Genomic DNA, 70,334 nt, shown 5'->3' with positions numbered 1-70,334 from the left:
TCTTTTTTGTTGATTTTTTGTGCTTTCCAGCAACCGAAAATGACAAATAAGGATAGTACATTATCCCACTTCTTGTTTGAATTAATTTATTGTTAGAATTATTGAGATTTGAGAGAGATTTTGAGGTTTGAATGTTTAGGTTTCGATTTTGAACAATATATAAAATGTTTTGATTCTTGGTTGTTTTGCTTAAATTTCTTGAGGGGTTTTGTGTTATTGGATGTGTAGATTTGATTTGTGTTGAAACTAGAGACTGAAATGACAATTTTTGACTGAAAATGGGTTAGATTTACGGACGCTACGTAATCTCCCACGGGTGCTAGTGGGATGGGGGGGAAATTTAACGTTCTCAAAATTTTAGGGGGAGGGGGAACAGAGGGAGATCCACGGGGGTCTGTGGGAAATTTTACACTTAACCGTGGGGCAGTCCGTGAAAACCCTGGGTTGGGTGGAAATTAACTTTTTTAAAACTATAGAGTCCATATGAGACAGATTTTGAACGACTATAACTTTTGATCCAAAAGGAGTTACGGAGCCTGTAATATATCAATGCGAAGCTTGTTTAGAGCTCTATAATGACAACTAGCTTTGCTTGTTGTGCCGAATTTGGAGGCCAAAATAAAACTGTTTCAATGTGTATTATACAGTTTTTTTGTTTTATCAAATTTAGGATTTTCGGTTTTTATGATTTTGAGTTTGTTTGTGACCGGGCAAGACTTTTCTAATGTGTAATTTTCAAATTTGATATTTGTAATTATGATGTGCTTTTTTAGACATGTTTTATGATGTAATTACAAAATTTTTAATCGATTTTTTGGTTTTCTCGTTCATAAGCTATTTGAACATGTAGTTTTCGAAATTCATATATGTTTTTTAGATTTTCGAATAATTTTTTTATTATTGACATTCTAAGATATTTCGATATATCTATTTATTCATAATATGTTATTTTCAATATAGTTTTCACGAATTAATTTTTTTTATTCGAATTCAGAAATACGAATTTTTTTTTTTCGAACGAACCCGTAGTAATTGATATTAAGTAAAAATGAGAGTGAAAGTGAGTATTTAAGTGATATAAGAAATGTATGTAATGAGAGTGAGAGTGAGAGAGTTTATAAAAATGTGATGAAAAGTAATTTTGGTATTTTAAAAAAAATTAGGGTGTTTTTGCTTAGGAGCAGGGAATTTGGGCTTTCTTGCTTAGAAATAATGAAATTGGGCATTTTTGCTTAATAGAGGGGTAATTTGGCCATTTATTATCATTTCCCTATAATATATGGATTGTAGGATATATTTTTGAAAAATTAAAATTATAAAATATTAATAAAATAATAAAATTTTAATTATCACATCATTATTTTAAAAAATATCATAAATACTTTTAAAATTTAAAAAAAGTTTTGGTTGCATCATCATTTCTCTAAAACTGTGTATTAATCTATATCAATAATATGTATTCTATCATATGATAAGTCTTCTATTATACGATACATTTACTAAATCATGCTAATTCTATACCCTTTAGGATATGCATAATTTTTTATTTGTATTGTATTGTATTATATTATAAGATATATATTATATATGATAAGATACTAATAATCGTATAGTGTGTACCCATTAGATTGTTAGATCTAGGGGCACTCAATTAATGCTTCGAGTGAAAGAAGAAAAGGCCAAAAGACTTATTCCCACCCAAGGTTTGGTGAGTTCCCAAATTTTTACCCGTAAGATTTAAAAAACTTAAATATTCATCTGTTATCCAATTTCAATTTGAATTTTCTATTAGGATTAAAAATAAAACTATCATTTTTCTAATAATATTAAGAAATATATAATTTTATCTTATTTTTCCCCTCTTCTAGGTTTTGAAAACTAACAATTTTAATTTAGCTTCAACTTTTTTAATTTTGAAAAGTGATTTCCCCTCACCCCCCTAAGGGTTTTTTCTTCTCTCTCCTACCACCATCTTCAACAATGTCAATGGCCACCATCTCTACCTTTTTCTTCCCTTCATCCATCACTGTCTTTGACAGAAGAGAGATGATGACAGTGATGACATCTTCGTCTTCGTTGATGAAGAGCTAAGACAAACGTCAACAGAGAGATCTTTGTTGTCTCTTTCCATGCGTTTCTAGACTAACCATTCAAATGGTTGTCATTGTTAAGAAAGATCTTCGTCCTTTCTAGACTAACGATTCGTCATCCCATCGAATGACATGACACTAGGAGAGATGATCAGGAAGGAGAGATATAGTCAGGAGAGTGCCAAATAAGGTCGTTGTCATTAAAAAATTAAAACCCTAATAGAGAAAATATAACTTTTCAAAACTTAAACTTGCAAAAAATTTGTTAGTTTTTAGAGTTTGGGAGAAAAATGAGATAAAGTTTTATTTTGTTTAATATCACTAGTTAAATAATAATTTATCTTTAAAACTGATAAACTTTGTTAATTTTAATAATTTGTTGGTGAGTGCGTGAGTGTTTGGGAACAAACTAAATCTTGGGTGGGAATAAGTCTTTTGGCCCAAAAAAAAAATTAAAAAAGGCTTTGTCAATTAATCAGCTTGCCCATCTTGATGGAGATGCTTTGCATCCAAAAATCCATCAACCCATGAAAGCCCATGGGTCGCTGACCTACAAAAGAAAAGCCCAGATGAAGTGGATAGACAAGACTGCCAGATCAGCAACTCACATTTTATATCTTTACCAAATTTACAATATAACCGCCATAATTCCCCGAAGCAGACTGTGCAAGTACAACTAGAAACATAACCACCCGAATAAATAACGCGTGGACCCGACGCGACGCGGCTTAGAACAAATCCAGAAACAAATCTTTATTATATTTTCTTTCAAATTTGGCCTCTTCATATTTCCTTACTCCCTAAGCAAATTTCTCAGAATAAATTAAAAACTTTCCATTCGTTTTGAATTTGAATTCAAAACATGGAGGAGCCTCTACTCTCAGGTACACTGTACTTCGATTTCCGTTTTTAATTTTTGTAATCGTATAATTTATTTTTCTTTAATCAATGATTTTTCTGTACTGAAGAAGAAAGGAGTGAATCGGGAGAGAAAGTGAGCAAGAAATGGAGCTCCTATCAGCATGTGGGAAGAACAAATACAGTTATTCCAACTGCTTCGTTGGCGGGAACCGAAGTCAGCGTTGAAGAAATTCGATCAGCTGCCTCTTTTTCCGATCACTATCCGCCGTCAATTCACGCGCCTTTGATCAGTTCACCAGAACCAGATCCTCAACGTAGGATTGATTCCTGTTTTAACATTAGAAATTTAATTTTACTGTTTGGTTTCAGCATTGTATCGTTTAACTGTTTGTTTGTGTATTTTGCAGAGCAAGCTATTGTTTATCAAGGCGGGTACTACGGAGGAGACTATGGTGGAAATGTGAACGAATATCGGCGGTAAGGCTTGATTTTGTGTTTTAAATTATGGAAGCATGAATTTTTTGGGTGTGGTTAGAGTTAAATTGAGCGGTAAACCGAACAACTTTATGAGTTGTGTGGTTGATTGAAGCATTCATTTAGGTCAACTGTCAACTGTCTTCGTTTTTGGAGAATTTTAATGCATTGTGAAGATCTTATAATTCTGTTTATATATCTGCTTGTGATTTGGTGATTTCTTTGATATTCCGGCCTTGGAGTTTAATCTTCATATATAAAAACAGTTAAAATTTTTATTTCATGCACAAACAAGAAAGGCTACTATAATAATTGTATGACATAGTGGGATTTGATTTAAAGGAGGTATTGATCTTCTTATCCTTAAAAGACAGCATTGTTAAGAGTTAATTGATTACCTGGTTATGTTTTATGATGTATTGTCATATAAATAAAATTTTAATATATCCTAAAAAAAATCTGTAAGATATCATTGACAAAGGTAATACATCTTTATTTTAGCTTAGTTGTGTACGAACAAAGTCAATCTCTTCAGATGAAAGGCATACAACTTGCCAAATTTATAATTAATGAGATTAATGAGAGCTAAACTTTTAACCATTATAGTCACAAGAACCGAACATGACTGTAAAAAAAATATGTATTAGCTTGAACACAAACATATTTACCCTTTGATGAATTAGATTTAAAAAACTGTGCATCAAAGAAATGCTGCATACTTGAATTTACAGGCATGATTTATAGTAATGGATTGACAAAGACATTCTATTGAAAGGGTGAAAATATTTGAAAAAAGAAAAAATTATGTTTTAGGGCAAGATAATGGATGCATGAGAAACAAACTTGACCATACCAACATGAGAAACTTAAGCAGTGACAAGAAGAAGAGAAGTGAGAATGAAAAACACGAGGGATATGCAGGACAGATACTGAGAGTTTGGTTTTAGTCATGGGTGAACTTTCACTTCTGTCTGGTGAAAAATGAGTTGGATTACACTTGTAGTAAAAAGTGCATACTTATTCATGATCTCTATATGTACATTAGGTGTCTTGTGCGTCTCTTTGTAATAGATGAATTCATAATATATATTTTATTAGATGGTCATAATTGCAACATTCTTATTAATTGAATGATCTACATTTAGGCAAATATTGGATGAGGTTGAGATAAGGGAATTGCTCATTGATCATGTTGGTCATCGTTGCTGTTGGGGAAGTCGTCCTGCTCGAACATGGAAGATTCATGCAGTAGAAGACTGCAATGTCTATGTGGGAACACTTGATACATTCATAGAGGAGAGGGAAACTATAACAGAAACAGAGCCTTGCCTTGGTGGCAATGTTGATGGGAAAGATAATGAGCCCAAACTAGGCATCTGGGAATTGGATCTAAGGTCACAATTCCCTGTTCTATTTGTACCTTATGAAGAAACACAGATAAAGATTCCTCATTCTGAAACCATCAAAAAATGCCCTGGTAATGATCCTTAAACACCCCATGGTTGATACAATAGAATATTTACGCATGGAAGTTTTTTAATTTATATTTGTTTACTTCTGTTAATTGCAATGCTCCTTTTGCATTAGTTCCTTTCTCCTTCTGTAATTTTTAATTAGATTTTATGACTTTGAAGTTATATTAATGTGCAGGTTGTGGAGGACGTGGGGATATTGTATGTCACAGTTGCAATGTAGATAAAGACCCTGGATTTTATAGGGAAAACCAGATGGCTCAGTGCCCTAACTGTTATGGGAGGGGTTTAATTGCTCATAAAGATGGATCTGACACAATGTGAGCTATAATCTGTTTTTTAATCATAGATTATCTTGTTTACGGAACTGATTCCAAAATCTAATGTTGGATCATACTTATAACCTTTAACCATGGATTATTGACCAGTTAACTATTTTATAGTGCGCATAACTAGTGCCTAAACACAACTTAGATGTAGGTTTTACATTTTCCATCTGACAAGCCCATATGTATTTTCTTACTAATAATCTTGTAGTAGGTACCTCCTAATTCTTCTCTTCTACTTCAATTGTGATTTTGTAATAACTTTTCCTCTGCAGATGTACGAAGTGCAATGGAAATGGAAAACTTCCTTGTGCAACTTGTGGATCTCGAGGGCTTATAAAGTGCGAGACATGTCACGGAAGTGGTTCTCTCTTGACACGCAGTATAGCCATTGTTCGATGGTGAGTATACAGTTGATCATTCTAGTAAATCATATCTGCTACATGGAGCTACTGTGTTTGAATTTCTCCTTTAAGCTCTTTTTATAGATTCAACGTGATATTGCATTTTTCATATATGCTTCATTATGGAATTATGTGTTAGCTTACGTGTCCCCATATGATCCCATTATGCCCTTGCCATAATTTTTAGAAACGTCATTGTGATAGTATTGGACAAGATGGTGAGAATAACATTATGATAACACCATAGTTATAAATTTGCTGCTGTCTGATAAATCTCAACTTCCACATAATGTAAGTTTTTTTTTCCAAAAATACCATAAAAACAAATAAATTTTAAGCTGATACATTCCTTATACTGCAAAAAGGCATATTGAGGGAGAAAAGTTGTATGTTTCTTAACAGGAAGACTATTTCAACTAGAAAAGTAAGTGCAACAAGTGGAGCAGCGTCTGTACCTGATGAGGTTTTCCACAGAGCAAAAGGGGTGCAGTTGTGCAATACTCAGGCATACCAGTGTTCTCCTGCCTTTTTTGCCGACTCTTTCTTTCTGAACAAGTTTTCTTCCGATGTCATTGCCGAAAGGGCTCCAGTGCCTCCTACTGCAAGGGTTATATGTGAAAGGCATGCCATCTCTGTTGTTCCAGTGACACGTGTAACCATGTGTCATCGCAGTCGATCCTTCAGTTTCTACATCATTGGTTATAGCAGGGAGGTGTATTTGAAGGACTACTACCCCTCTAGGTTTTGCTGGGGGCTTTGTCCTTGCTTAGAGTGGCTGAAGCTGTAATAAGGCAGATTCCCAGGTTTGAAATCCATAGTCGTTTATGCCAGTTGATGCTGTGTGAGTTTCTCTTTTTAGCATAAACAGCTTATTTTTCTCCACGGATTGAGGGCTGTATTTTTGGCTTGTAATAATCACATTTTTGTCTCCTTTGATGGCTGTATTTTTTTTGTTACTGTTTTTTTCTTTGGCAGTGGTGAATCAGAATCAGTGATATTGGTTGTGTGCAAGCAGATCCTTCTTCGATATTGGAGAATTAGAGAATTTCATTACCGATTTTCTCTGTGAAAAAATGAAGTGGAATGCTTTGAAATTCAGATAAAACAAGAGAAAATTGATTGAGAAAAAAATTTGTTTTTTTTATAAATGGGGTAAATGCTTTGAGTAATGTTTTATGTACATATTTTTTATATATTATTATTATATGATTAGATGTTATTTTATTTTTAATTCAAAATTATTCAATCACATTATAATACATAATCTATGTACGGAAATTATATACCAAAGATTGTATACATAATAATATGTATAATTTTTGTGTATAATTTTATACATAAAAAATGATATGTTCTTATGTGATTAGATTTTATTTTATTTTTAATTTTAATTATTTAATTACATAATAATATATTATTATTTATGCATAAAAATTATCTACATAACACTATTATATATTGAAATGCTTTTATTCTTTCCCTCCCTAGGCATTTTTACAAGGTTTTGAAGTGGACAAAGGGCTCTCTTCTTTAGATTATATTATATATAAAATGGTTAATTAATAATAATAAAAATATTATAATTCTCTCCTTTTCTTTTTCTTTGATAACTAAACTTATTCTTCTAATGTTACTGTTTATTATTTGATCTAATTCAAGTTCAAAATTGAGATGGCCATTCAAATTTTTTTTTGAAATAATCAAAATTTTATCCGTATTTATTAAATGAATAAATTCGAGTCATTCCAAATTTTAATTTAACCCAAAGGCTGCCTTTGGGCTTGAACTTCAGTTTTCATTTTAAACCCAAAATTTCAAGCACTTAAAAGTAACATATACAAGCACTTAAAAGTAGCAGTGGGTTGGGTAAGGTCGGGCCAAATCTTGCCAAGTATTGGACCGCTCCGACAAAAGCTCGGGGCTCTAGGCATGACCCAAGGTAGCAGGGTGGTGTTCTCTTGGGCTTTTAATGGGTCAACCCGTATATATTTAAAAAGCTGACCCACAAATTATAAATTTCTAATATTTAATTATTTTAATTTTTTTGACAAACGGTATTGAGACAATTTACATATCTTATCTCACGACCCAAGACAAAATCATATAAGGTCACAAATCTAGCTTAACCTGCTTCTTTCTATGACGGAATCGTTAGATCGCTAGGTATTTTGATTATGCCAAACACACAATCACAAGTCATGCCAAATTATATGGGTCTGGCCAAACCGATCCTTTTTAACACCTTTAGCTCTTGGCAGCACTCTCACTTGATGTTTCATACCAACAACAACAATAATGGTAATAATAAAAAACTAAATTAGTACACTCTCCAGCTAATAATCCAACCTTGTATTCCCTCGGGCAATCCTACCTTCTAAACCCTATCAATTATTTACTAATTTATCCAGTTCCCATGTCCCTTTCTCAATCTTCATTCTGCACGGCATAATCCGATCCGCACTATTATTCTATTAACATTAAACTTCTTCAGAATTCATGCTTTCAGATTCTGTACAACTCTTGATGACTCGGACGTGTGTGGAGACCCATCTCTGGTTTTGTCCATTTCAATTCAATTTTATTTTCTACACTCGTGAAATCTTAATCTTAGTATACATCCAAAACGTGTGGACCTGTCTACACGGTTACCTTTGTTTTCGTCCGGGGGTCTATTTTTCCAATCCCGGGTCAAGCATTAATCTATGCAATTTTGACCCAAAGTTTTTCTACAAGGTTTTTGTAAGCTTTCACATATTTCCCTTTAACGTGTTCTAAATGTATTTCTATTGTTTGTCTGATGAATGAGAAATGTAAAAATTTGACTTCAATTATAAGTGACATCAAAAGACCTAATTTTTATTTAAAATAAGCATATTTTTATTATAAAATTATACGTACATATTTTAAGTATTTAAATTAGATATACAGATAATTTATTATTGTGTGAATTAACAATTTTGAATTAAAAATAAAAAAACACTTAATCACATGATAATATATCATCTGTATGTTTATTTTATTTACTCAAAATATGCACATGTAATATTCCTCATTTTATTACGATTTTATGATGATATATGTGATGAGTTTCTATTTTTTATTTTAGGGTTTAACAGTAATTTCCGAGAAGGGATTTGATCTTGTCTATGCGATTTTCATGCATCAACGAGGTTAGCCAAATGCAAGAAAACAATAATACTGATTGTAATTAGTGGGATAATTTTGTGTTCAGTATTTGTGATTAAGTAAGGATAATTATTAATGCACGAGACTATGTGAATGAGAAATAAATATAAGGAAGTTTCAACTGTGGTAATTGAATTGCGTATTATATTGTGTATTGAAAATTTAATTTTTTGTATTATGTATCAGATATTAAATTGTATCATATCGTATAATACAACTTTTAAAAAATAAAATAATAAAAAATCTAATTGACAGGTCATCATTTTAAAAAATATTACAAATACTATTAAAAATTTAAGATTTCTTATATACATATTTATTATATCGTTATTTTTTAAAAAAAGTATATTGATCTATATCAATTTTATATATATATATATATATCGTATTGTATGATATGTTTATTGTATCATATTAATTTGATATACCTCTTAATACATATTATTTACTACTTATATCGTATAATATATATTGTAATAACTATGGTTTTAACACAAATTCTCATGCACCTATGAAAAGTACATAAAGTTAGATCAAATGCACGAAAATAATAATTTTATGTCCGTCATGTGTGATAAATAAGAATAATTATAAATACATAAGATTAAATAAGCGAGATCTCAATACTTAAGAGCTTATGTTTATGATTATATTATTTACGACTTAGGAAACATTCTAGAAAAGTATTAGTTGTGTAATTCAAGAATAATTTTTCTCAATTTCTATTTACATGCAGATATAGGTATCCCAATATAAGATATTTGTTTCCATTTTAATCGTTAATGTTGGATATAATTAAACATGCTAGGATTAAATTTTATGAATTTTGTAAATAAGGATTTACATATCCGGAGTAATTTTTGATGAAGCTTCTTCGAATACGATGCAAAGTATCGACATTAGTCTATTCCCACGATACTATTTGCCTACATACTAATTTTCATTTGAGATACAAGATCTATGCATTGGTTTTGTAGGAGAAGAGAGGAGAGTTATATTTCTCTGAAAAATAACGTTATTGTTTTATAGGGAGAAAGTGTGGATAACTTATATATGTTCAACTATCTTCTAACTACCTCTTATAGCTGCTCTCGGTAGTTATACTAAACTGAGTTGGATCGACCCATTATGATGGACATGGATCCAATAGTTAAAAAAAAAGGATAATTACATGATAGAAATGATGGTTTTTCCATAAATACACTAAATGAAGTCTCTCTTGCCAAGTATAGTTCTTCTCTTGTTAATTGTATTTTGACCCTATCTATGGTTAGGCAGCAGATCTAATACCTTAACAAATAATTTATCATTAGCGTGTTATTTCCTAATTATCGTATTTTCATTTTTTATTAAAGAAGAGTTTTACTTAAGATTAGATTCGAAATAAATTTATTCAGGTTTAATATAAACTTTGTTTAAATGAATCTAAACCCAAACTTGATATATACAAATTTGAGTATAAATCTAAGTTAAAATATATTTGAAAACCAATCACAAACCTAAATCTAAGCCTAATATATACAAATCTAAGTCCGAACCTTGGCTAAAAAATATTTAAAAATCGAGTATAAGTCCAAACCTGAGTTAAAATATATTAAAAAAATTTTGAACGACATTATACAAGCTATACAAGCTATAAGAAAACTAAATTAAAGTAAACGAGTTTGATACTTTTTTATAAACCTGAACTTTTTATGAACCAAACACAAATTTTTAATCTATAAAACAAGTCAAATACGAATAAATTATTCTATAAATTTAATAAGTCTGAACTAAGCTCAAGATGAGTCTCCCTAAAAGCGTGTTTCACTTTGTTATTATATATCAAATGACTTTCTCCAAACTCTGAGAATTCATCTCTAAGGTTTTTTTTTTTTTTAATGTTTTTGGTAGGTTCATCCTTATGTGGAAGAAGAAAGAAAGTGATTTTATCTTCTGGGATTAATCATATTTTTGACCCTACCGATGGTTAGGCAGCATATCTAATAGCTTACCAAATAATTTATCATTAGCGTATTATTTTCTAATTATCGTATTTTCGTTTTTTATTAATAAGGAGTTTTACTTAGAATTAACAAATTTATTCAGGTTTGATATAAATTTTGTTTAAATAAATCTAAACCCAAACTTGATATATATAAATTTGAGTCTAAATCTAAGTTAAAATATATTCGAAAACCAATCACGAACCTAAATATGAGCCTAATTTATACAAATCTAAGTCCGAACCTTAGCTAAAAAATATTTAAAAATAGAGTATGAGTCCAAACCTGGGTTAAAATATATTTAAAAAATTTTTAAACGACATTATACAAGCTATGAGAAAACTAAATTCAAGCAAACGAGTTTAACGCTTTTATATAAACCTGAACTTTATATGAACTAAACACAAATTTTTAATCTATAAAACGAGTCAAATACGAATAAATTATTCTCTAAATTTAATACGTCTAAACTAAGCTCAAAATGAGTCTCCCTAAAAGCGTGTTTCACTTTGTTATTATATATCGATTGACTTTCTCAAAACTCTGAGAATTCATCTCTAAGGGTTTTTTTTTTAATGTTTTTGGTAGGTTCATCCTTATGTGAAAGAAGAAAGAAAGTGATTTTATGTTCTGGGGTTAATCATATTTTTGACCCTACCGATGGTTAGGCAGCATATTTAATAGATTACCAAATAATTTATCATTGGCATGTTATTTTCTAATTATCGTATTTTCATTTTTTTTTTTAAGGAGGAGTTTTATTTAAGATTAGATTCAAAATAAATTTATTCAGATTTGATATAAATTTTGTTCGAATGAATCTAAACACAAACTTGATATATATGAATTTGAGTTTAAATCCAAGTTAAAATATATTTAAAAACCGATCATAAACCTAAATCTGACCTTAATATATACAAATCCGAGTCTAAACCTTACCTAAAAAATATTTAAAAATCGAGCATTAGTCCGAATCTAAGTTAAAATATATTAAAAAAATTTTTAACGACACCATACAAGTCACAAAGAAACTAAATTCAAGTAAACAAGTTTAATTCTTTTATATAAACCTAAGTTTTATGTGAGCCAAACATAAATTTTTAATCTATGAAACGAGTCAAATATGAATGAATTATTCTCTAGATTTAATAAGTCTGAACTAAACTCAAGATTAGTCTCCCTGAAAACGTGTTTCACCTTATTACTATATATCGAATGACTTTCTTCAAATACGGACAATTCATCCCTAAGGGTTTTTTTTTTTTTTTAATGTTTTTGGTAGGTTCATCCTTACGTGGAAGAAGAAAGTAAGTGATTTGATCTTTTGAGGTTAATTATATTTTTGAAAGTGTAAAATAAATGAATGAATTGTTGAAAAAATAAGAAAATTTTTTTTCTTTATAGCCTCTTTTTAAATTGATGAAGTCCTTTCTGTGATTCCTGACGTGACAACAAAACAAAGCTGAAATGTTTATGCGTTCACACAAAGTTTAAGGAGGCATCAGCATTTGCTCACATGACATCTTTTCTTCTGTCAGGGAATAATTACGTATTATTATATAATTAAATATAAAATAATATTTAATTATATAATATTATATTATTATTTATATATAAAATTATACATAAAAATTATATATACAGTTTTATTGAAAAAAAAAAAAACAGTTGCTTACTTTGTAACCAAAACGCAGACGTTACAATTTTCCGGTCGTCTTCTTCTTCCTCCAACCACGGCTGGTCCTCCACTCAGCTATGAGATTTGTGGGCTAAGAGTGTGAGGCTTCAACAACTAATTACGATGCCTTACCTTCTGCCATCTGTATTATCGACTAATTAATTAGTCCCTAATCATGATTATATTTTGTATCATACTTGACATGTTTCAAGATTTAGTAATATTTTTATTTGCTTAAAAAAAATTGTGACATCATTATTACATGTGTATGATCAGATATTTATCAAAATAATATAATTATATATACTCAAATTTACGTATATTATTGACACCCAAATAATATAAACTCGTAAAGTATTAGAACTTTCAGGAAAGAGATCCAGATTTGAAAACCACAAATTTTCAACTTTTGAATGCAAAAATTATAAAATATCATCAAAAAATTAATTCTATTATTATCCAAAAGAGTTTTGACACGAGGTTAAAAAGTATATTACCAACCACCTTAAAGAAATTATTGTATAACTTTTATCAGTGTCATTGATAATAGAACTTATTCTTACAAATCAAGATCATAATTTATATGTGATTTTGTTGAATCGTACCTTATTTGGTATGATTTCAACTAAATTGCATCTTTTAGGGTGCGTTTTGGCTTGATTTGCTTCCAAAAAGGTGAGTTTTCGACTGTCGAAGCCTTCTGAATCACACAAACTTTACATTTCTAGATTTAATTTAGTTAATCTTATTGAGAAATATAATGATTTTGTCTTTTTATGGTTATCCTTAACTTTTGTACTAGTGTTTAGCTTTAAGCAATATTTTTATGTATAAAAAAATATGAGTTTAACTCTTATTTAACAATATATTATATTTAAATTCTTAATTTATCTGATTCAGTAGTTATAAGATTAGTTATTGGACTCAAAATTTATCTTATTTGATATAATTGATTCGATTCGGAAAAACAATTTAACTCTTATAAAATATATTGTTATAAAAAAAAATGGAAAAATTTCAGTTTTTGAATTTAAACGTAACTTCCCGAAACCTTGGTTAGAAAATTATAAATGATATTTTAATTTTTTATTCAAAAAAGAAAATGGAGCAAAATATGTCAAAAATTACCCGCAAAACACGCCATGACAAAAATCAGAAAACGTAATCACTTTACACTCTGCCATTCCAACCCCGAATTATTCTCAATTATTTATGACAATTCAAAAATTTACGACTGGATCAACGATCACAAACGACTAAGCCTCATCAACTTTGCTTTCCGCGACGCGTGTGATCATTACCCTGACAACACACAACACAGCTCATTGGATCTGGATTAAAATAATAGACCGCCGACAGGATGATAATTCTCATGCGGACGCAACACTTTGAGAACTCCCCACGTGTCCTTGGGGAAACGCTGAAAGAAGTGTCGTTTCGTTGGGGTGGTTGGTAAAAAGATACAAACTTCGATTAAGATTTTATAAATTAATTAATTAGTTATAATCAATTGATGTGATTTGGCCTTGTTCATGAGGGCAAAAAATTAGAAATTATATTCACATTAATTTCTAATTGCAATTTGAATAAATTCATATTGAATTGCAATTAGAAATCAACAATAAATGTTGAAGTAGACTAAGGTTGGATCTGAATCTAACTGGTTCAGATTTGAAAATTAGTTTGACTCATTCTGAATTTATTTACTTCAAATATGAATCAAATTTAAATTAATAGATTTGATTTAGTCGAACTATAAGGAAATTAGTTCGGTTTGACTTGTGAATTAGATAGATGATTCTATTCGATTTGAACTTGATTTGTGACTCAATTTAAATTATATTAAATAATTGTTAAACAACGTCATTTTGTTAATGAATCACAAATTTAAACTGTGAATCTGTGCTATATATCTGAATTATGAATTTGAATAATAAATTCAAACCAAACTAGAATTGAACTATTTTTATTTTAACCGAATTCGAATTAAACTATTTTTTATTCTAATTGAACTTGAGTTAGGCATATTCAGATTCAGTTTAGTTTATATCTATCCCCAAAGAAGACGAACATTAATAACATCAAATAGATAAGCTTCAACAATAATGTTTATTTCAAGTATTACAAGTTTAAATTGTTTCAACCTAAATTTAACTTGTTCGAATCAAATACAAATTCGAACATAAGTTAGTTCAGTTTGAATCCATCTTTATTTTCAAGGGTTCTCTTATTATTCAACTTTATGGTTCTTATCCACATTGGTATATTTTATTTTTGAAAATTAAATTTTCAGTTATATGTACAGATATTTATCATTTTTGAAAATTTATTCAAGCATATTAAATAACTTTTATAATTACCATTGACTAGAGCTCAAAATAATATTCTTCTATTTAGCAAAAAACATATTTAAAGGAAATTCAAAGGAAAAAGTCTTAATAATTTAATAAATTGCCAATAAAAAATAAATAATATTATTATAATATTAATTAATAAAGTAACAGTGACTAACCTAGTATCACTCATCTAAATTTTAATTATTTATTTATTTTAAAATTTAATCATTTATCGATTTACTTACTAATTATATATTATCAAAATTAATGCCCCTAATTAGCACAAATTCATATTTATGATAATTATACCGGATAAGTATATCATACGAGAAATTTTATTCGAATCAAATTATTATATTAGATTAAAACTAATCATACTGAATAAGATAAATATAAGGTTTAGTGATTAATCTCAGAATTAATGAACTAAGTAAGTTAAGAGTTTAATTTTGATATATTATTAAATTGATCAAATATTATATTATATTTTTTTTAAAATAATCAAACTTTTAATTTAAAAAATTATAATGTAATTTTTTTATTATAATAAAATTTATTTTGTTGGTTTGTTTGATTTTTTTTTTTTTAATTATAGAAGGGCGAATAAAATAAAATTGGTAGTTGCATGCACCTATTTATACAGGGATCAACTTCATCCAACCCCTTATAAATCGGACTCCTACCTTGCGAAAACTTCCAACCACGTTTTCCCTCCCTTTCTCCCCGTTTCCCTCATTTTCCCGGAAAGTAAAAGAAGAGCTAACGGGCCATGCGAGATGGTTACCGCTGGTGTAAACAACGCAACCAACGTCGTCGGTAGCCCAGGCAGTGGACCCACAACGAGAAGACGCGTGTCAGAATTTTTCGACTCCGACAGGCTCTCGAGGTCGTCTTCCGAGTATTCGTATTATATAACAGATGAAGAAGAAGACGACAACTGTAACGGCTCTTTTTCCGGGGCCCACAATCACGGCCATTTTTGTCATCATCATCATTCATTGATAAAGTTTCGGCCTTTGCGTAGGAAAATATTCTCGTGGGTGAACGAGACGTGGCTGTTTAAGATAGAGGAGACGATTCATCACTGGACGGATTCGATGCTTCAGAGTTTGAGATTTAGACCGAGCTTGGCCCGGAAAATCGTGTGGGCATTTATGTTGTTGGCCTTGGCTTCAGTAGTTTTCAAGGTTTCGTTTTTGAGTAGTTACGTTGAGATTAATGGCAAAAGCAGAGAAAATGGCGTCGTCATCTTGCAAACCGTTAAAGAAGATTGGGCTTCCGCTCAACATATTGTCGCTGAACATAACGAACCCTCCATGCCCATAAGAGTTTTGGAAAAAATATCTGTAAGTACAACATAAATTTTTATTTTTTATCTTTGTTTGGTTGCCGAGAAAACGGCGGAAAATAGGCTGTTTTAATTATTATTTGTATTTTTTTCATGTGGAAACGGGAGATGAGTTTCTGGGAAATTCGTTAATGGTTTGTGTTGAAGTTTTGACTCAAAGGAGACAGTGGGTTGGTTAGAAGTGGTGCATTGAATTTTATGCGTGTGGCATTTGACTTGACAAAATTCACTGTTTATGCCTGCTTTCTCATGATTTTTAGACGACTTTTGACATTTATTACAGGAATTTTTTTGTCCTTTTTACAAGAAAATTCCAGCTTTACCAGCTTAGTTTGGTATATTTTGTTTTTATCCTGGCCTAATTGTTTGCTTTCATTGTGCTTTAGACGCCAGAAATTTGGATGAAACCCAACAGTGATAATTTTTACCAGTGCATAGCTCGGCCTAAGAATCAATTAAGTATGAGTTCTTGTTCCACTTAATGATGATCATCTCGACACTTGAATTTGATTTAATCTGACTATAAATTCAAATTTGAACTTTTTTGTAGATACTAGGAACAACACTAATGGCTATCTTCTTGTTCATGCCAATGGTGGATTGAATCAAATGAGAACTGGGGTAATTTTTATCTTTCAGAAAGCTCATCATATTTGCCAGAATTGCTTTATTCTGACTTGGATCAGTAATTTAATACAATAATTGACACTGCAAATACAGATTTGTGACATGGTGGCTGTTGCAAAGATAATGAATGCCACTCTTGTTCTTCCTTTTCTTGATCATGACTCATTTTGGACTGACCCCAGGTATTAATATTCTTAATTCAATTCCATTTTTGGATAGTTGTTGTTCATCTCATTATAATGATATGACGTTTTTCCTGAAACTTCTGCAGTGATTTCAAAGATATTTTTGACTGGAGGCATTTCATGGCAGTTTTGAAAGATGATATTGATATACTGGAGTATTTGCCGTCACGTTATGCAGGGAAGAAGCCATTGTTAAAGGCTCCTGTTTCATGGTCGAAGGTCTGGAAATACCATCAATTTAGAAATACATGAAGATTTTGTTTCTGGAATTTTTTCTAACAGAATTCATCTGCAGGCTAGTTATTACAGAAATCAAATGCTTCCATTATTAAAGCGCTACAAGGTGTTAAAGTTTACCCACACTGATTCAAGACTTGCCAATAATGGCCTTGCACCCTCAATCCAACGGCTTAGGTGCCGGGCAAATTATGAGGCTCTTCGGTACTCCAAGGACATTGAGGACCTGGGAAAAGTTTTGCTTAATAGACTTAGGAACAATAGCACACCATTTATCGCCCTGCATTTAAGGTACATTTGAATTGCTATAATTAGTTGTTTCTCTGTTGTTATGTTCTGAAACTAAGTAGATGTTATTTTGATTGCAGATATGAGAAGGACATGCTTGCCTTCACTGGCTGCAGCCACAATTTGACAGCCGAAGAGGCTGAGGACCTTAAGGTGATGAGGTATGCTGTCAAACATTGGAAGGAGAAAGAGATAAATGGCAAAGAGCGGCGACTACAAGGTGGGTGCCCAATGTCCCCTAGAGAAGCAGCTCTGTTCCTCAAGGCCATGGGTTACCCTTCCACCACAACCATTTACATTGTTGCAGGGGAAATTTATGGCAAGAACAGCATGGAAGCCTTCCGTTCAGAGTTCCCAAATGTTTTCACTCACTCCACTCTTGCCACTGAAGAAGAGTTGGAGCCCTTCAGACCCTATCAGAATCGCCTTGCAGCCCTGGACTATATTGTGGCACTTGAAAGCGATGTATTTGTTTACACATATGATGGAAATATGGCCAAGGCAGTGCAGGGGCATAGGCGATTCGAAGGGTTCAGAAAGTCCATCAACCCTGACAGGCAAAATATTGTTAGACTTGTAGATCAATTGGATGCAGGTGAAATAACTTGGCAAGACTTTTCTATGGAGGTTAAAAGTTTACATTCAAGCAGGTTAGGAGCACCATACCCTCGACAACCTGGAGACTCTCCCAGGACTGAGGAAAATTTCTATTCGAATCCTTTCCCGGGTTGTATCTGCAACAAGACTCGGGAACAACAAACTACCAGCCTGAACCTTGAGAAGATGTTGAGTGCAAAAGCTGTATCACAAAAATAGGGTGGTCTTTGGCAAGTATGTGGCTCACGGTCTCACACATTTTTACATAAAAACCATTGCTTAAGAGGTGAATGGTATAGGAGGAATTGAAATTCACCTGCATTTTGCCTGTGGAAGTAGCAGCTGCCAAGCCAGCAGGATCAAAAAGTTCAGTTTTTGTTACCAATTCTCCAATTAGGAAGGCAGAAAAGGTCATATATAAATCTGAGAGAGAGAGATAGAGAGATGGGTTACAGAGGAACAAAGAAACACACAGGAGAAAATTCAATTGATTTATTATTCTTTTCTTAATTTTGTATACCAACTTAGGCCTCATTACAGAATCTAAATGTTCATAATAGAAATTGATAAATTTTTCTCCAGATGTTCTTGATTGAAAATAGACCTATTTTAAAGTTGTTGGTATGTCACGTTGGGCAGTTGACAGAGACAGGTTCATGATGGGTATGGACGGAAAGCAGGCCATTGCTTGAACCTTTTTCAGTTGAATGACATTTTTTCATATTGAATTTTAAAATTGACACCATCGCTTCCTTTTAGACAAATCCATGGGTATCTTTAATTAATAAAAACGTGAGTTATTTACACTCTTGTTTAATTCACATTTTAAATATGTTATTTCAAAATATATTAAAAGAGTATTTTATATATTTATTGTATTAAACACTTATTTTTGTCCTTTTTTTATGTTTTTTATTTTTTGTAAATTTTTTAAATTACGAAAATCTCATTTACGTTTCTAATTAATTATTATAATATCATAATTATATAAAATAAAAAAATAAATTTTTTATCATTCAAATCTATAATCTCTCATGTTAATTTTTTGATAATGATTGAATCTTTATTATATGTTATATTATATTAGATTTAATAGTCAAATAGATTTTTTACATTTAAATTGTTAACTAAAAGATATATAAAAAGTATTAAAATTATATTTAGTATTACCGTATTTTTAGAAATGTATTATTGACGATATATCGTGTTGAACTTGTATATGCATGTTCTGTATTATTTTATATCTGAATTTTATAAATGCTTTTTTATAAATATATTTTTTACTATTTATCATATTATACTCATATAGAAAAATATAAGAGTTTTTATCAAATTTGCAAAAGATTTTTTAAAAAAGAACAAAGTACATTTTCCCATTGAAGGTTTGAATATAAACACTTTCACCCCTATATGACATAAACAATGCTTTCTCATCTAAAATTAAACTTTATTAATGAAACAAACCTAACACAGGGAGAGAAAGCAAAATTAATGTTTTATTCCAACTATTTAACTTTCAAAATTAGCATAATTTCAAATTAACAAAATTTAAAATTAAACTATTTAAATATTCAAATTACATAAGAGCTCACTTATTTTTCTTTCTTTTCACTCTTATCTTGTTCTTCCTCTCTTTCTGATTGTAGTTTGGGAATGATGACAAGAGATAGTAGTACTTATACTAATAAAAGTATAGATAAAAGTATCACTAATATTTAACTATATGTTTGGGCTAACGATAATTTTTGAAAATATTAAAAGTGTTAAAGAAATTTCCAGGTTTTTGGAAATCCAAAAAAAGTTTAGGGATGTTTTGTGAAAATTTTAATATGCCTTTGGATAGTTTCAAACATGATAATCACACCCCCAAAGAACAATATGTACACAACAAATTAGAGATGCAAATGTTATGTTTCAAAGGTCAAAGGACTTATTCCCACCCAAAGTATCTTGTTTTTTTAAGTTTTCATTCCTTATCTTTAAAAAGCTAAAACACCTATTTATAAGTGATTAAAGTTAACGATTTTAAGAGTGAAATTGTCATTTCATTTGTAATATTAAAAATAAACAAAAATTTAATCTATTTTTCCCTTATAAACCTTAAAAACTAAAAGTTTACTTCTAAGTCAAGTTTTAAAAAATGATATTTACCCCTTAGAGTTTAGTTTCCAAATCTCCGACTCCAAATCTAATGTCATTGTCAACGACAAATAACTCTCAATGTCTCCTCTTCCTTTGACGGTTAAACTTCTCTCCTTGGAAAGCTTGCACGACGTTGGAAAGAACTCTCAACTTCATCGAAAAGACGAAGATGAGAGGCCCTAAAATACCTGATACCATGAAACATCCACTATGTGTCCTAGATAGAAGGATTCACACATTCACATGTATTATTAGCTCTTTTGTTCAAGAAGATGATAATATACAACCTATATAGATATGAGAATTTGTTATAGGAGACCCATGATATCACATAATGGTTCGAGAAAACATCTCTATGAGACGGTTTGCATTGTAGCAAATAAAGAAGAAACTTGATAAGAAGGATTAGTACTAGACTATGATACAAATAGGAAAACTATTACAAGTCCAAGCCAAACTAAATGAACTTTTGAGAAGAGAAACTACAATTCATATAGACAAAGGAATTATAGTAACCTTGCCAAGCAAGTATGCAAAAGTTCAAAATACTCTATTCAAGGTTAATCAAGCTTGGTTACGAGAAATAACAGATAAATTCAAAATCCAAAATATTTCTCAACAGGCTTTGATGGATACTACAAAAGATACTATTCGATTAATGTTGACTCAGGAAGTTGAAGCCCAAATTGAAGTAGAAGCCCAAACTAAGGATGAAAACGAAGATGCTTTTAGAAACTTTATGAACCTAATCAAAAAACCAACTTAAAAGTGAAGGAGGCAGATTTGATCTGCCTAAAATAAATGATCAACACGTGAAATGCAATGTATACCTAAGATGTGGAAGAAAAAGTGAAGGGACTAGATGTTGTCGACACTTCAAGATCAATGGACGAGATGTTGCCGACACCTTAAAATCGTTGGACTTAATGTGGCCAACCACTTCCACTAATATTTAACTTTGTAAAAAAGTTTAACAAGTATGTTAGACACGTGGGAGATATAGACCCCAGTGTCAGAAAAAACTATAAAGTAATTATCGTTTTGTGTCAACTGATAAACCCATTAAAATGGGTTTTAATTGTTTACTCCGTAACCAAGCGTGATGGAAATGGAAAGAAACCTCGAAATTTGAACTAAGAAAATTGGTGACCATGTTGATATTACTCTGCCAACCCCTACAAATTTATATTCTCCAAGAAACTCAGTTTCTGAAAAGAGGATAAGAGAAGATGTAAGGCCAAGTGTATCAAAAATTAATATACTGGATAAAGATAAACTAGACAACTTGGATATAGAAAGTCACATTTTGAAGAACTCTTCAACTAAGAGGATAGTTGGTTGCAAATCCGTACAGATACTAGTATGAGATATTTTTTAATTGCTTAGTATAGATTGCAGTAAATATTGGAGATTTTTAATTGTTATGAGATAATTTTTTTACTTTTTGAATCATTATAGATCAATTTGGGTTTGACTTTGTGTCAATCTAAGCGTGACACTAATTTAGTTTAGGTCATAAAAACACAATCCAAACTATTTTTCATGTTAAAAATCATAATTCTAACTCAATTTTTTTGTGTCGGATTAACATGTCCTAACAAACTTTGCAAAGTCTATATCTAAAGATATTAAAAAAAAAAAGTATAAATGTAAAAAATACAATACAATATATGTTTGTAATAGAAAATATGGAATGTATAATCCCATTCGAAATTTTAAAACATGTGCTAAGAGTCACACTAATAACATTAGACAATTAATGATGAATCAAGAGTTAGAAGTTAATTTCTACAAAGTTAAACAAGGAGACTTTTTGTGAGCTACTTACTTTTGTTATAATAATGCATAATTTGTCATCGGCATTTGTGGAATAATTTGATGTTAAAGATACCTTATGTTATTTAAATGAGAATGTTAGTTGTATTTCTAGAAATACTAATAAAGCCAATGTCTTGAGAATGTATAAGAGAGAGAAGGAACAAATTGAAAGTTTATTGAAAAAATACTTAGTAGAATAAGCTTGATGTTAGACTTGTGCACTTAATTTGTAATGGATGGATATTTATGCATTATTGCACATTTTATTAGTAAAAACTAGACATTGTGAAAGAGAATTCTCAATTTCCCTTTTATGCGGCGTCCTCTTATTAGCATGATATTAAGTGAAAAGATTCATACACTACTAGTTGAAAAAGGATTGAAAACAAATATTTTTCCACAAATTTAGACAATACATCTGCAAATGATACTTTTGTTGAGTTATTACGGGAAAAATTTAAGATAAGAGAAACACTTGTATGTAATGGTAAATTTTTTCATCTTAGATTTTGTGCTCATATTATTAATTTAACGGTGTAAGATGGTTTAAAAGATGTTGATACAAGTGTTCTCAAAGTGAGAAATATTATAAAATACATTGTCTCAAATTAGAAAGTATAAACTTGTCACTGACTAGGAAGAAAGGTTTGAGACAAGATGCTTCAACTAGATTAAATTTTACTTTTCTTATGTTTGAGAGTGTTCTTTAACTTTGCCGTGTCTTTTATCATTTTTCTTTGAGTGATAATAATTACAAAAATTGTCAATTGTCGAATAAGTGAAATCAAAGTGAGAAAATAATCGTATTCTTGATTGTTATTTATGATATTACATGCTTGCTTTCTGGTCGTAAGTATCAAATTACAAACACTTATTTTCCTTCAACTTTCATTGCATACTTTTCTTTGAAACAACAAATGAATGGAGCTTATGATTACACTAAAAGTATGGTTGGTATGATGTTTGAAAAGTTTTAGAAGTATTGGTTTAATTATAATTCTTTAATTATAGTTGTGATATTTGATCCTTATTACAAAATCAATTTGTGAGAATGGTGTTTCAGGAAAATTTATGTCACAATCGATTTGGACACTTTGGAAATCAAATCTTTTTCACTATCCTCGCTTAGCTGAAGTCAGGATTTGATTTAATAATAATAATTAATTATTTAATTAATTAAAATAATAATTTATTTGAATAATATATTTGATTAAGATGAAATAATAAAGATATTTTATATGTTCGCTATCTTTGTTAGTTATTAATTGCGTTAAAATTGTGGTTCGCTTAGGGTTCTTGATTGTGATATTCTAATTTTTTTATCACTTCAATTAATCATATAAAGAGACAATAATTACACTAATAAGTTGTAATATATATATTTTGCTTTGACAAAATGTGTCGTTTTGTTTCAAAATATTTTTCAGTATGTTATTTTGTAAAAAATCGTATCACTCCTTGGCATTTGATAAAGCATGTTGTTTCATAATAAATTGTGTCATGTTTTGACATAATATTACCTATTATATAGTTCAGGTTAATTTAGGTGAGGTCAAATCAATCCAAAAATATTTTGGTTCAATTTAGAATTGAGAAATTCTGACACAACTTTATTTCGAGTTGGGTTAAGTTGAAGGTTTTTAAGCTGAAATCTAAACAAGCATGACACAAATATGACCTGATAGCACAAACTGACAGACTTATTTAGAATCTTTGAAACTGGATCAAAGGAATTCAAACCTGAGACCTTTTTCACACTTTGCTCTTGCTTTTGGCTTTGGCGTCCAATTCACTTGATCCTTGTATCCCATCTAGCTTCACAAAATCGTCTCTTTCTAATTTGTTCTAGCATTTAAACTTTGACTCTCTGATTCAAGATTGATTCAAGCATCATGTCTTGTCATTATCTAAGACACAAAGTTGTACAAGTATTCGAAAATAGTATGAGATTTAAATGCTCTAAAAATTCAAATAAGTTATGAAAAAGAAATATATAATTCAATCATCATCACCATATCTACATAACATAAATATGTCCTGTAAAAATTTGGAAGAAACAACTATTAGTATCACAACATTCAAACAGCAAGCTCCATTAATGATTTAACTTGTTGGATTACCACAATAAATTATATATTCATTGTAAATTTTAATTTACCCATTTCAACTAAAGTGTGTTAATCAATTTAAAATGCAAAAATGGTACCCTAACTTTTAGTTGGATTTCTAGTGAGACACAAAAGATGAGCAAAAAACCATGGTTCACCAACTTGAGGAAAATTCTTAGAATTCACTGTATTCTCAAGATTTGTCACTAACTGACTAGATAATAAATTCATTACAACTTCAGAGTTGGTTGACATTTGACAATTGGCAGATCAAGTATCAAACTAGTTTTGTCTGCAAATTCATACTCTGTTTTGAACATCACTTGCCATTATCAAAGGTAACAGATCTAATTCCAGTGAGAACTGTAAGGCTAGCTTCCCCCTCTATCCATCTTAAGTCTTAACCATCCATTTAGTTTAGGGACATATGATTAATACAACAGTTGTTTATTCATTTAAATTTTTTTCAGAATTTGAAAAAAAAAAAAAAACATTGAAGGTTATAAAGAATTATTTTAGCTGAATCATGATTGACCTTTGATAATATGAGGAGAAACTATGAGAAGAAAGATTTGAAATAGATAAACCCCATAATACAAGAGATACTAAAAACAAAATCCTTCATGAACAATTCGGTCTCTCATATTCAAAACATAAAATTAAAACAAAACCATAAATGTTATTATTGTTGTTGTAGTGCCCCCCTTGCCCCTTGTAGGTCCGTCACTTCCTCCTTGGTCAGTAAAGATTTGAGTGTTTCATAAGTCACAAACAAAAAATTAAGTGTATCATTGGTATAATGATAATAATCTTACCTGTTCTTGATTTGTTCATGATTTTCAGCGTAATACTGTGGCCTGTAATTTATTTTCCTTTCAAGAGACTCTTCATCCCAAAGAAATTCCAGCTCTTGCCTTGAAACCTCAGTAATGTCAGCTTCATTCCAGGCTTTCTTGATCAATTCTCGTGTCTCATCACATGATCCCTACAATAGTAATGGCAAATTCAAGCAAAAAAATACAAACCCCCAAACTTCTTACCATGCAATTGCCTTAAAAAGTGTCGCCTCCATGTTCGGGGAAGTCAGAACTTCAGAAATAAAGTGGAAATTCTAGCCTGCAGTACATAACATAACAAGCGTTCCAAATTTAGTCCATCAACTCTCACTTTATTTCAAAACATATTTAAAAAATTTAGGTTACATTATACAATGTACTAGACCACTCCCACCATTTTGCCGAACTTTTTCCTCCTTTGACAACGAAATCAAACATAAGAAAACATTGTAAGCATTGTAGACAGGGATTGCCATGGAGCCAATGGTTACAAGTAGAGTCATTCTGATTTCCCATAAACTAAATTTTCATTGAACTTAAAGCTCAACGTAAATTTATTAACTTTTTACCTCTTTGAGCGCAGCCAAGTTCAACTCAGAGCTGAGAAGAAAATTCTCAGCTGCGGCTTTAATAGTCTTAGTCCTCATCTTCCCATCCTCGAATTTAATCTTCATATACGTACAACCAGTCCTCACAGACTCATCAAACTTCACGGCAAGTGTCTGCACCTTCTCTTTATTCATTATCAAAATTCAAAACCAACTCATCCCCTAAATCATCCGCCCCAATTTTCCCCATAAAAGCCGCTCTCCCACCCAGTCTCATGTGCCATATCGCCACGTCGGATGGCGGGCCACCCGGGCCCCTAAAGAACTCCGATGGGTCCCATTGTAGCATCTTCCATGTGGTGTAAATGTCCGGGTGCATCTGGTTAGCGCCAAAGTAATAGACTTATGATGGGTCATCGTGCGGGAAGTCCAAGTCATCACCATAATCTCCTAAATCTTCCCCCAAAACTGCCAGATTGACAGTCTCTTTAGCCTCAACGGAGCCTGTTTTGTCTTCGCTTTTCTTCAAACGCCTGGTGTTCTTCGTCGAAGCGGTTGACCTGGCTTTTATTTCGGCCACGTCAACTTGGTTTCGTAGATCCACCATCAACAGCTCCATTGTTGTTATTATTATCAAAATTGGAAGCTTTTGACTGTTCAGTAAATTATGGGGATCCTAATTCTGTGTATTTGCTAGAATTAAGTAGAGTGACGAGGGTGATAATATTGAAGACGAGGAAGAAGAAATAATGCTGCCAATATTTTTAGGGGCGTTTGGTTCAAGTTATCAAAGAATATCTTGGTACTCTATCTTTTATTCTTTTGTTTGGTTTGTCTAGGGTTGGATTCTAGTTGAGCCAGCTCGAGCTCGGGCTCGACTCGGCTCGGTTCAAACCCGAAATGAGCCGGGCTCTGCTCGGCTCAATCGAGCTCGAGCTGGCTCGACTTGGCAGGACATATTTTTTTAAAAATTTTTATACAAAACGACGTCGTTTTGATCTATATATATACACAAAACGATGTCGTTTTGATATGAAAAACGAGCCGAGTCAAAAACGAGCCAAACTCGAGCCGAGCCGAGCCGAGTTCAGCTCGAGCCGAACTTGAGCCACCCCTAAATAAAGCGAGCCGAGCCCGAGCTGACTGCAAACAGAGCTCGGCTCGACTCGAATCCAACCCTAGGTTTGTCAATGCTGACGTGATAGGTAATATAGGTGATAATCTGATTATCACTTTCACCTTAGGTTTTTAAAAATTACCAAGCTAATCTTGATTTTATTATAATTATATTATTATTTATTAATTTTTTAAGATAAAAATAAATTTATTTTTAATTAATATGACAAATAATATAAAAATATTTAAAAATAATTATATTCAACGTTATTTAAATAAAATAATTTACTAGTAATTTTTTATTATATTTAATTAAATACAATAATTATTTATATCTATCAAATTTTATTAAACATAATAATTATTTATACCTAATAATTTTCTAAATAACTTATTTTTAAGATAATTTTTTTATTTTGACAATAAAATATTACTTATATCATATGTCTCAGGGTTTTATTTATGGTTTTCTTTCTTCCGTCACTGTCTTTCTATGGGCTTGACATCCGGGCCGGGTCCACATTGGTCTTATCGAGGTTTCCCTGTTTTAATAATCCAACGGCTTGAAGCTGTCTGCTTGCATGATAAAGAACACAAATTAGCCGTTGGATTATAAGAGCTTTTTTAAAATGCGGACTTTAAGTAATTGACCTCATCATAACAGCGGAGAATTTTGCTGGGCGAGGTGGGTTTTGCCTGCATGTTCTTCGTAAATGATCAAAAGGGTTTAACTCTGACCTCATCTTTGACAGGAGACAGCTCCTTTCTTCTTCATTTGTAATTGTAGCAGGTGAGAACTCTTTTATCGTCTGATTTGTGTTTGAACGGCTCAGTCTTGATGTTATTGAAACTGATAATTCAAGTTTCCTTGATTTAATTTGTATTGATTTGTTTGCTAATTCATACTCAAATCCCATAACCTTAATTTTTTCTGTTTGTTAAATTTTTACTGGTTCTGCCTGACAAATTTGTGTTATGTTTGAATAACTCTTACTCCTTGCCCATCTGGTCAAGCTGATAAATTTGTATTATATTGTGGTAAAACTTATAAATTTGTATGATTTTATGAGGAAGTTGAGAGGTTAGAATAGAACTTATAAGCAGTTCTTTTCTTGGGAGAGTTCAGCAGATTAAATAAAAATTTAATGATGATATCTATGAAATCAGATTTGGGAAAATGTTCTGATGTTTTCATAGCCTTGTTCTATAATCGAATTGTGATTGAAGAATAATTTTTATTAGGGCTCTTGCGTCATTGAATGTGCTACTGAGTTTTAAACTTGAGACTTCTGTTGAATTTTTGCCTCAAATGCTTGTCCTGAAATTGATATATTCAACTTATTTTTGGGCAGAATATGGGATTCTGGACTTTGCTGGAAGGTCTTCTGCTCTTTGCTAATGCAATGGCAATACTGAACGAGGATCGGTTTCTAGCTCCAAGAGGGTGGACCTTGGCAGAACTCCAAGCCGGAAGAAAAAATTCGCTCAAGGGTCAGGTCATTGGGCTTATACATGCATGCCAGTTCATGAGATTGCCACTTATACTTTTGAATATCATCATTATCGTAGTGAAGCTAGTCTCTGGTTAAGGTTGAAGAGTGACCACAGAGATTTGCTGCTTGTGATATACGTTGACACTTACACATTGTGAAGATTTTAGAACAAAATTGATGTATACCGTGTGAATTTCATGAATCAGTAAACTTTATAGAAGATTTTAAAAGAAAATGGGCCCTTTTGTTGAATCTTATGTTTGCAGTACTTCTGATGTTCTCTGTTCATTTTGCTTGAATTTGCATTAGTTGATCTCTATGCATTAGTTGCTTTTCTGCTGCTTCAGGTTGTAAATTATTGTCAAATCTTAAAACTATGTAATGTGATTGTTTATTTTTTATCTCAATTCAAAATCACCCAATAATCAAATGTTATCATATCTGAATAAGTTTCACCCAATCAGATGCTACTACATTAGGTTGTTAAATAAATTTGTATAATTTATTTATATATATTGTATTACTCATTCCAAATCAATTAATTCTAGCTTTCTTGATCTTAATTTCTGTTCTACTTTGTAGAGATTGATACCCTTCTGAACCTGTTTCAGTATTTTGTAGAGATTTGCTGCTTGTGATAGACATTGAGGCTTATACACTGAAAATTTTAAAACAAAATTAATATACTTAATAGAAAATTAAAAAAAAAAATCACTTTTGTCGAATCTCATGTTCAGCAGTACTTCTGATATTCTCTGTTCATTTTGTTTGAATATGCATTAGTTGCTCTTCTGCTGCTCATGTTGTAAATTACTGTCAAATAAGGGAAAATATTGTTATTCGGAGTTTATCCAAATGTATAAAACTATGCGTATAAATAAATTGTATAAACGGTAGTTTGTGATAAATACTATTTATATAATTTGTTTATATATATAGTATCACTTATTCCAAATTGATTAAATTCTAGTTTTCTAAATCTTAGTTTCTGTTCTAGTTGTAGAAATTGATGCCCTTCTGAACCAGGTCTGTGTCAGTACTAGGCAACTGCAGTGCATTTAGTTGAGAAATTGGTTTGGGAGACAACAAACATGCTCAAAGCAATTGCAAATTTAAATGTAGAGGAATAGATTAAACAGGAGTACATGAAAAGATTATTGGTTTTCACTTGCAGCCTGAAACTACACATAGAACATTATACTATTAACATTACAAGCCTTTGCAAATTGATCACTCAACTGGAATCATAACCTCATTTGTCCTGTAATTAGGCAAAGTCCATGGTGGATTATACCTAGCCAGTAAGAACTCCCCAACAACTTTAAACCCATCTCTCTCCAAGCTCTTCTTCAACTTATCCACCTTTTCTTCCACCACCTCATCTGTTGCTGCTCCTCCAAACCTCACCACCCCATACTTTCTCTCGCCCTCCTCCCTTATCACCAGCCTCTCGTCCACTGGCTGCGGTGCCTCCGCCACCTTCTTATACTTGGTGGGCAGAATAAACTGCATTATCACCATCTTCTTCTCATCTCCACCACCCGGTGTCAGCACAGGGGCTGGTATGGCAATCTTTTCTGATTTAGTAATGACTGGAGCTGTCATGGCAATCTTTTCAGGCTTAGTGTTCTGTGGATTACCTAAGACTCCAATATAATTAGCCAACACTGAAAAGCCTCCATCTCTGTTACCCTTGAATTGAGATGGCTCATATGTAACTTCGGCTACAACTGAGGGTGCATATTTGCGGATTTCATAATCTGAAGTAGATTGAATCAATTCAAAATCTGGGGTTTCAACATGATTTTCCCAAAAACCATACCCATGTTGATGAAAGGCCACTTGAATCTGGATACTTAAGGCTGGATTTCTCTGGGGGTTATTTCTTGGGCAGGAGGTTAAACTGTTACAGCAGAGGCTTTGAATTTGTTGCGTGAATTTGATACAATGTCCATGGTCTCCATCTGTCCACGACATCAATGTGACTATTCTTCAAAGTAACCTATTTACATAGGTTACCATCGGCCATGCCAAGCTGGACCTTGGTGTGACCCATTGAACCATGTGTTGAGCCAAGACCTGTCACTTGATGAGTTTTTCTGTCAAGTCAATTCAACAATATCTCAAACCCAAGTCGCAGGTCAAGACTTACGGGTTACACCTCCTAAGTTTTTAATGGATCAGTTTAAAACATAATTTTTTTTATAATTTTAATTATAAAAATTAGTTTTTTAATTATTTTAATCCATTACAATGATGAATTATACTAGATCGGCCAATCCATCCAAAAAATAATAATAATAATAATTGTCTGTTTAAAATAACTTAACAGTCCCAAATCATGTCAGGTGTTATCTCACGGTCAAAGGGGACAGTCCACTCAGCCCACAGGCCTCATATAGCCGAAGATTTTCCGTGCCGGGGTTAAAAAGCCATGCCCACGGTGGGCCGCATGCCGCCCAGGCCATTTGCCATCTCTGCCTGTTTGGGATTCCTCGAGTCTTTGAGAGAGAAATAAAAAAGAAAAGCTCATAATCCATCAGCAAAATTCAATCTAGGGATCATTTAATCGAGGATGTATTATAGATTGCAAATGAATAACCAGAATTTAACCTTCCTTAGGATATAGTCTAACAACTGCAATTTTATTTTGTTCTCCATTAGAACAAGCTATTGATACTTCAGCCCCTGGGCCATCCCCGGTAAAAAATTGAGGACTGTAAAACCCTTTTCCATGAAAGCTTCGAAAACCTTGAAAATTTTAAAAATAAAATGAAAACCAATTAATTTTTTTTTATAAAAAAAAAGAGGTCTCAGACATCCAAGGAAGGATAAAAGCAGCAAAAGCTCTCAAGCCTGGCGAAGGCGAAAGCTCTCAGGCGGCCACTGCGAATGTTTTGAGAAACAAGCCTCAAAGCTTATCATCATCGACCGAAGATAATCAACAACTTCAAAAGTTAAACAAACAACATTCAAATCCGTATAAAAGGAAAACGCCGATGTGGATCTCAGCATATTATATTTATCTTCAATTCCTTTTAGGAAGTTGCAGATAGATAACGCAGTATATCAGTAACATCATCGATCCGGATTTTAATTGAAAAAGAGAGGAGGAGAGAGGGAGAAAGCTTACATTGCAAAGAGAGCATCTCAGAGAAAAAATTCCCCATTAGTTTCTTCACTGGCAATCAAAGTGCAAGGATAACAAATTTATGATCTACTCATCACAGATGCTCTTGCACAGAAATAAATCAGCACGAATAAACAAAAACAGTAAAAACCCTAAATGATTCAAACATCTGGGACAGGAAGATGGACGGAAATGCCAACGCTGATCTTAAGAGCGTTTATAAGGGCGACAAACTTAACCCTAGCTCTGCTAGGATTATGAATGCCGAATTGCCTTTCTCCGGGCCCGTTTGGCAAGTCAAAACCCAAGCCTCATGGGTAAGCCAAAGGCCCAACCCGGAAACAGTTGATTTTTTAAAAATAAAATTATGCTTATAAAATAAATATATCATCGTATAAGTAGATGTTATTTTATCTTTAATTTAAAATTATTTAATTATATAATAATATATTATTATTTATGTATATAATATTATTATTTTTATTATAAAATTATCGTTGCATATAAATTGGCTTTAACCCATTTTAAAGCAAACATACTTTTTACATACTATACACCTTGCCATACCATAGATGTATAGATTTTGACTATTCCACAAGATTTTTATGCACAAAACAGGAAAAAAAAGGTTAGTTCATTATTGATAGCTTACATTACAGAGATTTACATTTTTTTTTATTGATAATTGAAACGTCATAAATATGGGTTTGAAGGTTTTTGGTTATAGGGTTTGCTTGGGATTTTGATTAAATTTATTATTTTATTTTAGAGCTGTGTAAGTAATATTGTGATTAACAAGGGTTTGAATTAGAGTAATATTGTATATACCTATCTTGGGTATATAAATATGTAAACACTTATACGTGTTATTATATAATTGTATGTTATTTTATAGTTAATTTAAGATTACTCAATTATATGATGATATATGTAAATAAGTACATATTTGTATATCTAAAATATGTACATATAGTTTTATTATTTGAATTAAGTAACAGAAAAATTGGTAAGAAAATTGTTCATTTCATAGTTTTTCCAATATGTGTGATTCACATCTAATATGCACAATAATGGGAGGAAATAAAAGTGGGGAGTTAAAGATAATTTGTTATGTGCAACTGGCATAATGAAAATTTCCCCACTTTTAAGTACACAAATAAGTGCATATGTGATATGTCATTATGTAATTAGATATTACTTTATTTTTAATTCAAAATCATTCAATCACTTAATGACACATATCAAATATGTACCAATTTGAGTATTCAATATGGGTATGCATAGTTTTATTACTAAAATTTTGTCTTTAATGAAAAATAGGTATATATAACATACATAGTGGGGTGATTAAAATTTTACTCTAGTGGGAGGATTAAAATTTTTTCTTGCATTAATAATAGATTTGCACATCTAGCATTACAAATGAGTTGAGTCACTTAACAGTTGCTTACAACTCAAACCAATTATTGTCAAGCTTAGCTGGAGTGGCTCAAACCCAACTCTAGAGATGAGCTCGAGCTTGTAATTACTCCAGTTTGGTGAGCTAGTGATTTGGCTCATGTATAATATCAATGAATCCTAAAATTTTTTATATCTTGCACTAAAGCCTAAAAAATCTTACCTCTTAACTTTGAATATGTTATATAATTTGATAAATATATAAGTTACATAATTTAAATGTAACATCTTAAACAGAGCTATGTTGACTTGAGGAGTCATTATGCTCTTATTTTGATGATAACAAACTAATATGTCCCTAAACATATTGACTAATGATTTTACTTGAGTGTGAGCTTAGATTGCAAGGATTTATCTAATGCACTTGAAGAAGTTTCAAGATGGAAATGAAAGAGAAGAGTCAATTGAAGAATTATTGAAGATTTGAAGAAAAACTCAAGTGTTAGGTAGATATATTTGTAATTTAGAGCATTCGTTTTGATTAGAATATTTATTTACATGGGGCAGCTCACTTGAAAACTCATTTTCATACCTTTCACATTTTGGGTTAAAATGTTGTTTTTCAAACTTATTGGTTTAAGCCAATGCTTTCACCAAAGTTTATTAATTCTTTTAAAATGATGAAGTTTTGTGAATTACATTTTCATATCTTAAAGTTGGTTTTGAAAGAATTTTCAAAAATGGGTTAAATTGTCACTTTTCAAAGTTTTAGGGGTCAAATACGATTTTTGAAAATTCAGGGGGTAAAATGTAATAAAATTCGGTCGACCGAATTTCACCGACCGAATCAGCTTCCGAATTATCCAGAAGCCATGTATTTTGGCTTCAGAAATTCGGTCGACCGAATTTTGGTTTGAATTTTTCCAACGGCTAGTGCCACGTAAGCTCCACGGAAGTGCCACGTCACATCCGGTTGACCGAATTGTGCGTTTTCTGAAAAATTAAAACGGCTATCTTTGTGCACAACGGTAACTTTCCTCATTTTTCCCTATATAAACCCAATCAATTTCGTTCGAAAAGAACTTTTGCCACCAAAAACTTTCATATATTTGAGAGCAAATTAGTTTTGAGCTATTGACTTGCAAATTCTTCTCTCTAATCAAAACCCTTGCTCATACACTTTGTAATTTCATTTGCTTTGGGTTGTACTAAGTTTTAACTTTCATATACACTGTTGAGAGAGGTCATATTTCAATTTCATACTAAAAATCGTGCTATAAAAGAGTGAGGTTCACTCTTGGAGAGATTAGAAAATTTTTTGTGAGAGAAATTGGGTATTAACATTTGTGAAGGTTAATAGCACCTTGGAAGCTATTTTGATTGTGAGGAAAAGCTTGGTTGAGGTTTTGGTCAACCAAGGATTAGTGAAATACTACAAGGGAGAAAGCTTGGAGGAGTGGACGTAGGCCGGGTTTAGCCGAACCACTATGCATCGCGTGTTTGATTTTCTCTTCCCTTCAACTCATACTTTATGTTATGCTATTTTGATTGTGTTGGTTATTTGAAATATTTTTAGTTATTCTCATACATTGAATTAAAAATAGGTAACATTATTTGATTTGAATAAATTACTTTAATTCTCAAATTTGGTAAAGATAGTTTTAAAGTTGCCTAATTCACCCCCCCTCTGAGGCCATTCGATCCTACAAGCTAATGTCAAACAATACTTGGTTTTACTCAATTGTAGCCTTTTGTGCATGACACATAGTAGGAATAATTGAATTTTTGTCATGTGTAATTATAGGTATGCACAATACACATAATGGGGGTAGTTGAAATTGTGTCACAGTGGAAAATAATTGAAGCTTTGTTGTGCTTGAAATATAGGTTCGCACAATACACATAGTTGAGAATGTGTGGTTTGTGTAGAATGTGTTATATCTTGGGTTGAATGCAATTTTTTTTAAGCCAATGGTATCCTAACATGCGTGAATTTTTCGGTTAAATGGATTTCTTCAAACTTTGGTCAAGTTTTTGTTTCATTTTTTGTATTCATGTTAGATTATGCACAAAAATAATGAGAATTAATCAAATTGTTTGATTTTTTATTATAGAATATTTTTTCTAATAGAAAAAAGAAAAAGCACTAGAGTTCGATTTGACAAAATGCCAGAGTGGTTGAGAAGTTTTTGACTTTTCAACACTTTCTAGCATTAGTCATGCTATTGAGACACAATAACAAAAATTTGTGTGAACTTAGATACCATCAAAAGAAATATGTTGTGGAAAGTTTTTAGAGATGTGAAAGACTTGTTTTAGTGAAATACTTGTACATTCACTATTGCTGTAAAAGATTTTTAGACAAAACTCAAATTATGAGTTTTGATTTTGACTAAATAGTATTGACCTCTGATTCATCCTATTCAAGTTCATTCTAGTGAGTGACTGTCTTACAATTTAGTCATTACATCGATGTTTAATATTACCTTCCAACTTTATTGACACAGAAAATCTTAGAAACATATTTTGGCGATATAGTGTTGATGTTAAGAAGAGCCACTAACCACTCAAGTCTAAACCCAAGAAAATTGTTACATACCTGAACTCACACCGATCAAAATCGTCACACATATTAGTTAGACCCTTTTACAAGTTCGAAAACTCTAACTAATATAACTATCATATATTCAAATTTAAACCTGACATAACCTTATGCTAGAAAGAAGATGGTAAAAACGAAAGGTAAAGTGGAAGAATTATTTATTACTAAAAATGTTTAGAAATTATTCTAAAAAAACGAAAAATCTGGAAGCAAACAAAAGATGTATATATCCCATATGAAAACTCATCTGAAAGAATATGAAAATATGAAGTACTAATATACAACTGTACAACCATCTCAAGAAGGTTAAAAGTCAATAAGAACATACGACTATATGCATGTAACATAAACCAGAGATAACCTTCTCTAACCGGATCTATCTTCGCTGACCTAACCCTGCCTCATAGATACCACGATCACCTGTACCTGCAATCATGAAAAAAAAAAGAAATGAGAGATAAGAACATTCAGTAAGGGAAAAAAATTAAGTAAACTATCTTTTTTCTTGTTCTAACTCACTATGAGGACTCAATTTCACATCATAACCTCCATAAGAAATCGATGAGATAATCTAGTTCATTCTTTATTATTTGGGTCATACTTTGTCCTATTTGATATTCATTTGATACTTTCTGGAAGTTCACTACAAGGATTTGACACTTTTCTAAGCTCGAGCTCTCTTCTTTTCTTTCACTACACCATTTTTGAATCTGAATTATGCTTTACTACTAATATGCTTTATTGCAAACGGACCCTACTATGGTTCTATGTCCTACTACGAGCGGTGTAGTATAAAATCCCCTCTCATAGTTCATAGCATGCATGTATGTGTTATATCTTACTGATTTTGCTTCCATCTAAAACTATTTATAACCCACCAGACTATACTCTTGGGACGACCTTTGAATCCTGAGCCCTAAATTCCTTTTCTTGCTTTTCTTCTTCTCTCATTTCTTTCTTTTCCTTTATTTCTTTTCTCCCTTTTCTTTTTCTCCTATTTTTCTTTCTTTCTTTCCAAAACTGTAAATCACTGTTCATGGACTGTTCACTTGGTAAAGAAATTTTTTTCTTCATGCAATCTAATAGTTCAAACGGTCTGTAATTTATACAAACTATATATCATTGAAAAGATGATTTAAAGAGCTTTCCAACAAACTATAACATCACTCATAATTCATCAAATAAGGTAGTCAAAACATAGGATGAAATCAGTGACAAAAAATTGTATTCACTGTTCATTTAGTAAGACAGTCTTTTTTTTCATGTAATTTAATAGTCTAAACGGTCTCTAATCCATATAAACTATACATCATTGAAAAGAGAATTCAAAAAGCTTTCCAAAAGCTATAATAGAACTCATGATTCATTAGATAAGATAGTCAAAACACGGGATGAAATCAGTGGCAAAAAACTATATTCACTGTTTATTTGGTAAGACAATCTTTTTGTTCATGCAATTTAATAGTCCAAACGGTCTTTAATTCATACAAGCTATATATCATTGAAAAGATAATTCAAAGAGCTTTCTAACAATTTATAATAGCACTCATGATTTATCAGCTAAGGTAGCCAAAACATGGGACGAAGTCAGTGGCAAAATGATAAATATCATTCAACTATCTGTCATGAACAAACTAACACACATAGATACCCCAAATGGCAAAACAACATTTCTCAACTTCAGAATCATTATTTATAACATAAAATATGAAATATATTAAGGATAATACCTTTTACCTTGTTTCAAGAAAATCTTGGCAAGTTGACTTCCTCCTCTTTGTCTTGTTTCTTTTATCACCAAAATCACCTTAAATCAACACCAAAACATACTAATATATTCATATAACATGCATCTAATATATATAAACATAGTTAAAGGGAAAGGAAGGAGAAGATGATGGAAAAGGCTTGAAGTTTTATTTTTTTGTCTTTTCTCTCTTTATATATATCCATACCTTTTAATATGGATTTTAATATGGATATATATATATATATATATATATATATATATATATATATATATATATATATATATATATAAACACACACATATATGTGAATATATATATTTAAAACTAGAAATATATTAAAATAAGATCAAAAAATATAAATATCCCTGGAACGTACTTGAGAGTATTACACTGTTTCACCTCATTATAAATGTCATGTTCTTGACTTTGATCAAGATACTAAACATTTTACATATCTTACATATCTTTTCAATTGACCTGTTATTCAAAAGTTATTTCGATTTAATGAAATATTGTCATACCTAGAACTTGTTCTCTTATTTGTTGTTTTCTTTGGAGTACTCCTTGTTTGTGATGAATGGAGTTGTATCAAATGTATACGTTTTTTGAGTTATTGGAGGAAAACTAACATAATACTCATTACAATCAAATTGAGAGAAAAATGATCCTCCAGGTTAAAAAATTGAGGAATCTATTATGAATTTGAGAAAAAAATATAAAATATTAGAAAATTGTGAATACATACATACATATATAAATATAAATATAAATATATATATATATATATATATATATATATATATATATATAGAGAGAGAGAGAGAGAGAGAGAGAGAGAGAGAGAGAGAGAGACTTATATAAATTATTAAAACTAGTTAATAAATAAAAATTAAGAGAAATTTGTGAGTAAATAGTAGGCTTGGACTCGAACCAAGCCCGTTTGAGTTCGAACTCGATTTGAACGAGTCCGAAACGAGTTAGCCCTAATCGAGCTCGAGTTACTCGCTAGATTTTTCAATTAAAAATTTTGATATAAAACGACATCATTTTGACCAATATTTATTAAAACGACGTCGTTTTAATAACGAAAAACTAGTCGAACTGAATTTGAATCGAGTTCGAACTTGGCTTTCACGAGCTTGACAAGTTCGAGTTTGGCTTTCACGAGCTTGACTTTCACGAGCTTGGCTTTCATGAACTTGACGAGCTCGAGCTCAGTTATATGTGAACCGAATGAGCTCGAGCTTGGCTCGGCTCAAATCTAGCCCTAGTAAAGAGTGAAAAATACAGTGTGGGGCTTGAAAGAGACCAAGAGTAAAATTCTAATAAATTACGCGTACTCACTTTAAATACATAAATGAATATATATTTGATATACATCATCAGTTAATTGGATGATTTTGAATTAACGATAAAATAATATTCAATAACATGACTACACATAGGTTTTGTTTTTCGATTTTGTAACTGAAAACGCATTTTAATAGTTTAAGACACTCATAAGTTATTTAACTAGTTATCAACTTAGTACCCAAACCATGTGAAATACATATCCATACCCATTATCTTTTTCATGTTTTATCAATATAAAATTCAATTAAAAAAATTATATATATTTATTTATATACTAAAAAATAGGTATATCATTGCCAATAAAATTTTCCCCTCACCTGTGGCTATTTTAAGTTTTGGAATAACATATATATTTTTAAAAAATTAACAGCTTAAAAGTAAAATTGTAATTTTAAAAAAAGAATTTGTTCATTTGACCGTTAGGCTGAATCGTTAGGCCCAGACACATGGCACTCGGCCCGGTATGGATCACCGCCCGGGCCTAAGAATTATGACTCAAAACCAACCAGAAGCCGCCAACTCAGATTACAGCTGGCTCAGAATTTGAAATTCAAAATCACCTCTCACGATTCAACGCACTTGTCCTACAGACCGTTACTTTGACTTACCACTAAAAGAAATTACAACTCGAAATCCCGCTTTTAAAATTCAAATTCACATTCAAATCTAACCCTAGAAAACTTCAAAATCCTTTTATAAAGTACTGAAGTTGTCCCTACCGCCTCCCTTGAACTCTCCTTTCCTACCTTTCTCTCAAATTTCCTTGAAAAGGCTCTCTTTTTTCTTCCCAAAATGCGTGAAATTCTTCACATCCAAGGAGGCCAATGCGGCAACCAAATCGGTGCCAAGTTCTGGGAAGTTGTCTGCGCCGAGCACGGCATAGACACCACCGGACGGTACATCGGAGACAACGAACTGCAACTTGAGAGAATTAACGTGTACTACAATGAGGCTAGTTGTGGGAGGTTCGTTCCCAGAGGTGTTCTCATGGATCTTGAGCCTGGGACTATGGATAGTGTCAGATCTGGTCCATTTGGGCAGATCTTTCGACCCGATAACTTTGTTTTTGGGCAGTCCGGGGCAGGAAATAACTGGGCTAAAGGTCATTATACTGAAGGTGCAGAGCTGATTGATTCAGTGCTTGATGTTGTCCGTAAAGAGGCTGAGAATTGTGATTTACTGCAAGGTTTGTTCTTAAAAAAAGGAAAAAAATCTTTTTGTTTTTGGTGGTTTTCTTTCTGTGTTTGGTTGCTAATGTTGCTTTTGTAATGATGTTCCAGGGTTTCAGGTTTGCCATTCTTTGGGAGGAGGGACCGGATCTGGGATGGGAACTCTTTTGATTTCAAAAATAAGAGAGGAATACCCAGATCGAATGATGCTTACTTTCTCTGTATTTCCCTCACCCAAGGTCTCTGACACAGTTGTTGAGCCTTATAATGCAACTCTCTCTGTCCATCAGCTTGTTGAAAATGCAGATGAGTGTATGGTTCTTGATAATGAAGCTCTTTACGACATCTGTTTCCGCACCCTCAAGCTCACCACTCCAAGCTGTAAGTTTCATTTCATACAATTTCTCCAATATGGCTTTTTTTTTCTGGAAAAAAAAATTACTGAAGTTAAAATTTTGATGGACAGTTGGGGATCTGAACCACCTGATTTCGGCAACAATGTCTGGAGTGACCTGCTGTTTGAGGTTCCCAGGTCAACTGAACTCTGACCTCAGAAAGCTTGCTGTTAATCTCATTCCTTTCCCCAGGCTTCACTTTTTCATGGTGGGTTTTTCTCCTCTCACCTCACGTGGCTCCCAACAATACAGAGCCCTGACAGTCCCTGAGCTCACCCAACAAATGTGGGATGCAAAGAACATGATGTGCGCAGCCGATCCACGCCACGGGCGTTACTTGACTGCCTCAGCAATGTTCCGGGGCAAGATGAGTACTAAAGAAGTTGATGAGCAAATTATTAATGTCCAAAATAAAAACTCTTCTTACTTTGTGGAGTGGATTCCCAATAATGTGAAATCATCAGTTTGTGATATCCCACCAACTGGGTTGAAAATGGCTTCTACATTTATTGGGAACTCAACTTCGATTCAGGATATGTTTAGGAGGGTGAGTGAACAGTTCACTGCCATGTTTAGAAGGAAGGCTTTCCTGCATTGGTACACAGGAGAAGGAATGGATGAAATGGAATTTACAGAAGCTGAAAGCAATATGAATGATTTGGTTTCTGAGTATCAGCAGTACCAAGATGCCACAGCTGATGAGTATGATTATGAGGAGGAAGAAGAGGATGTTGAGTATCAGCAGTAATATATTGATTATGTTGTTTCTGGTTGCCGGTCTCTGGCAATTTTTTTTTTATGCTGTTATATGTAGCAGGAAGAATATCAAAGTTTACTTAATATTTTCTCTTCTATACTATATGAATTTGAAGTTTTCTTAGCTGATCAAGGTGAACCCTAAATTTTGTATCCTACTAGTGATATAGCGGTTGGTTGGGAACTAACCAAGCAGGGCAAAGAAGGCTTGTATTTTCGTTGTTGATTTGGAACAATAGAAAATGTTGGAAATATATACTGAGTTTAGGAGAGAGAAAATTGAAATCTATATTATATACAAAATCAATTAGTTTTATATTAAAGTTTAATCTGCAACATTTATATACTATTATTTTGTGTTATGTGGGACTTTTAGTCTCCAATACTCCTGATCCGCCATTTGATTTATATTAAGGTCCAATTCACATAATTATATATCATTCTTTTATATTCTATTTATTAGATATAAAATTTTTTGTTTCCAGCAGAAGATATAAAACTTTTAGTTTCCAACAGAAAAAAAAGGGTGATGCCTGTGACTGAGAAAGCCCACAACATAACAACAGAATGAATGTCTCATGCTGATCATTAAGCAGATCAAAGAAATTCAACTGGGTCTTCAATTCAAGGATATGTATGGATGATTTTCAAATGAATCTGATAGGCTTAAAAAACACTTCAATTTTGATTTTCAAACCTGTCGATTGGGCCTGGTTTGTTCAAGTCAAGGCCCAAAAAAAATATCGAGCTCAGGTTTTAGGCCTACTCATTTGGATCTCAGAATTTTGGTTAAGATCCGGGCCGCGGACTTGTTTGACACAATTCACTGGCCTACATGTAATAACAATGCACCTGGTTGGCTTCATGTACATTCTTGTGACAAAGATATTCCCATTTCGCATCTTGCTGAGTTCACTCAACTCTACACAAGGTGAAGGTGAACCACACCTGACTTGCCCATTATATCTCCTGCGATTCTTCTTCTACGACTAATATATCTCCTGTTGTTTTGCTTCTTCTCCGACTAATATGTAAGGCTTCACAAGTACGCTGCTAAGACTAAATTTTACAAATGACTCTCAAATTAATTCAACCAAATTCTCTTTAGACCACATCATTCATGTCTCAATCGATGACATAATATAAGACCATGAACTAATTAAGTCAAAATTAGGACAAGATGTACACCAAAGAATTGAGGCTAAATCGTGTACAGCTTCCGATTATCAGTCTCCAATGGCATATAAATTAAGTTGAGCTTATTTGTTAATCCTTCAAATCAAACTTCTGAAACGGGTTTACTAAGTATAGCATCAAGCAAATGCAAAAGCAATTCTCAATTGAAAGTTAAAACTCCATTAATTGCTCCATCAGAACAATATGTAACACAAAACTACCATTTTTTTCACAATTGATCATCAGTTACAACCACACAACAAAGCCTAAACTACAAGGACAAAAAAGAAGATGAATTTACATCACATAACTTGCAACGAGATCCATCTAACAATCTACCTTTTTGCCATCCTCGAGAACTTTATACCCGGCTATGACCTTCTTGTACTCAAAATCCACAGGGCGGTGCATGGTGCATTCCTCAGGAGTCACAGGCACAACAGGACGCCTATTTGCGAAGATGGTCCACAAATACAACATGATAGATGCTCCCAGAGCTCCACAAGCAGCACCAAGAATCAGAGCAGCAAGCACTCTCAGTAAGCAATCAGTCCGCTTAGGGGCAGGCAGCGATGTTTTCGTGTTCTTACCGACAATTTCAGGATCCAAAGGCTGTGAATGCATCCAATGAGGAACTCGCCTTAGATTAAAGCTCCATGAGTACACAGAACATATCTGGGTAGAATTTCCAGTTGAAGAGCTTAAGCCCATGAAAACTTCCTCATCATTCAACATTTTTGATAAATCAATTGGGTAAGAGAGCAGTGGATCAACCGGCTTGGTACCACCAGAATGACTCAACCTAACCTCTAATCTCTTCGAGCCAGCTTCATAGTCGATCCAAGAAGTCATTTTCTTACCACTATTCAACCACATATTGTGAGAGGAAATATTGCTAACTTTAGCTGATGAAAGACTACCCACATCAATTCCCACATGATTGTCATTCAAATCACCATACTTGTCATCTCTAAAGGTATCAAATTCAATGGCAATAACTCTAAATTTATCTTTCTCCAATGCTTGAGAGAGCCCAAATGAGCTATTACCAAACCCATCAAAAGGTAAAGCACTTGGAACCATAACAAAAGCCAAACCATCACCACCGCTTCCCTCAAACATAGAAAAGGAGAAATTTGTTGAAAAGGAAGCTAAAGTCCTAGGCTCACCTTCAACAACAAGCTTGATGGGTTTCTTATACATGATTCGCCCAGCACTTGAACTAAAAGAGTTAGTAAGTTGAACTGAAAACTCATCATTAACAACCTTGGCATCCCCATATAAAGCAATGTTGGAATCAAAGCCGGGATCTTTAACAAAATTTTTGAAGGAAAAAGGGGAACTTTGGTCTGCCCATAAGACATTGAAGTGGGAAATGAGTAAAGTTAGTGCTATGAAGTACCTGAACAAGAAATTATTGGCCATTGCTGAAGTAGGTCGGAGCTGAATCTGGGGTCAGTCAGGTCTTGCTTGTGAATATGAATCTAGGGTTTGTGAGATGATCACATTTACAAAGTGGGTCAATGTTTTCTAGGGTTTCGGAGTGAATATAGATATGGCAGTTGCAGAGGAAGAAAGTAAAGAATGGGAGGTTGGGCGTGGCTTGGAGGTCGTGAAAATTAAATACGTTCACTCGGATTTGCAAACTCTCTGAATCACTTTCTCTGAGTGCTTGCTGACTGAGGGAATATTTTAAAGCCTATTTGCAGTCCAACACTTGTGTTTTAGTTAAATTGTCAGGCGCACCATGTTCTCTGTGAATTCATACTTTGTCCATGGATTCTTGAAAATTTTTCTTTTTTCATAATGGTTTTGATAATAACATTGGTACTACAAATGACTGGTATGAAAAAAAAATATCAATGATAAGCCAGATTGTTGTCCATGTATGAGTCTTGATAAGAAACAAAATATATTTCTTTCCATGCAAATAACACAAAAAGAATGCCAACAAGTAGGTTGCATCTTTTGGACGAACGATATCTATTCACAAATCGAGATGTGAATTACTACTTCTATAATTGGTCATTTTTATAATATGAGTTAAACTCAAATAAAGTGTTAAAGGGATCAGACTGATCTTATAATTTTGACATAATATGTATCAATTCGATACAAAAAAAGTAGATCTTCATAAAAACCTGCAAACTTAGTAAATCAAGCCTCAGGGTATGAGATTAGGCTCACAATTGGTTAGCACGAAATATTAAAAAATTATATTTAAAAATATTAATACAATAATAATTACAAATAAAAATATTAAAAAATTATAATTTAGTGCATCATTCTGCCAAAGCACGTTACCCCTACCCGTTAAAGGTCTATGGGCGCATAGCCTTAAGGGGGTGTTTGGTTAGAGTTTTTTAAGATTACCTTGATAATCTATCTTTTATTCCTTTGTTTGGTTTGTCGGTAATAAAAGATTACAGTAATTTTCTATTACCAATGCTGACATGACAAATAATATAGGTGGTAATCTGATTATCACATTTACCTTAGGTATTTAAAGATTATTGAAGTAATCTTGAGTTTATTATAATTATATATTATTTATTAATTTTTTGAGATAAAAATAAATTTATTTTTAATTAATATGACAAATAATATAAAAAATATTTAAAAATAATTATATTTAAGGACATTTAAGTAAAATAATTTATTAGTAATCTTTTATTACCTTTAACCAAATGTAATAATTATTTATATTTACCAAATTTTATCAAATATAGTAATAATTTATATCCAGTAATCTTCTAAGTAATCTATCTTCAAGGTAATCTGTCTATTTTGGTAATAAAACATTCCCCAAACCAAACGCCCCCTAAAGGTCTTAAATTGTGCCTTGTGCCTAGTGATTTTTTCAGGCAAACCAAACACAAAGACCTATCAAATGGTTGCTTGTAGACCCAACAGCTCATGTCAAGATCGACTTGATCCATTGACACCTTTAAACCCAATTTAAAATTTTCAAAATATCCACAATATTTTTAGATGTTAAACAAACCTAAATCATCCATGCGAGGTTTTGGTGAGGTTTTTATTTTGAATAATACTATATATACACAATTAAATATATATATTATGTAATGAGTATTATATTATTTTTAATTTAAAATATCTAATTTTTAATAATATATATTAAATATATACCTATTTATATACTAAAGTGGATACACATAATTTTATTGTTTTTATTAAGAGTGTTTGGATAAATTATGTGGGTATTTGCAAAATATGGAAACATAAAATACCAAACTGCAAATAATTTGAAAACAGTTTAGACTCCAGAATAACAGTTGTCAAAAGCTCTCCTGCATCAAAGTACTGTGGAGTCGCCTCCAAAAAGAACTCGAGTGCCCACACGCCCTTAACATTTTGCGTAAAAACAATTCCAAAAGTACACGTGTACAGTACATTCCCGCGAGTCCAGAATATCTCTCACTCAGAGCGACTGAAATTGACTCTTCACTTTTTTCCTTTTTAAATTTTTATTTGATTTTAGCGAGATATAAAAAGAAGATTCTTCACGGACCAATATCTAACATGCGCCATGTGTATAAATAAACACTGCCTCGGTGGCTCAAAACCGACAGAAAAATATAAAAAAAAGTAAAAAACATGGTGTCGTCTGTGTGGTGCTTACTTTAGTAAAAAAGTGTCGGATAAAACTAATGTGCGCGAGCTAATGTCTACTGGATAATGTAACGGATAGGTTTCATTAATGGCCAAAAGAATGTTCCCACCCAATGTTTAGTGTAATCTCAAATTTGTATCAGTTAAATTTTAAAATTTAAATATTTAATTAAAAAATTTGTTAATTTAAAAAATATAATTATTATTTAATATTTAATATTAAAAAATAAAATTATATCTCCATCCCCTCTTAATTTTAAAAATTAATCATTTTTTTAAGATTTAAATTATAAAAACTTTATTTTTCTTTTCTGGGGTTTTGTTTTTCTCTCTACTCTTTTCCAGCAGCCTTCTCTATCACTGGCCGACTTCGGCTTTTCACCCATCTTCTTCTCCCTCTCAAAACTTTTGACAGAAAAATATGGAAAAAAGGAAAAACATGGTGTCGTATGTGTGGTGCGTAGTTTAGTAAAAAAGTGTCAGAAAAAGCTAATGTGCGCGTGCCCATGTCTACTTGGTAATGTAACGAATAGGGTTCATTAATTAGAACAAGTGGTCCGTATAACGAATCCTCGATAGGCCATTTTCTAAGGAGAGGTATGTTTGGGTGCAACTCGTGTGTACAATTTCACGAGCAAAGGAATGCATTTAATATTAGAGATAATAAATTGGAATCAGAGTGTTTGTTGAAATTAAATGCAATCAGCCTTTTGTGGGTTGATAAGGACCCACCTTCTGTGGGTGGTTGCATTCAAGAATGATTTATCCATTGCAATTTCTCTATCATCCCTGGACAATTGTTGAAGGATCTTTTGGTACAAGATGATAGTAATTTCGAGTTTTGTGTGCCCACAAAGGACTTAAATTCCCAGGCAAGGAGTTTGGGCATACAAAGGTCAATGGGATATCCTTTGAGAGGTGGTTTAACTAGTTAAAGTGTAAAATTACTGATCAAAGTCTTTATAGGACTTGAGTTTAAGACCTGTTAACACCCGATTAAGATGTCAATGTCAATAGACGTGGGGTTCTAATGTTTTGAGAACATTTTGATTTTTTTTAGAGATGTTTAAAGAGAAAGATAGTCGAATCTTTAAGAGAATTTTCTCATTTATATTATACTCATTCCTTTATGTAATCCTATATAAGAGAAAGATAGTTATTTATTTCAGAGAATTTTTTCGTTTATCTTTTATGTAATCTAGTATATCTAATCAAATCATACTCATTTTTTTTTCTAATCTTATATATTTATAGAATGGAAAGGATTTTCCTAAGATAACACAAGATAAGAAAGAGATGCAAACTAGCATGTAACTTCCTTTAGGCGAGAGCATCTATCCGTTTGTTGAACAATAAATTGTTATACTTGTAACTAGTTACTAAACTATTGTATCTTAAGTGTCAAACATTGTGATTATGAGTCTGTTCGAAAAAAAATTTTACCTATATTTGAGGAAGTTTTAGCTCAATCAGTGATGGCATTTAGTTGTAATTAAGTTCTTCCGAGTAAATCCTAGAGGGGTTTATCATGACGCTATGGTGAAATTGTGTGATTAGGACTAATTGAAGAGTTTTGATAAAATGCGTGAGTTTCAGGGGAAGAATCAAAAGTGTATTATCGATGATACAAAAAGAAGCAAGGGGTTGGTGAAATGAGGCAAAAGGAAGAGATGATATTATTAATGGGATAATGAGTCAGAGCCTGCAATTATTTTGAGGGAAAGAAGGGTTGCTGTCATGCAATTCAAAAGGTAGTGCCTCCATCAATGGCAAAGTGAAGCAATTTTTGATGCAAAAGAGATGGACACTGCAGTTGGGTTTTCTATGAGCATTAAAATTGAAACTTAGGACCACTTCACCTTGTGATTTGTATGACCTCTGTGCCCTTAAGTTCAGTGGGTTACCTGCTTTTTATGGTACCCTATTATGAGCACCAACAGAGATTAATTATTAATAGGCCAATAGACCACCCAAGGTTTGTTATAACTCAACCTGGTACTTGTGATGTATTAAAAATTTAAACTCTCACCCCGTATATTATTAAAATTAACAAAATTAGTTAGTTTCAAGAATAAAATTATCATTTAATTAATAATATATTAAAAATAATAAAATTTTATCTATTTTCCCTCTAAATTTAAAAAACTAACAATTTTCTTCAAAAATTGAATTTTGAAATATTACATTTTTTCTCTTAGGGTTTTTTTATTTTCTCTCTCCTTTTCTCGATGTCATCTCCGATCAGCTTCTCTCTCCCTCCCTTTTTCTTCCACTTTTCCGATATTGTCTCCAGACAAAAATGAATTGCGTTCATCTAGAGATGATGCCGGAAAAGAGGAGGGAGAGAGGGCCTGGCCCCTCTAGAGTCTTACATAGGCCCCTCTAGATTTCATTCTGTCCTTATTAATCCCTATCTTTTATTGTTATTCAAACATTGACCCACCATAAGATTTATATCTGGGTTTGTCAATGATCTCTCAAGAGTGTATACAATTAATCCTTTATAGTCACTTGCTTATTGTTATCAGAATGTAAACTGATAGTTTAGAAGACTAAAGTCTCTGAATTACTGGAGAAGTCTAGGCTTAAGATCTGGTAAGAATTTTGTTCAAATGAATCAGGGGTTATTTATCTCCAAAATGCATTGTAGAAAAGAATTAAGATGAAAAAGAAACTCATCACAAAAAGGAAATGAAAAGTAGCCATCACTCTGTTGCACCTATAGTGCAAAGGTGATGAAACTTTTCTGTAAAATGCTATGCTTTGTAACGAGCACCAGTAGATTGGGACAGGCAATTTAAATATATAGTAATAGAAAAGGGAGGTGAAAAGGAATTGAAACCTTATGTTATAGAAAAGCAAGCTGATAAAGGTAACTGGTTGCTCTGTGGACCATCTCAACTTTGTTGCAATTTTGATAAGCATATCTGACAAATTCTCTCACCCTTGGGAGGCTTTTGAAGAATGATTTCTTGGTACCCATATTCACAGCAAGAAACTTGCTCAAATGTTGATGGGAAAAAGGAGAAAAACAAAATTGCCACAAGCAGTTCAAATCTATCTTCATTGGTGGTGTTGGTTATCAGTCTGCATTCATATAACTATTCTATATATTTAAAGACCAGGTGACTTGTTATTTGATAAAAAGATGTTGATAAATGTTCTGATTTCATGAAGAAATATTTGATGTTATGAGAAATTTACTTACAGCTGAATTAGAATGCTGGGCAAACAGGTTATAGAAACCATCCTTTGTCTTTTTCAGGTTGCCTGAGATAAAAAAAGGTAAGGTGAAAACGGTATGCAAACAAAAAAATTTTATTAGAACTAAATGAGGCTGCAAATCAGTCAAATTATACATATATTTAGATGTAGTTAATAGAATCAATCTTATGAATTTCATGCATAATGAGACCCTGTCAATCACATTGCCTTCCAGGCTTTCCACGCAAAAATGGAGAAAAAACTTCTTTATAGAGGCTTAGTTAGCAAGTAATCTTATAAAACAGGCATAATTTAAATCCTATATGATCTGAAATAATTTTCTTTTGCCTGTGTTGGGCATCATAAAATGGCTAGCTATATGTCCTTGTAATCTGTTGGGCTTATACACCTGGGCCAATTTAGATCAGTAGAGACAGATAATGGTAAAGAGAACTTCAGAAGACTAGTCAAAACTCAAAAGGGATCTGAAAAAGAATTTTAGAAAATTTTGAAGTTACTCAAATGGACGCATGACACATGGGACCAAATTTACTTTCTTTGAGCATGCATGTGAGCAAATCATCTAGCACTCTGTGTGAAAAATAAAGGAACAGGAATCTGCATCACATCACTAAATTTTTTAAGATGTCATGAAAATCACACTACAGCCATCAGAATATAATTTAGTCTCATAAGATGGTTACTGGAATCAAAGACTATAGACACAAACAAACATAATGGAAATAATCAATTAATCAAAAACTTCTTCTGAGGGGAATAAAAGAGAATCTAGTCCTGTCAATATACTTTTGATACTTAAAGAACCCACAAAGTGTTTTTTTTATATTGTACTTCTACTCACTTGTTCTCCTACTTTACTGTTGCAGCCCTGATTCTCTCAAGAGCATTTCTCTGACTTGATTACTTTTCTGAACTGCTTGAAGTTCAAAACTGATTTATTTAATTCAAAAATATAGATCTTGAAAGTCCTTCAAGTCGTTGGAACTTACACATTATTCATAGTATACACTAATTCAAGCCAGTAAAGCAATATATCCAGGAAGATGAGAAATGTTTTCCTAATTCTTTGCAATGTATTGGCAGTTGAAACCAACACAACTGATTTGATTTGATTTGATTGATAATCAATACTATTTAATTTGTCTTGGAGCTGACCTTCCAAAAGGATTTCCCACATTCTGTGCTATTATTCATACAACAAATGCTGCATGATGTATTTTGCAACTTAAAAGCTTAGAAAAAAATAAGCAACTTGATAAAATGTACAAAGAAAACCTGATTGCAGTCTATGACGCTACTTTATGACACAAGAGAGGTTTTGAAAACCATAAAGAGAATAAAGTAAACCTTACAAAACTGATAAATGCAAAACATTTTCATCATTATTAGGAACAAGTTATCTACACTGTTATATCTACAACAATTGCATTGAGATCTAGGTCTACTAAGGTCTCTTTTCCAAACAATGTAAAGCCAACCGTTGCCTGCAAAAAACATGTTCTGAAGATTAATTTTTAGTAATATAAAGAATGAAGTTATATCAGCAGCTTCATAAAGACCTTACATATAATTTGAAGCAATAAATTGGTTTTTGAGGGTCCTTTAAAAACAGCAGTTAGTAAAAGATCCTCAAATTATCCTCCATAAGAAAAATGACTTATGTGACACAAACAGCATGCCTTCTTAGTTTTACTATTTAGTTTCTTAAGGATACCAACAAAATAAGCAAATGTCCTAAATACAACTCGAACAGTTGAACCTGGGGCAAGGCGCTTATCATCCTTTGCTGAAGATGAACCAATAGCAAGAGGGTAAGAAGCTGTTTTGGATCACCTTTTCAGCTTGGAATCTGAAATAGATTCTGCAACACGCCTGAAAACTAAACTAGCTTCCACATTGAACATCTCAGGGTTGAGGTTTTCTTCCCCTTGCTGGTTTTCCTCAAAGGCTTGATTCAGCTTTCTCTTGTGCTTGTTTTACCTCTGTGAGGATTGCTTCTATATCATCAAGAGATACTGCTCTAGGTTTGTTTATCTGTATTTTTCTGCCATCATGAACAGAACATTTTTTGTTATAGTGGCTAAAAAGATAATATGTGCTATATATTCCTTATCAATAAACATAAGTCAGGCAGTTTAGGGAAACAAACCAGAAAACAGAATGAAACCTTTTAACTATCCTCTTAATATGTTACATGTCATTCAACCAAGAGAGTACTCCAGGTTTCATTTAATTCTCTTCATTGAGGCCTAAGAACTGCATATTGTATTGATATAAATGAAATCTGATAGAGCTCTGATGACTCAACCAACAAAGTGTGATCCAAGAAGAATCCGGATGCCCACATGGCTGTTTTGTATTGGTGGAGAAAAGAATAAAAGGGGAAGGTGTGGAAAGTATGAGAGGAGAAGAGAATATTGTGGAAATTTTGGGATGACTTCTGCCTGGGAGGATTGGCACCTTTAATTGCCAGGGTTCTTTTGCTTCAACTGTTCCTGATAATTTTCCTTTTGTTTTTAGTTTGTCAGCACAATTTACTGTACTTAAGTTGTGAATATTTAAAACTGAATAAGTTTGTCTTTAATCCAATTTTTACTGGTAGAGTCAAATATGGCTGGATTGTGGTTTGTTGGTTGTGAAGAACGCTGGTTGTGACTTGTATGTAGATCTTGGCTGTGTTTGGATTGATTTAGGCTGTTTTCCGACAAAATCCTAATACCATCATTCCATAAGCAAATGGTACTTCAATCAGACGCCAAAATGCAGGCAATATACAGTCAACACATGAAAGAGAGAAGCTGCAAGAAATCACATCAGCTCCATAACTAGACTACCAGCTGATAAATAGGTTGAGAAGGAAGCTGATTACGACTTTATGACTCATCAAGCTGATTATGCAAGGTGACTGAACATAGCAGCTATCATTTTAACTAAAAGAATATATTTTCCTTCTCTCTCCTAGATCTGTGAATCAAGGAATTTAGCTTACTAACAATTTCAATTCTAGATTTTCCCTTCCTGCTCTAGAGATATAAACTTGTATTCACTATGCAATGAAGCCACTGCTTAATCCTTTCTGAGAATTGATTTCTCCTCAGGTAGGCTAAGGGCAAGCAGCAACCAATCACTGGTTCAAACATCAAACAGCTATTTATTTACATGCATTTCTAAAAGTTTAAATATAACAACTATATATATACATGTAATTTGCTACAAGTGATTCCAGCAAAATTAACTAGTAATAGAACAGATGTATTACTCACCGATTTCCAACCTTGGAACTAACAAAGTCGCCAACTCCCTCGGACTCCCTGATGAAGTCATGTATCTCTTTGTTCAACACACACCTTAAAAAAACACAACCTGGAAAATTCGCCTTAGGCTTAACTGAGATGGGACCGCTTTTTAGTCTCCTCTTCTCCTGAACAGCTGGAGCATACATCTGAAAACAAACAATCAGAAAATTGGAAAACTTATGAATTCTTTTAGACATTACTTTTGTAGTAATATTACATCCATACTTCTTCCAACATTCCCATAGAAATATCCACGCTTATATGAAAACCATGAAAAGACATCCCATGGGAATTTTAAATAAGCTCTCCATCGGTCTCAATACTACACCTTGTATGTAAGTTTTTAAGCCAAAACGGTTAATATCATTTGCTCAATTATGTAGCCTAAGCAATATGACTTCATATATGTAATGCAAAACAAAGAGTGTCGTCTACATGTTAAAAAGGGGCGACATGTCGTCCATCCTTGTTAAACTAAACAGTACCTTAAATTCTATATCAGGGAAGTTCCCAGCAAGTGATCGAGCAGGTCGTTCAGCAATCTCCTGATACCTGACCCGGGAAACCCTAACCACCCACCCACCCACCATTGCGGACCCAACGTTGCCAAATTTCCGAGGCTGAGCTCTTCGTTTACCGTTGCTTCATCTTCTTGACAAGTCTTTCTTCAATTCTTCTCTCAAGCTGTTACCAGATTTTTTCTCTCGCCTTTCGTTTCTGAGCTGCCTCCTCTCCCTAGCCGATAGCTCTGGTTTGGTGGTCATAGAATCTAAAGCTGCGGAGATTGATCGTAAAGAGGCATGTTTGATTGTGTGATTTGGAAATGAAACTTGTGGAAGGCATAGGCGAGAGAAATAGTGGGTGTAGTGGCAAGAACTCCATTGGAGAAGCCCCTGCTTCCTCTTGGTTCTGAGTAACGGTTAATGAGTTATTTTGAGTTCCGATTTGGTGCCAAGACGTTAGTCTCTTGCTGATTTTCGATACTTACTACAGTCCCGTTGACAATTTTTGGAGTTGTCACTTTTGGATAATGGTTCTCTCTCCCTTCTGTTTTGTTTTTTTTTTTAAATTTAAGGCTGAGAGACCTATTCCTCCTTTTTTTTAAATTTAAATATTAATTTTAATTATTACGGTTAAAAATAAAATTATTATTTATAAATTTTGTTTAAATACATATTTTAATTTTTCATATTTTTTACATATACAACATCCACAGTTTTTCAAAAAATTTTAGTTTTATCGCAGATCTTTATCTCCGTCGATTTTTCTCGCATTGGTAGGGCTTTGATCTCCATCAATGTTCTCCCTCTTAGTCTCTCTCCTTTCCCTTTCAATTGATAAAGACGAGTAGTGTTTATCCGTTGGAAAGGAAAGGGAGAGACATTAAGAGGGAGGACATTGTCGGAGACCAAGACTTGATTGATAAAAGAGAAATTGCTAGAGAGAAATGATAAAGATAAAGATGTGAGGTGAAACTAAACCTTTTTAGAAAGCTGAGGGATAACTGTATATGCGAAAAATATGAGAGGTTGAAACTAGATTTGAGAGAAAAAAAAAAGTCAGCTTTATTACCTAAAAAATATGAGGTTCTGAGACAGAAATAAAATTTTAAAACTTAAGAATAATTCTAAAATATAAATTTAAATAAAATTTATAAATAATAATTCTATCTCTAATATATCAATCAAAATTAACAAATAAATAAGAATTTAAATTTTAAAAAATTATCAAGTTTAATTATATGATAATATATCATTCTATGTATTCATTATTTATACATATAATATTATTCTATATCTGATATCCATTGTTTAAATATTTAATTATGAAATTTAGTATAAAATTTTATCAAAAATTATTTAGAATATTTTTCTCTAGACTCAAAATTAAAATTTGTAAAAGATGTAATATAATTAGTTTTGCTAAAGTATTACTTTAACCTTCAAAATTTCTATTTACTTGAACTAAACATATTTTATAATCCAATATTAAATTTCTCAATATTAGGCTCAACTCTAACTTGGAGCATTGAACTTGAGACAGAGGTGACAGTGGATTAAAATAAATTGAGCTGATTTTAGCATGGTTTATTAGGTTCATATATTGGATTATATTAAGATTTATTATTCGGTAAACTTTTGTGTTGAGCCGAATCGACAAAATTAAAAATTCCAGCTCTAAGAGATGGCTCTAGGCCATGAACCCTTATCGGGTTGACCCAAAAAATTAAATTTTTATTTTTTTAAATATATAATTATTTTGATATATTCTAATAACAAACTTTAATGAATGGGTGGATCCATTAAAAAAAATTAATAAAAAGTGAAAAAAAATTAATCCAACATCATCCAATTGGGTCAGATAGACTATGTGTTTTATCTCATAGTGCAAAACATGTCTTATTAAGCTCGAGACATGACACGATGTGCTCTTGTTTTCATGCCAAGTCAAGGTGGGTCATGCCAAATGTTTGAGCCATTAGCTCGGTCTACTTGACACCTGTAACTCTGGTCTTCTATAAATCTAAACAAATCAAATTCGAATCCGCCAATACTGGCTCATTTACAACTCTGCCTTCACCGCTTTCTTTTTATGGCTTTCCCGCGCAGTAAAAATCCCAAAATATCAATTAACCGCTAAAACTCCCAAACATGCCTTTCAACTAATTGACATTTTCCTGAAAAAATTTCAAATATTCCCGCGCTTTCATTTATGCGTCTCCGCTCTTTCGCTCTTTTTTCTTCTTTCTTCACTCAAATCTCTCCCTCTAATCCTCCCAACACCCTCTTGCATTCTCCATTTTCGTTTCTTCATATTTTTATTCCAATGGGGAGGCCAAACAGATCCAAGAAATCAGATAATAATTATGCCAAGGGAAAGGTTACTCCGATTCAAGTCGCTTTCATCGTTGACCGCTATCTCTCCGACAACAACTTCTCCGAAACTCGCTCTATCTTCCGAAATGAAGCCTCCGCTCTCATCTCTAAATCTCCAGTCCGAGAGGTTTTTATTTTTATTGTTATTTTTAAAATTTTTACCTTTTAAATCTAGTATTTGGGGTTTTTGTTTTACATGAAATTTCTAGAATCTAAGTGGTTTACTTTTTATTTTGTTTTTGCAGGCTCCGAAGAATTTGTTGAGTTTAACGGCGATGTTAAACGAGTATATAAGTTTGAAGGAGGAGAAGGTGATGTTGGACCAAGAGAGGGCTCGTTTGGACCAAGAAAAATTGAGGGTACAGACGTTATTAAATGGTATGCAAAACGTTATGAACACTTACAATGCAAGTTCGCCAATCATACAGCCGACAAAATCTACAGTCATGGTTCATCAGTCTGTTCTTTCTAGCGGATCTCCTTCAGGTACTTCCTTCAATGGTACTTTTAACATTCCCAATTTGTAATGTTAGTAGATCAAATACTTGTTGCTTGTTTTTGGAACATTAACTGAAAAATACAGGGCTTTCTTTAAAATTTTAGGGTAATGGTTAATAATTTAGGGTTTTCTTTAAAATTAGAAATTGCTGAAAACTTTCTCTTTTGACTAAGGAGTAGGATGCATGATGTAGGGGAATTTGGATAAATTTTAAGTAATTATCTTTCTTGTTTTTCAATCATTTTGATTAGCATCAGTTTAGGATTGAAGCGATAAACATTATTGTATTAATCTTTTTCCGGAAGAAATTTGTTATTCTTACATCTCCAATTAGACTTGATCACAATTATACAAAGGATTCGGTTAATTAACAGAGTTAGTCATTTAGGTTTATTTTAAATTTATGTTTATAATTGAGAGTATGCATGGATTTGTTGACTTCCCAATTTATTTTCTCAATAAATGAAACACAATTCATGAAAACGATCAGTTTCATGTGATTTTTGCTCTCTGTGCCCAGGTTGTCTTGTGCAAACGCCACCAATTGTTGTGCCAATGTCCATCCCTCCCAACACTAATATCTCACCTGTGGCTACAAGTTTCCCATTAACAAGAAAGAGAGCAGGCTCAAAATTTGTAGCAGAACCCCCTCCTCCTGCAAAGAAGTCTTGCAATAAGTTGCCAACTAAGAAATTGCCAGATAAAGGTGAAGCTTCTTCAAAGATGTGCATTTCATATGTTGCTATTTGTCTTTTAATTCTTACTCTAATATTTTTAGGTGTTGTTAATTTTTTTTTTTTTTTAAATTTTGCAGATGTGAACACATCCACACAATCACAGAATAAAGTCACTAGTCGAGATTCTGCTCAGCATTCTGCAGCTGAATTATCACTACACAACCGTGTGCCCAGTGGATCCAGTGTTGCTAAGAGCTTGTTTAGCCAGCCTTCACTGCCTACTCCAACAAATTCATCTGGTCCCAAGACCCCACCACAACCAGTCTCCTCTCAAGTTGATAAATCTCCGCCGGGGAATTCAATCACCGCTAATGGAAGTACTAAAAGTACTCCTCAAGAGATTACTCCTACTAACTGCACTGTGATTTCAACTGAGAGAGTCACTGTAAGCCCATATAAACAAATGGCATTCTACACTGTGGAGAGAAACCATTGCATTTCTTCTTCCTCACCAGTCAAAACAAGCTTGAAGAGGCTGAATAAGAGGGATCATGTTAAAGGAAGGCTAGATTTTGATGGTTCAGATGTTGCCATGAACATGGATAAACCAATTTCTAATGAAATTTCAACATCTGAGTCTGAAAAGGAAGCAGATATTTTTGACATGGATTTGCCTAGTTTAGATGCCTTTGGACCAAATTTTTCTTTCTCTGAGCTGCTAGTTGATTTTGATCTTGACTGTGAAGGAATTAATTACCCTTGCCAGCCAACTTCGGATGCTTGTACTTCATTGGACAATATTTCAGGGTATTTGTTCCTTCTTTATGCTGAAAATTTGATGTCATAGTATTCTTCGCTATTTTATACACCACTATACAATAACTTGATATGTTGTATTACACATAATATGCAGGTCATCTCATGAATCTGGAGATGCTAATCGTGGGGCTGATCAGGTTGTGTCAGAATATTCATCCACGGTGACAAAAGTGCTTTCAGGAAACAACATGAATGTTGAAGGTTATTTATACTTACCTATGTAATTTGATCTTAATCATTTCAAATCATTTATTTATCTTGAAATTTTCATTTTGCAGGCTCAGATACCCTAACCGCAGTAAAGTCAATAACAAAATGCATAAGAATTTTAAGTCCTGGTAAGTTATTGCTCCTTTCTTTTAAGTTTTGCTTTCCTGTCTTTCCTATAATGGGGATAAGCTTGTATTTTCATTGTCTTATATACCTTTTTATTTAGTTTGGAGTCCTAAAATTTTTTACGTTTTTCTTATGAAATGCAGCAAAGGGTTGCAGGAGTAATTCATTTTGAAGATCAAGATGACTCAAGGCTGACATGGTACCAGTACAGTACTTACAGCAAAGATGCTTGACTGTTTGTTATCTTAAGTATGCAACTACTCGCAATTTCTTTAGTTGCATATTACTTAACTTCTCTTCAGTATTCCCACAGAATTTTAGTTGAAATGTTGGGCAAAGCAAAGTACCCTGTCGGCTTACTAATCATTTACTAATCTTTGTTTACTTATGTTTTGCCTATATTGACTTTGAGATGTTGTACATTTCTGATGAAAGTTACTGATAACATTTGATAAAGAAGTGAAAATTTCTTGAACTGAATCTCTCTTGATTTTTCATGTATGATTAGACACTCAATGTATCCATATATTTGCTCGGACCAACGGAATTATGAATTTTTTTATTTATTTAGGCTTTCAATTAAAATTGGTTTACCGTGTATCTTCCAAATAAGTAGATATAGTCATTTGTTATTTGAGGCACAGATTCTCCTTATGACATTGGTTTGATGCAAGTTTCATAAATTGGGTGATTGATCACTGTGAAACAAAACTATGAAATTTCATTTCTCTTCCTCATGAAAAAAGGCAAATTAACCTCTAAAGATGTTTTACTTTCTCATAATGTGTTTCCATTTAACTGCAACCAAGGTGCTTGATGCTGATATACGAGTAACTTTAGGTGCTGCAAAAATCCTTTATAATCCAAGTTAATAACAAATTTGCAATGTCCAAATACTCGGAAACAAATTTTGCTGCAATTTCTAGATTGATTGTTACAGCTGAAGCTCCATGCAGACCTAGCAATGTCTTGTCGGAAACAAAGTAATCATACAGGTTAAGTAAGTGCTTCCTTTTAATTTCAACTCAGCGGATATCTTAAGAAATTTCCATGAAAGAAGTATCTTCATGAAATAAAATTACTCTTTCTTTTACAATTCAGTTAAGCTAAATACTTCTCCAATTTCTCCACTTCTTCCTGACTTCCAATGTACAGAGGAAGACGCTGATGTATCTGTTGAAAGGAAACAACCAAAGCATCTTAGCAGAAGAATTTTAGCCAGAAAATTGCATGAGATCGTAGTTATAAGAATGTTCTCACCTCAGTTGGTTGGATGTCAAGTACTCTCTGATGGCCGTCTGATCCTTTCCCTCCAGCTTGTTCCGCTATGAAGCTCATCGGTGCACACTCATACAAGAGCCTTAGCTTCCCATTCTTGCTCTTCTTGTCTCTTGGGTAACCATAAATGCCACCATAGAGAAGGGTTCGATGGAAGTCACCAACCAGGCTGCCAATATACCTGGCAGAATAAGGCTTACCACTGGGACCTGGGTCTTTCAGATCATCAATGTACTTCTTCAACTTATCATCCCAAAGCTGGTAATTCCCTTCATTAAATGCATAAATCTTTCCTGCTTTTGGTATCTGAATGTTCTCTTGAGTTAAAACAAACTCTCCATACATGGGGTCCAAGGTGAATGCAAATACACCTCTTCCTAGAGTTATCACAAAGATTACAGAGCTTGAATACATGCAGTAGCCAGCAGCAAGTAGGTTGCTTCCTGGCTGGCACACATTGACAACACATCTTTGTTCTGCTGAGCCTAGCTGCATGTTCCAAACGTCAATTAATCAACATGCATCTTCCATGGAAGTACGAATATCAGCTTAATTTCATTATGAAGAAGGATGAACTTACGGTGGCATCATCACCAATATCAACAAGACACTCGTCATTAGGACTGTATATGCCAAAGATGGATCCGGTTGATACAGCAGCATCAATGTTGGAAGATCCATCAAGTGGGTCAAACACCACAATATAGTTTCCAGAGAAGCTCTCTTCCACTGCCACTGGTACATCCTCCTCCTCGGATGCTATAATCCCCGTTCGCCCACTCGATCTCAAGCAATTAGAGAACACCTGTAAGTGCAAATTATTAAATATCTGTAACTGCTGCTAAGTATATACGGAAATTTGTTCTACCAGCTTAGTATTTAACAGTATACAGATTGAGCTAATATGAGAAATAGGCAACCTCATTTGAAACAACATCAAGCTTCTTCTGGTCTTCCCCCTGAACATTGACAGCACCTTGAATGCCAGTCAAGTTAGAAATGCTAGCTCTCTGAACCAAAGAAGCTATCTGCTTACAAGCCGTTGAAATGCTTGAAAGCACAATAGTGAGCTCTGCGTCAAGAACACCAGCTTGTTCCTGCTTCAACAACCAGTTTGTGAGTGTTTCAATCTCAAACACACTTTTCTTCTTGGTTTCAGCCTCCGACGTCGTGCCAACAGCCATGCACTTGAAACGGGCACCGGCAGGTCTTCTCTTGACGTTGACGTTGTTGCAGCTGCTGGTACATGAGACTAGCGTTTTGGCGTCAAACCCACATAGTTGATAAGGAGAGAGACGAGAAAGAGAGTGAGAGCTTGAAAAAAGAGATGTAGCAGCTGCAGCCACCATGGTTAAGGTTAGCTCTCTGCTTTCTTTCTTCTTCTTGCGTAGCTATGATATTTTGTTCAGCGAGAAGCAACGTGTTTGTGATGGCTGAGGGTGAGATCGTGAGGTTGGTAACGATTTCTGTTAGGATGGCCCACTTATCTTTGTTCGAGATCCATTTTGTGACCAAGGTTGGTTGAGTGCTGAACTTGATCTTTGCTCTTAGCCCACTACTGAGTCCACAATGTTACTGCAATTACGGGCTAAGATAGGACCACCATATCACAGGTCAAGTCTGTTCAACTTTTCTAAAGCAAGCCCAAGGTCACTACGGATTTAAGAATTAAAACATAAATGTTGCACCTGGGCATCAACCGATGGCTCTGTCAGTAAGCAAGAAACGTGATACGCACCCGTGCGCAAGCTAGCACGGGCATGATGACACTGTGAGAAACGTGTAACTGACACTTTTAGGTGGCTTTGGGAGAGTGGGGATATATTGTAAATACACTTAGGCATTTAAAATTCAGTCAAAGAGGTTGGAAATAGGCACCACTGTTATATTTGTAAGTAACAGACTGGATTACTTTAACAATCTTACTTAGTTTAGGTCAAAAGACTTATTCTCGTTTTAGGTACGGTGAAATCTTAAATTTTTATTTTTTAATTTTTAAAAATCTAAATATTCATCCATAATTTAAAAAATTAATAATTTTTTCTTAAAATTAAGTTAAAGTTAAAAAATAAAATCGTCATTTAATAATAATATTTAACTCTAAAAATTATTAGTTTTTTAAATCATAAATAGAAATTTGAGTTTTTTGAAATTTAGAAGGTGAAAGTTATTTGTATAAGATTATACCACTAAGTTTGCCTCTAATTTTATGTACCTCTAATTGACAATTTTTCCATTTACATATCACACTGTTTAGATCGCCTGATTAAATAAAAAATTAATCAGTAATTCAGTTTGGTTTATACTTACATATAAATTGAATGAGAGAACAAGAGAGAAGGCGTAACCCCAAGGGTTGGCCTAGATGGTCAGGAAGGTGTGCTCCCTTCACTGGCTACCTGGGTTCGAACCTTGGGGCCACCGATCACAATGAAAATTGTGGATTACCCGGTTCATTGGGTTTGTCGGGTATTCAATGAGCCCCGAGGATTAGTCGAGGTGCGCGCAAGCTGGCCCGGACACCTTGGTTATCAAAAAAAAAAAAAAAAAAAGAGAGAAGGCGCAGAGAAAGAGTTGAAAGAAGCAAGGGGAAGACAAATACAATAAACATCTTAAAACTCAAAATTTAAAAATGTGAAATATTATTATACTTATATTGACTTAATACCCATTAAGTCTGTCTATGTTTTATAATTAGATATGTTAAACAGGTTTGTTCAATTTAATATGATTTTTACCGTATCATGAATTGTGTCAATCTACAAAATTTGAAAACTTAGTACTTGACGAAAATTAATCTTTTTATGTTTTTTTAATCATTTTTATCAACTATTTTGAGTAGACTTAGTAGTTTATATTATTAAATAATATTTATGTCACGTTAGTTCACGTTTTATATTAAAATTTTTTGTATTTGTTGAGAATAATTAAATTTGTCAGGATCAAATCTGTAAATTTTGTAAATAAAGATTTGTGTACTCGTTTTGATTTTCGATGAAGCTTCTTCGAATTTTACGTAAGGTGTTAACGTTAGTCTATTTCCATAGTATCATTTGCCCACGTATTGTTTTTCATTTTGGGAGACGAATTTACTGTGCATTTTTGGTTTTGCAAAAGAAGAGAAGAGAGAGTTTTTTTCTGAAAATAACGTAAATATATCAATGAGGAGATAGTTTGGATAATTTATATATATCCAACTACCCTCCAACTCTTTCTTATAACTACTCATGATAGTTATATTAAACCGGGTCTGATTAACTTGTCATGGGTGAACTCGGATCTAATAGTATTATTTTATAATATATAAAGTATATTTTTGTTACTTTATGTATTATTTAATAATGTATTTATTTATTTTTTTGGCATTTGGATTTATTAAAATAATTTTAAAATTTTGAAGAATAAACTTCCATGATAAATCAATTGAACTTATCAAACCAAAACTAGGCCGGTTCAATTACAGCTAAAAAACATTGCTATATCCTAGTTGACCGAACCAGGACTAGACCGGTTCAATGCATTTAAAATGAAAGAAATATACTTCCATTAAAAAAATATGCTGGCAGGAGGAAAGATCAAAGGAATCAACACCTGGCATACTTGCAAAATGGCATCTTTCGATGGTATCTATAACATAATGTTTGTTTGTTATTCTAGCATTTTTTAGAAGAGGAATGTCATGCAAATCCAGTTTTAAGTATTTAATTAGGTATTTAGATAATATATCATCAGTATAATTTTACTTTTAATTTAAAATTAATCAATCACATAATAATATATTATTTCAATATTTAATTGAATTTGTAAAACTGAAAGTGAATTTAAAGTAAGTTTGTTTTGTCTCGATATGAGTTTCGCTTGAATGAATCCAAACTCAAGGTTGACATATATGAACTCGAGTTAAAATATACTTGAAAACTAATTATGAATTTGAACCTGAACTAAAAAAAAATTGAAAACCAATCATAAGCCCGAATATGAGCTAAAATATATTAAATTCTTTTTTTTTTAAACCTTGATTCGAGCAAACAAGTTTGGCGAGCTTGAGCCAAGTTTGGCTCTTTTACACGAACTTGAGCTTTATACAAGCTGAACATGAACTCATGATCTACGATGTGATCCAAATACAAATAAGTTATTTTCCAGGCTTGACGAGCGCCAATTGAACCTTCCCAAAAATAGTTGAAAACGAGCTTTATCCTATTTGAATTTGATTCAGTTTAAATCTACCCTTTTCAAAACTAGGGGCGCTTAACAGCTGCCACTATCAAATGATATAGAGATTGCCGATCTCCAACCAAGGAGGATAAACATTACTATTCATAAAATTTACAGATACCCAAATGTTGTCTTTGGCGTTTGTTTCAGAATACTAACATGTTTTGCAAAGTTTGCTGAAGACAAATACCAGTTCACAATTACCAGTCATTGGAAATGGAGTTTTGTCGACAGCAAAGACCTAGACTTTAATTGTTTATAATACAGCTTGCATTTTCTTATAAGATTTGATTTAAAAAATACTTGGACTTTATTTGATGTTGATGGATTCAAGAAGAGGAAAGGCACCATTAAGCAAACAGTGAATGCTTCTTCAGCATATTTCTAATAAAAAATTCTTAACGATGCTAGATATGAATTCAAGCTGTGCTGGGTCCAAACATTGGTTGGTATGACACATCTAGAAGATAAATAGTCTTATTAGTCAAATTAATAGCAGTATTTTTAAAATTGGATTGGATTGTCCGGTTCGATTGATTGAATTGTAAACTAATCTACAATCTGGCCTAGTTTCACTATCCAACCCAATCTATATATAAATATTAACTTATTTGAAATTCGGTCGTATTTGATAAATCCGTTAAACCAAAAAAATTATTTAAAACCAACTATTTGTAATTAGTTTTTTTTTATCTATGCAATGAAGTATCAATTGTTTAATTAATATATTTGAAATTATATAAAATATATTTTATATTTAAAAAATATGATAAATGTTTGTATTATTCAAAAAATCATAATAATTTGACAAAAAGTTGAGTCAGTTGGTTATCCGATTGAATTGGTTAACTGTGAACTAGTAAAATGATCAGTTTGATCACCGTTCTAGTTTAAAAAATATTGATTAATTATATCATGTACTAATAAGGTAAATAATATCATCAGAGAAAAACAGAATTGAACTGGGTCTTTTCTGAACCTGCCCTAGATTATGCCTCATTCTATGATTTATTTATGATGTTCACATGAAAAAATAGTTTATTGAACTGTTCAAAATCGATGTGAAAGAATGAATTGGTTATGCTATTCAGAAATATAAATTCGTGGACTGGAAATTTTCTTCCTTCCACGAGACCAGATGCAACCTATAATTTCTCCGCAATTGTTTGCAGAATTGTGACTTTTTCTTTCGGTTCTAAGAAGGGAAGACCGACAAGGCAAACATTTAGTAGCATTAATTTATGTTATTTAATTATGGTTGACAAATCAAATTCCAAGTCTTGGCGTGGCTCTTACTATTCAATTTTTATTGATCTTAACTAGGTCGGCAGGTATTAGTGTTTGATTCGACTTTGATCGAATTTAAACAAAACCTATTTCAAGATCAATGAATCGGGATTTAAATTTCATTAGTATATGAAAATAAATCTAAACAACTTAACTTATTCAATCAAAGTTTAAATTCGAATTCGAACTACTCGAATCCAACTCTAATAACATTATTTAGGAGATGGTTAGTTTTGAGAATTAGTTACACATGAACACTTTTATTTTTTTCTAATTAATCTTTGTTTATAGGTTAAAAGAAAATATTCTCATTAAAGGTTTAGTGCATCTTCAAACTCCCATTTGTAAAATTAAAAAAAAAAAACCAAATACTCACTTTCCTGTTAAAATTTACTATTAAAGTTAAAAATAAAAATTTTATTTAACTAAAAATATTTAAAAAACTAAAATTTTATTACATTTCCCCCTTAGTTTAAAACATTAACAATTTTTGTATACCCAAAGTTTGAAAAGTAACCATTCCCCCCCTAGGGTTTATTTTTCTTCCCCACATTTTTAGGCCACTAGAACCATCTCCAACTGCCTTCTTCAGCCCTGTCTCTCTCCCTCCTGGCATAGATCAGACATTGTCTGTCCCGAAGGATTGACTGTCTCCCTCCCGCAGATCTGAATGGCGAACATCGGTTGTCTGAACAGGTCCAAATTATTGTCTTCATGACAACTGTCTCAACGTGTTTGAATGTCATCTGAGGGAAGCGCAATTGAACGTTGTTTGGATGAAGAGTGCTGATTGACGAATGCCTTTGTTTGAATGAAGAATGCCATTCGTTTTAGTTAGTTTCGACAAAATAAAATTGAAGGCACAAAGAGAGAACTAATGAATGCATGAGTGGGAAGACGAAGTTAGCCGACCAGATTTTGGTCGTCAGAGAAAGAAGAAAAAAACCCTTGACGGGAAATGATTACTTTTCAAAACTATTAGTTGGGGGGGGGGGGGGGGGGAGGAGGTAGAATTTTAGACTAAAAGAAGAGAAGAAATGTGATAAAATTTTAGTTTTTTTAATGTTTTAGCTAAATAACATTTTTACCTTTAACTATAATAGTAAACTTTAACAAAATTGAGAGTATTTAGGTTTTATAAATTTCACGAGTGAAAGTTTAGAAATACACTAATCGTTAGATGGGAATAAGTTTTTTGGCCTTGTTTATACCAAGAACAAATCAATTAAATGTAGTCAATAGCATAATTATAAATATTCTCAAGGATATTTATAATGATTATTATCCGCAACAAATTGCTCAAATACACCCGAAATTTAAGTTTCTAGAAACTTTTCGATTGCCATGTGAAATATAACAGGAAGGCTGCGTTTGATCTGATCAACTTAAATTCTCGTTAGTTAGGTGGTGGATGCTGAAATGTTAAGCCTCTTCGTAATATATATAATAAATTATGTGTATTCACTTTAAATACATAAAATAAGTATACAGATAATATATCATCATGTAATTTGATGATACAATCAATTACATAATAATAAATGATTTGTAGGAGAAAATATGAATTTTTAAAGTTATAAAACTTTAGACAGAAGTAAAATTTTTAGTTTTTAAAACTTAGGGAAAAAAATTTAATGAATTTTATATTTTTCAATATTATTAATAAAATAATAATTTTACGTCTGTCTCTAACAAAAAATTATAACAACAATTATGTCATAGGTGGGATTTTGGTTTTTTTAAACTTGACGGATATGACTTTGAGAATGCAATTAAACTTGGGTGAGAAATAGCCCTTCGGCCTTTTTTATTTATGAATGGTTGTAATAGTTATATTGGAGCCTAAGCCGAGTAATCTAAGCAAGAATTGCGGAGAGGAGAAATTTCTCCAATTGTTAAAAGCTTAGACGTGCAGACCGACCAAACATGTCTTTATCAAGAGTCAAGGTAAAGAACATGTTACTTGTTTTAAACATGAACTTGACTATTTAAGAGTTGAGCTAAGTCCAAGCTATGATTAGTTTAAGATTTAATTTAAGTTTATTTGAAATGATTAGAAATATTATCAAACAATTATTAATAAAATAAATAATATTACCAATATGATAAATAGTAATATCGATATAATACAATTGTAAGGTTTAGCACCCATGAATTAATCAAAATCAATTAACCCTAATTCCAGAATCTATACATAAAGTATAATATATTGAACTAAAAATTTTAGGGTTATAAGAATGTCTAAAATTTCATACGATCTGAATCCGTAAAACTCTCAAAATTACTTATATTTGAGTGACTGGTCTTTCACTCATAAAATCTCTCGTAAATAACAATTTTTAATAAATAAAATTATATTGAATTAGTTTCAGAATGAAAACCTAATTAATACAAAATAGGTTATTAAATTTCATCAAAAGTCTAATAAACCTTAACCGCTACACTAATATTATTTATTCAGGTTAGTAAATTGTAATTTTGTTAAACTAAAATAATAATTAATGTTCGAAGAATTTTCTAACCAAAAGAAACAATTTCTTTCAAAAGTAGAACTCTAGTAAGCCACCAAACGCGTAATGTTTACGTGAAAGCCAAGAAGCAACGGAGGAATTGTTCAAGCCGCTCCACTCAATATATATATGGAACCAAGGCTACGTTTTTTGATTCATCGAAATCATCTCTCTCAACCCTTTAACCCGTTCATTTTTCTCAGCATATCAAACTCCAGAAACATCAACAAATTGCATCCATGGCTTCTCCTTCAACCAAGTTGACATTTCTTCTCTTCATCTCCTCCCTCTTTCTCCATTCAGCTCTGGGTATTAATTACATACATGGATCATTTTGTTTTGGCTTTTAGGGTAAATTTTTTTTCCCTTTATTGTTAATATTATTGTTGTTTTACAGGTGAGATTGTTTGTGAGAATTTGCCAAACAACGTTTGTGCATTTTCTATATCATCTTCAGGAAAGAGATGTTTACTGGAGACCGAGTGTGAAAATCAAGGAAATGTGGAGTATCAGTGCAAGACATCGGAGGTTGTTGTGGCGAATATGGCGGATTATATTGAGACTGATGCATGTGTGCGAGCTTGCGGCGTCGATAGAAACTCCGTTGGGATTTCTTCAGACGCTCTGCTTGACACACAATTCACTGCCAAAATTTGCTCTCCCGATTGTTACCAAAAGTGCCCCAACATTGTTGATCTTTACTTCAATTTGGCTGCCGGCGAAGGTATTCTTAATCATAATTTTCTTTTTTTAATCATCATTAAGGTATTAATTAATATTTTCATTTAACTTAATCGGGAAACATATAAAAATGTGTTGAAAATTATACTGTTTTTTGACATCCATATTGATGATGGGCGGTGAGTCTTAAGAAAAGTCTTGGTTGCTTGGCTGGTGAGAAACTGACAGTCAACCAAATGGGAAAATATTCTTTTTATATTCAACATGAATTTGAGGGGAAAAATAGATCTAAATATGGTATTTAGGGCTGCAAACGAGCCAAGCTGACTATTTGCAGCTCGGTCAGAATCGACCTGCTTACATGGTACTTGTGGCTTGGCTCATGTCAAGCTATATTTCGCTAGACAATAATCAAGTCGAGTTCTAGTGGCTTGAGTATTGTACAGAAGCCAAACTTGCTATTGCTTGAATCTATGAGCTCACAACTTGACTTGGGTATAATATAAAACCTAAGAATTTTAAAGAGTCATATATATGTGAGTGTCAATGATGATTTACCATCATGTGATTAAATATTATTTTATCTTTAATTTAAAATCACTCAATCAAATAGTGATACATCATCATTGATGTCGAATTTGATATTCACACAATATTATTTAAATTTAAAATTTTACATTTACATTCTTAAAATCTTACCATATGATGATATAGAGGTAATTGATAAATATAAAAGTTAAGACATTTAATTATAATTTTTAGCTGAACTCGAGTCCTCACTTTCACTTTGAAACTCGAGCCTACAATGCTCAAGCTCATCTATTTAGAGCTTTAGCCTGATCCTAGCCCATTGAATGGAATCCAACTCAAGCGAGAAGATTGTGCACCATTGGTATTACTTACTTTCTCTTATGATGGAAGTCTGTCCTTCAACTTTCTCTTTTACACGTAAAGGCCTTTTATATATTCCTTGCCTCGGATCGGACATTTTTACTTGTCCTTGAATCAAAGAATTGGCTTCTGTCTTCCAAACTTGACAGTGCAGCTTATTAAGTTACTCTCATTATAGCATTTTATCAATTAAATAATAAACGTGATTAATTGTTTGATGATGATGATGCAGGATCTTTCTTGCCGGATGTTTGCAAGCAGCACCGCCGGAACCCCCACAGAATAATGTTTCAAGTTTTAAGCTCCGGCGAAGCTACTCCTGGCCCCGTTTCATCTTACCCATCCAAAGCTGCACTCAGAGCCGGCCCTGCTTATGCTCCTGCTATTTCCCCTGCTTCCTTTTAGACAGGGAACATTAAAGAATAATATGTACTGGAAAAATAAGATAAAGGAGGCGTTGATTTGGTGGTTCAATCTTCTGAGGATGGATTATGAAAATAAATTTTATGAGAGATTTTGTTGATATGAGAAATTCTGTATAATAATAACATATGAGCAATACTATAGGTATCTATTTTAGGTATATAAATATATACACACTTATATGTGTCATCACATGATTGGTTGTTATTTTATTCTTAATTCAAAGTTACTCAATCATATGATGACACATTAAGTGCATATATATTTGTATACCTAAAATGAGTACGTATAATTTTATTGATAATACATATATACAGTTTCCAATATGAAATTATTTTAATGTTGCAAATATTTAAAAAATCTTGTGATGATTTTCAATATTGTAAATATGCACCTATGACATATACACTGAATCAAGGAGACCTAGGTCTAGTAGTCTGAGTAATATTATGTGTATAAATAATATAACTTTATACATAATCAATAACGTGTCATCATGTGATTTGATAGTTTAAAATTAGAAATAAAATAATATTCGATCATATGGTGATATATCATTAGTTGTGTACAAAATTATGTATATAGTTTTATTACTAATAGTATACAAAAGGACACGTTATGACAAAAGACAAATCATTTTTATACGTGGTTCAATTAGAAAAAAAAAAAAAATAGATTATGTATACGGTGTTACTATTAGGTCGATGAAATAAAAATATAATATAAATGATAAACAACGAACCATTGGGTATTAACCTTTAAAGAATAGTTTGAATGATAAAAAAGCAGAGTTTACGCATAAAAGTTTATGAGTTCAAGTTTTTTTTAGCAATATATCAAGATTAAACTTTTAACTTATTAGACCTGTAATTTGTCCTATTCAATATGAGTGATTCGATCTCAATATGGGCAATCTTCTAGAAAGGAGCTGAATGAAACCAAAGTTAACCCACTTGCAAAAACACAAAAATAATTACATCAACACATCCATGCAAATCCAGTATACAAAATTGAAGTGAAGAGCCCTAGGGTTTTACCACACCACCCTAAATTTAAAAAAAAAAAAAAAAATCCACATGAAAGACTTAACCTTTTAGCTTAAGCACAAATGACAATTACTACAACAGGTAAAATAGAATCAGAACTGAAATTAAAATCAAGTGATTGAGAGACTAAACATTACTTGTGAGAAGGGAGAAGGGCACAGTAATAACAGTTGAGGATATGTTAGTGTTTTGTGGTATAGTAATCGGTATCTTACAATTTGATACGATATAAGAGAAAAATGATACGTATCATAAAGTGTATCAAATTAATACAAAACAATGAACATAACATAAAATACGATAAATTTTATTAATACAGATCAATACACTTTTCTTTAGAGAAAATAATGATATATATGAGAAATTTTAAAATTTTAAGAGCGTTTGTAATATTTTTTAAAATGATAACTTAACAATTACTATATGATATTTGATATAAGATATAAAAAATTAGATTTTTAATATATGATATATTACGTGATTTGACTATCATATTTTGTGATGGGCTTAGAGAAGAGGGTGAGGTTGGGTTAAGGGAAGCAAACGAACAAAGAAGCCACAAAAGTAAGAGTCTAATATCTGAGTTTTGTTAATGTCTAAAATCCATGCAAATTTCGTTACTCAATGTGAGGAAGGTAAATGATTATATTATCCTAACTATTTAACATTTGCAAAATTATTGTATCGCCATTAACCTAGGTTGTCAACAATCTACCCAATCCAACAAGTGAAATTGCACCAACCAAGATACGAT

General features: G+C 32.4%; 8 protein-coding genes, 3 non-coding genes and 3 pseudogenes across 11 annotated transcripts; 6 read left to right on the top strand and 8 right to left on the bottom strand.

The window, feature by feature from the left end:
* Positions 1-2,817: 2,817 nt before the first annotated feature.
* LOC123202445 (protein SSUH2 homolog) lies at positions 2,818-6,571 on the top strand. Its single transcript, XM_044618394.1, has 7 exons — positions 2,818-2,974; positions 3,059-3,265; positions 3,359-3,428; positions 4,571-4,902; positions 5,076-5,217; positions 5,499-5,624; positions 6,030-6,571. The coding sequence occupies exons 1-7, from the start codon at positions 2,953-2,955 to the stop codon at positions 6,412-6,414; spliced, it is 1,284 nt and encodes a 427-aa protein (XP_044474329.1). The 5' UTR covers positions 2,818-2,952; the 3' UTR covers positions 6,415-6,571.
* An 8,897-nt stretch (positions 6,572-15,468) lies between these two features.
* Positions 15,469-18,675, top strand: LOC123202474 (O-fucosyltransferase 28-like). The gene is made up of 7 exons (XM_044618430.1): positions 15,469-16,158; positions 16,547-16,619; positions 16,711-16,781; positions 16,881-16,969; positions 17,059-17,191; positions 17,268-17,500; positions 17,578-18,675. Exons 1-7 carry the CDS (start codon positions 15,589-15,591, stop codon positions 18,311-18,313), a joined length of 1,905 nt encoding a protein of 634 aa, XP_044474365.1. The 5' UTR covers positions 15,469-15,588; the 3' UTR covers positions 18,314-18,675.
* A 6,056-nt stretch (positions 18,676-24,731) lies between these two features.
* Positions 24,732-26,304, bottom strand: LOC123201825 (annotated as a pseudogene).
* A 1,710-nt stretch (positions 26,305-28,014) lies between these two features.
* Positions 28,015-28,407, top strand: LOC123201582 (protein transport protein yos1-like). Its single transcript, XM_044617160.1, has one exon. The coding sequence runs from the start codon at positions 28,018-28,020 to the stop codon at positions 28,249-28,251; it is 234 nt and encodes a 77-aa protein (XP_044473095.1). The 5' UTR covers positions 28,015-28,017; the 3' UTR covers positions 28,252-28,407.
* An 840-nt stretch (positions 28,408-29,247) lies between these two features.
* Positions 29,248-31,526, bottom strand: LOC123201330 (annotated as a pseudogene).
* On the bottom strand, positions 30,965-31,088 carry LOC123202505. Its single transcript, XR_006498978.1, has one exon. It is a non-coding gene; the product is annotated as a small nucleolar RNA SNORD14 (small nucleolar RNA).
* LOC123202515 lies at positions 31,156-31,246 on the bottom strand. Its single transcript, XR_006498987.1, has one exon. It is a non-coding gene; the product is annotated as a small nucleolar RNA snoR27 (small nucleolar RNA).
* Positions 31,299-31,392, bottom strand: LOC123202514. Its single transcript, XR_006498986.1, has one exon. It is a non-coding gene; the product is annotated as a small nucleolar RNA snoR26 (small nucleolar RNA).
* A 7,561-nt stretch (positions 31,527-39,087) lies between the features above and the next one.
* On the top strand, positions 39,088-40,988 carry LOC123202122 (tubulin beta-1 chain-like). Its single transcript, XM_044617875.1, has 3 exons — positions 39,088-39,575; positions 39,670-39,939; positions 40,025-40,988. Exons 1-3 carry the CDS (start codon positions 39,182-39,184, stop codon positions 40,699-40,701), a joined length of 1,341 nt encoding a protein of 446 aa, XP_044473810.1. The 5' UTR covers positions 39,088-39,181; the 3' UTR covers positions 40,702-40,988.
* A 1,054-nt stretch (positions 40,989-42,042) lies between these two features.
* On the bottom strand, positions 42,043-43,547 carry LOC123202123 (probable L-type lectin-domain containing receptor kinase S.7). Its single transcript, XM_044617876.1, has one exon. The coding sequence runs from the start codon at positions 43,308-43,310 to the stop codon at positions 42,213-42,215; it is 1,098 nt and encodes a 365-aa protein (XP_044473811.1). The 5' UTR covers positions 43,311-43,547; the 3' UTR covers positions 42,043-42,212.
* A 6,811-nt stretch (positions 43,548-50,358) lies between these two features.
* Positions 50,359-52,956, bottom strand: LOC123202227 (annotated as a pseudogene).
* Positions 52,957-54,731: 1,775 nt separating this feature from the next.
* LOC123202338 lies at positions 54,732-57,736 on the top strand. The gene is made up of 7 exons (XM_044618215.1): positions 54,732-55,042; positions 55,161-55,401; positions 55,935-56,120; positions 56,229-56,898; positions 57,005-57,111; positions 57,189-57,248; positions 57,390-57,736. The coding sequence occupies exons 1-7, from the start codon at positions 54,752-54,754 to the stop codon at positions 57,416-57,418; spliced, it is 1,584 nt and encodes a 527-aa protein (XP_044474150.1). The 5' UTR covers positions 54,732-54,751; the 3' UTR covers positions 57,419-57,736.
* A 404-nt stretch (positions 57,737-58,140) lies between these two features.
* Positions 58,141-59,960, bottom strand: LOC123202001 (fructose-1,6-bisphosphatase, chloroplastic-like). Its single transcript, XM_044617700.1, has 4 exons — positions 59,445-59,960; positions 59,105-59,329; positions 58,507-59,013; positions 58,141-58,419 (listed from the first exon to the last, which is right to left on the bottom strand). The coding sequence occupies exons 1-4, from the start codon at positions 59,871-59,873 to the stop codon at positions 58,348-58,350; spliced, it is 1,233 nt and encodes a 410-aa protein (XP_044473635.1). The 5' UTR covers positions 59,874-59,960; the 3' UTR covers positions 58,141-58,347.
* Positions 59,961-66,680: 6,720 nt separating this feature from the next.
* On the top strand, positions 66,681-68,717 carry LOC123202000. Its single transcript, XM_044617699.1, has 3 exons — positions 66,681-66,848; positions 66,937-67,263; positions 68,344-68,717. The coding sequence occupies exons 1-3, from the start codon at positions 66,779-66,781 to the stop codon at positions 68,514-68,516; spliced, it is 570 nt and encodes a 189-aa protein (XP_044473634.1). The 5' UTR covers positions 66,681-66,778; the 3' UTR covers positions 68,517-68,717.
* The last annotated feature ends 1,617 nt before the right edge of the window (positions 68,718-70,334 follow it).

The sequence above is a fragment of the Mangifera indica genome, chromosome 18 (genome assembly GCF_011075055.1).
Source record: "Mangifera indica cultivar Alphonso chromosome 18, CATAS_Mindica_2.1, whole genome shotgun sequence".
NCBI classification, from domain to species: Eukaryota; Viridiplantae; Streptophyta; class Magnoliopsida; order Sapindales; family Anacardiaceae; genus Mangifera; species Mangifera indica.
The sequence above is the reverse complement of the archived record's forward strand: the minus strand, read 5'-3'. Positions and strand labels throughout refer to the sequence as shown.

What these genes read in the sequence shown, in the direction of transcription:
- LOC123202122 (XM_044617875.1), top strand. Translation starts at nt 39,182, where the DNA reads ATGCGTGAAATTCTTCACATCCAAGGAGGCCAATGCGGCAACCAAATC. An exon ending in GAATTGTGATTTACTGCAAG is followed by an intron (nt 39,576 to 39,669) that starts GTTTGTTCTTAA and finishes ATGATGTTCCAG; the next exon opens with GGTTTCAGGTTTGCCATTCT. An exon ending in CAAGCTCACCACTCCAAGCT is followed by an intron (nt 39,940 to 40,024) that starts GTAAGTTTCATT and finishes TTTGATGGACAG; the next exon opens with TTGGGGATCTGAACCACCTG.
- LOC123202001 (XM_044617700.1), bottom strand. Translation starts at nt 59,873, where the DNA reads ATGGTGGCTGCAGCTGCTACATCTCTTTTTTCAAGCTCTCACTCTCTT. An exon ending in TTGATGTTGTTTCAAATGAG is followed by an intron (nt 59,330 to 59,444) that starts GTTGCCTATTTC and finishes TTGCACTTACAG; the next exon opens with GTGTTCTCTAATTGCTTGAG. An exon ending in TTGACATCCAACCAACTGAG is followed by an intron (nt 58,420 to 58,506) that starts GTGAGAACATTC and finishes TCCTTTCAACAG; the next exon opens with ATACATCAGCGTCTTCCTCT.
- LOC123202123 (XM_044617876.1), bottom strand. Translation starts at nt 43,310, where the DNA reads ATGGCCAATAATTTCTTGTTCAGGTACTTCATAGCACTAACTTTACTC.
- LOC123201582 (XM_044617160.1), top strand. Translation starts at nt 28,018, where the DNA reads ATGGGATTCTGGACTTTGCTGGAAGGTCTTCTGCTCTTTGCTAATGCA.
- LOC123202445 (XM_044618394.1), top strand. Translation starts at nt 2,953, where the DNA reads ATGGAGGAGCCTCTACTCTCAG. An exon ending in AATGTGAACGAATATCGGCG is followed by an intron (nt 3,429 to 4,570) that starts GTAAGGCTTGAT and finishes ATCTACATTTAG; the next exon opens with GCAAATATTGGATGAGGTTG. An exon ending in AGTATAGCCATTGTTCGATG is followed by an intron (nt 5,625 to 6,029) that starts GTGAGTATACAG and finishes GTTTCTTAACAG; the next exon opens with GAAGACTATTTCAACTAGAA.
- LOC123202338 (XM_044618215.1), top strand. Translation starts at nt 54,752, where the DNA reads ATGCGTCTCCGCTCTTTCGCTCTTTTTTCTTCTTTCTTCACTCAAATC. An exon ending in AAACAACATGAATGTTGAAG is followed by an intron (nt 57,112 to 57,188) that starts GTTATTTATACT and finishes TTCATTTTGCAG; the next exon opens with GCTCAGATACCCTAACCGCA. An exon ending in CATAAGAATTTTAAGTCCTG is followed by an intron (nt 57,249 to 57,389) that starts GTAAGTTATTGC and finishes TATGAAATGCAG; the next exon opens with CAAAGGGTTGCAGGAGTAAT.
- LOC123202474 (XM_044618430.1), top strand. Translation starts at nt 15,589, where the DNA reads ATGGTTACCGCTGGTGTAAACAACGCAACCAACGTCGTCGGTAGCCCA. An exon ending in TCGGCCTAAGAATCAATTAA is followed by an intron (nt 16,620 to 16,710) that starts GTATGAGTTCTT and finishes ACTTTTTTGTAG; the next exon opens with ATACTAGGAACAACACTAAT. An exon ending in TTTATCGCCCTGCATTTAAG is followed by an intron (nt 17,501 to 17,577) that starts GTACATTTGAAT and finishes TTTTGATTGCAG; the next exon opens with ATATGAGAAGGACATGCTTG.
- LOC123202000 (XM_044617699.1), top strand. Translation starts at nt 66,779, where the DNA reads ATGGCTTCTCCTTCAACCAAGTTGACATTTCTTCTCTTCATCTCCTCC. An exon ending in CTTTCTCCATTCAGCTCTGG is followed by an intron (nt 66,849 to 66,936) that starts GTATTAATTACA and finishes GTTGTTTTACAG; the next exon opens with GTGAGATTGTTTGTGAGAAT. An exon ending in CAATTTGGCTGCCGGCGAAG is followed by an intron (nt 67,264 to 68,343) that starts GTATTCTTAATC and finishes ATGATGATGCAG; the next exon opens with GATCTTTCTTGCCGGATGTT.